Source organism: Pan troglodytes, chromosome X (genome assembly GCF_028858775.2).
Source record: "Pan troglodytes isolate AG18354 chromosome X, NHGRI_mPanTro3-v2.0_pri, whole genome shotgun sequence".
Lineage (NCBI taxonomy): Eukaryota > Metazoa > Chordata > Mammalia > Primates > Hominidae > Pan > Pan troglodytes.
The window spans coordinates 147,708,045-147,780,133 of NC_072421.2; the positions used below are offsets into that span (position 1 = coordinate 147,708,045).

The following is a 72,089-nucleotide window of genomic DNA, read 5'->3' on the forward strand; positions in this document are numbered from 1 at the left end:
AAAAAAAACAGAGAATGCCATGTGAAGACAAAGGCAGAGACTGGAGTGATGCAGCCATAGCCAAGGATGCTGGCAACATCCAGAAGCTGGAAGAGGCAAGGAAACAGTCTCCCCTAGAGCCTTCTAAGAGAGTACGGCCCTGCCAACACCTGGATCTCAGTCTTCTGGCTTCCACAACTGTAAGACAATACATTTCTGTTGTTTTAAGTCATTTAGTTTGTGGTAACTTGTTACAGCAGCCTCAGGAAACATACAGTGGACCACACTGCTCCCAAGACCCTGACCCTATGAGCCATCCAAGGGCCTAAACCCTGCCAGGTGGCACCCAGGGAACTTCTAGTGACTCACTCAAGGTCAAGGCGGCATGATTGGCTCCATTCCTTGTCAGACCTGCTCAGGGCCCATGAGCTTCAGGCTTTGGACTTAACCGCATTAGAAGGTGAGGCTGTCAAGTGAAGCCTATGAATTGATAGCAATTTGATTGATTAAAACAAACCTGCCCAGAGTCAGAGCAGACAGCAATATGGACATCAAGTGTGCAGCACTAGGATACACCTGCCTGAGCTGCTCCTTCCCTTTATGTTTGACTAGGGCTGGGGGCTGCGGTAATTTGTATTTAAGAAAAGGAAATACATCAGGGTTATGAGTACTAATTTCCCTTCACCTCCACTCTGCCTGGCCCAGTGGTTTCTGGAAGATGGCCAATCGAATCAGAAAAGGAAGAATTGCAATCATTGTGTAGACATCCAGGGTCCCCAGAAGCAGAAAGCAACCTGGCCTGAAACTAGCTTCTGCTGGGGATGCTTAACCTGAAATCCTCTGCCAGGTCTGGGCTGGTGGGGTAGGGGTAGTTGATGAGGCTATTGCCTATGGTTCCTTCTGACCTTGGGTTCTTGAAATGGCCCTTCTCCTCTCTAGGCCTTAGCTTCTTCTTCTTTAGATGGGAAGATTATCCTTCTCCAGAGCAGTTGTGGGGATCAGTGTTCCATCATGCACACTGGGTAAGCATTCTGCAAGCCAGGACAGTTTGGACAGGATAGTGCTTTCCACCTGGAGGAAGGAGTGCTGAGGAGGAGGAGGCAGAAGAAAGGTAGGTGCCTTCCTGGGTCTTTTTCTAGGAGCAAGGTGACTCTGTCCTGAGAGAGGACATTCCAGCAGTCCAGGGAGGTTTCATTTGGCTGCAGAGCCCCTGATCCCAGACAACCTCCCAGAAAGCCACTGGTGGCAATGGCTGGTCCCAGCAAGACAGGGGATATCTCAGGTGCTGCACCAGCTCGTTGATGATGGCTGACAGCAGCTCATGCTCATATCTCTTGCCCTGTGCCTATGCTTCTTGAATTCTGCTGTGCTGGGCCATGGTCCCTGCCCAATGCATAGTAGTAGCAGACGCATGATCTCCAGGGACCCTTGCCTAGCCCCACTGGTGTCCTCTTTGCCTGAGATCAGGTGCCTCCTGTGTAGCAGGAAGTATGCAGTAAGTGGGACCAGACCCTGACCATGAGAGCCACACTCATGGCCATGATATCCTCCATAGGCCACTGATGACTTAGATGTCCCCTTCGATGGGAGAAGAAAATCTGGGGTGGAGGGGCAAGCCACCAGCAAAAGGTAGTAAGTCAGAGCTGCCAAAGAGCCAGTAGCCCCTGGGCTGTCTTCATACAGGCTCAGTTCTGAAAACAATAGCCCTGATCCCTCTTGGTCTAGTCACTCCAGTGACTATGATTCAAAAACAACTGGCAGTTGGTGGTGTACTCCGGGCAGTAAAAGCAGTCAAAACCACAGAAGTTGCCCTGGAGCTTCAGAGTGACCTCTTAGCACCTCTTCTCATATGCTTTTAAAATTCTAATTATATTATTCGCAGCTCCTCAATGGCTCTTTACTCCTAAGCATTCAGAGGCTCCTATAGAGGTAGAGATGGCAGAAGGGGCCATGAAGGGTTCTGACAGGAGGTGACTTGGTCGACACTTAGTTTGGAGGGATTTACTGGGAGCCATTCAGGCGGCCTGCAGGCAAGGGCCTGGAGCCGCTGGAGACCCTGGGCGTGGTGTGGTTTACAAATCCAATACAGAGATGAGCAGATTGTGCTTCTGGGTGGTGGCCTGCCTGTGAGGGGAGGGAAGGTGGCCTTGGCCAGAGTCTGGACAGCCTGAGGCCTTCTTGCAGCTGCTCCCCCACCTCCCCATCTCCCAAAGCTGCCGTTGGCCTAATATCCTGTTCTCTGCCCAGAGACTAGCCCCCTGTGAGGAGAGCTATGTGAGGACAGCGTCTCTGTTGGAGTCTGGGCCTGGGGGCCCAAGGTTTGGCCCAACTCTGCCTTCTTCCCTGGAGATACCCATTCTTGCAGCCCCCTCTCCCCTGAGTCCACAGTGGCCACATATTTGGATTCTAGCCCACAATTCAACCTTCCATCAAGAGGAGGGAGCAGTGTCTAGCAGCTGCAAAGCTCCCAAGGGCAGGCCAAGGCTAGGAGGCCTCAGGTTGCTGGGCCTGGGGAACCCAGGTTTGTGAAAATGCCCCCACCCTACCTGTTGTCAGCCTTGTCACTCCCTCTGGGGGTCCCTCAAGCTACAAAGCTCTCTTTGGATGTTTCTGGTCTTCTGTGTGCCTGCTCAGCACTAGATCAGAATGGCTCTCTACAAAGCAGCTTCTCTCCTGTAGCTGCCTCTGCCAGCCTCCCCCTGACCCTGGGAATTTGTGTTCTCTCCAGCTTTTTCTCACAGTTTTTTGCCCTAAGACTGGCTCATCTTTGTGGAGTTGCCTTCCCGGGGGCATGGTTGGAGCTTGGCAGAGCAGCCATGGCTTGAAGCCAGCAGGTCTAGTGGAGTTTCTCCTCTGCCATAAAGAACAGGAAGACTGTTGCAAAGATCCCTTTCTGTACAGCCTCTCACTTAAGCATCATTGAAATCCTAAGTCAGATACTAATGGGATTCTCATTTCATGGAGGAGCAGACCACGCCTGAGAGAGGGTGACTGGACTGCCCAAGATGGTGCAGAGGTAGAAATGGATGGGGAACCCAGAGCCTTCAAACTCCCAACCACATCAAGGTGCTGCTTAGCTCCCCTCTGGGAACACAGCCCTCAACAAAGAGTGGGTCTCCTCCCTGCTCTAAACAAAAACCCAGCAGATGGTGGAGCAGGTTTGCTGGAAGCCTCAGCTTAGGCCTCAATCCATTAGGACCACCCTAAATGGGGAGGTGATGTCTTTGGGTGCATATTGCAGAATGTGTGGCAACTCCAGTAGAAGAAACTCTGAGCTCAGTAGCACAGGTGGCCCTATCCTCAGGCCCTCTACAGTGCTGCAGCCACAAGCGCCCAGCGCTCCACTCCCAGTAGACCCTGCCCCTGGGCCTTCCACCATTCTCCATGGCTGACAGGCTGAAGGCTGAGCTTCTAAGCCACCCTGCCCCACAGCATGTCCCACTACTCCCACTGGGTGGGTACCCAGGATAGGTGTTCAGGAAACAGAAAGTGAGCTTATTCCTCCTTCAAGGAACTTCTTGGAACTTGCCCAGTGAAAACAGTTCAGAATTCTGAAGAATTCTAGAATTCTAGTACCAAAGTCTGGGAAATGGACAGGGCCCTCAAAGCAGCTTGTGCAGATTCTCCAAGACAGGGTGAGCATCAGGGGCACTGGGGCTGCTGAATAAACTGCAGATTTCCTGGGCTCCATGCCAGAGCTACTAAATCAGAATCTCAGGGTCGGAGCAGGGGTGGGAGTGTAGCCAGCTGCATTTTTGAAAGGGATCCACAGGTGGTTCAGATAGACTCTACAGGTTGGGCAAGTGAAGGCCCCAGATCACACATCGAGTCATCACAGACTGGGACCGGAACTGTGGTCCCTGCCTCCCACTGTGGGGCTCTCTCTCCTATGTCATCAGACCTAGCTGGCTGCCAAGGCTGCCAAGGCTGAGGAGCTATGTCCATGAGTCACTTGCTGACAACACTCATCCTGCCTTGAGGGCATGAGTCATAGCAGGCCACAGCTGAGGATGGGCAGCTCCAAAGATGTCAATGGGAGACGGTGGGGATGCCTCATCTATCCTGCTGTCCTAATACTGGGTGCTCGGTGCCCTGGAGCAGGAAGAGTCCCAAGATGGAACCGCCAGTGCCTCTTGGGCAAGAGAGCCCAGTCTTTCAGAAGGAAACCTGCACAACTTCAGTTCAGTCTTCCATCTGGTGCTGTGGATCCAAACATACTGTTTTTCCAGCCCTCAGCCAGGAGCCGGAGTCACTCCAGTGAACGGGCCAGATGCAGCACCTGCCCTCAGGAAACTGCAAGAAGCAAGAAGCCCATCACTGGGATGAGGCGCACCAAGGGGCAGTGCAAGATGATGCTCTGGGCATGCCAGTAGGGGCTCAGCCAAAAGATGGAGGGGAACACAGAGGCCACTCGCAGGCAGAAGGAACTGTGTGTGCACATGAGGAAGGGGAGGCCCAGGTGGCTGGTGCCAGAGTGGAAGTGGAGGGCCAGGGACCATTCAGTGCGGCCGGGAGTGGGGCAGGGCCTTGGAGGCCCAGTAAGGATGCTTTGTTTTTTTTTTTTTTTCAGAAACATGGAAAAAGGGCCGATAGGTATGTGAAAAGATGCACAACATCACTAGTCATTAGGTAAATGCAAATGATAGCCACAATGAGATACCACCTCACACCCACTAGGGTAAAAAAAAAAAAAAAAGAACACATGCACAGAAAATAAGTGTTGGCAAGGATGTACAGAAATTGGAATGCTTGTACATTGCTAGTGGGAATGCAAAATGGTACAGCCACTGGGAAAACAGTTTGGCAGTTCCTCAGAAAAACATAGGATGACTATATGACCCAGGAATTCCACTCCTGGGTACATACATAGCCAAGAGAATTGGAAACAGTTTTCCCCACAATGAATGTCTATCACAGATTCACGATAGCCAAAAGGTAGGGACAACCTAAAATGTCCATTGATGACGAATGGATAAACAAAATGCACTATGTCCACATAATGGAATATCAATTCAGCAATAAAGAAGAATAAAGTACTGATCCATGCTACAACACTGATGAACCTCAGAAACATGATGCTAAGTGAAAGAAGCCAGTCACAAAAGACCACATGTTGTATAACTCCATTTATATGAAATATCCAGAATAGGCAAATCCATAGAGGCAGAAAGCAGGTTAATGGTTGTCAGGAGCTTGGAGAAGGAAAAATGGGAGAGTGACTGCTTAATGGGTATAGGCTTTCTTTTGGGGGTGATAAAAGTGTTCTGCAATTACATGGTGATTGTTGCATAATGTTGTCAATGTAATTAATGCCTAAGTATACTGAATTGTACACTGAAAATGTGAACTGACAAATTTTATCACACACAGAGACACACACATATACCACAATAAAAAGTGAGGGGACCGATGGGAAGACCAGTTGAGAGTTCAAAGCAGTGGACAGAAGGCTGAACAGAAGGGCATGCAGGTTCCTGCCAGTTCTGAGACTTTGGTGCCTCCCTCTCCCTTTTGCGCACTGAGCACTCTAGCCAGCTTCGTTATCTGTACAGCAGGCCTGAGCATGACTTTCCTCCCCTACTCACTGTTGGGCTCCCATAAGACAATATGTGGAAGCCCTGGCACATAATAGATGAGCAGCCAATGCCAGCTCTGTTCCCTGTGAGGGGCGACGTGCTATGGTGTTCCTTAGAGTCACACTGCGTGGCTCTTATCCTGATTTGGTCACTACTTAGCTATATGGCCATGAGTAGATCACTTCCTCCCTCAGAGCTGCCACATCCTTGTACGTAGAATACAGCCGGTCACATTCCTGTCTTCCTTTTAGTCCCTCTTGTAGAAATTGTGCCAGACTGAGGCCTCTCTACCCTAGAGCCAGGAAGCACAGTTTTCTCTCAGAGCACAAAGCTCGGCCCTGGCTCGGTCCCTTGGGGAAGTTGGAAAGGACCTGATGCCTAAGACTTCCCAGAGGTCTCCAGATGGGTCCTCTTCATTCAATATGACAATGCCCTCTGTTGTTGGCCTGGGAAATCACTGAGAAGAAAATCAGAAGCAAGTACAGCCTCCTTTCTTGAAAAGTGTTAATGAAACTGTTAACTTTTACATCTGGTTCTGTGCTGTTGTCCTAAGCCTATTTATTAGTATATCATGTAATGTGGTTCTAGAAGGGCAAATATGAGAACACGGGGACTCCCTGAGTGTCTGTTCCTGAATCCTTTCTCCCCACTTCCTCTTCCTACTGACCAATTGGTCTCTACTCTTTTATGATCTTCATTTCTGACTTTCCGCTGCCTCATCAGCCTGCAGCCTCAACATTTTGGTCTCTAAAATGGGTTTCATGTGAAGGTGAAAGGAGTGAGGCTTAGCCCAGTATGTGGCTTGTAATAAGTGCTTAACAAAGGTTAGCTATAATTACAATTATTTAAAATAATTTTAAAAAGTGCTGATTTTTTCTCATGGACATTGTTTTTTCCCACATAATTGATCATCTAAATTGTAAGACTGTGATTTTTCCACAACACTCAATAGACTTATTTTTAATCCCAAAGACAAAAAGCAGCCAATCCACCCGTTTCTTTGTGCTGCCTCATCTAGTCCATGGGCAAACCTTGCTCCTTCCAAGCCCAAACACTGATCCCTGAGAACCACCATGGGCAAGCAAGCTCCAGGCCCTTTCAGGGTCAACCTCTCCATTAGGTACAGTAGGCTATGAGACTTTTAAGGACACACAAAGATAATTAAATTTATTTTAAAATCAGAAGGAAAGAAATGAACTTTTACATTAAAGACAATATTTTCTTATATAATAATGTATTCATCTTTATACCAACACAATCATAAAATATCATTATCATTATTTATTTGTAATTGAAGAAGGGCCCCATGAAGGCAAAAATGTTCAGGGTTCCTGGAAGTCACAGAGCAGCTGCCCCATGTCAACAAGAGGAGAAAAAAGATAGAGACACTGGCTTCACTTCCATCTTCCAAATAACACCTGAATTTCATGTGGCTCCTGCTGAATGAGAACTGTTTAGGGGAAGGGAATTCCAGCCATCAAAGCTTCAGCTTCACTCAACTGGCATGGAACAAGGCTGCCGCTACCATTTTTAGCACTCTGAATAAATATAGTGTCTAGTAACAAACCTTCACATTTCCCTGAACTTAAAATAAAAGTTAAAAAAAGTAAAAGATTTTCCATTCAACTAAAAGGTGTGTTTGGTAATGCACACATTGTTATTGTTGCTGTTATTATTTTGCTGCTACATGTTGGAAACTTTGTTTCCTTATTAAGAATATAAATAAAATGAGTTACTTTGTGTTTCTTTCAATATAAGAATAAATAAATGTAGTGTCTAAGTGGAGGAGCAGCAGGGGCTGGAAATCTAGAAAACCCCCGCACCCTGAAACTGGCCACGTGTTCTGCTTTACAGGGCTCGTGGGGTGTGTGGCGGCTTTGCACCTCAACACTCCAGCACTTCCTCCTCACAGATTTCCCATTACCCTGTAATCTATAAGTTCAGGACCTCACCAGCCTGCAGAGATAGGGTCCCAGAACATTAACAAGCTAGTCGCCTGCTTCTTGCCCTATCTATTCACCCAGGCTCCCTCCCCACCCCCTGAATATTTCAGGCTCCCTCCCCACCCCCTGAATATTTCAGGGAGTCCCCAAAGGAGCTTGTATAAGTGTTCACAAATGTTTCTGTCATCTCATCACCATCTGGGGTCTACCCCATTCTTTCTCTCCAGAATCCATTCCCATTTGTTAACATGGGCTGCCCAGGAATCCCCTTACAGAAACCATGGCACCATGTGGCTTAGAGTGCCCCTGGTGGGCAGGCCAAAGGCTGTGCCAAGCGTCTGGCCCTGACACCACACAAACTGCCCAGGCCTCCTCAGGACACAGTAGAATTCAGTTCTGGCAAGAAAAGGGAGAGCAGCCCCAGCCCTACCTCTTGGGTACATTTTGTTCTCTAGGCTCTGTGAAGAAATATGTACTGGGCCTAGAGGTCATCAGTCAATCAACAGAGTTGTAACTCAAGCTGCTTTAGGTGAAGTGGCTGCTCCTGGGATTCACAGTCCTAGGCACCCAGTTCCTCCATGCTTCTTCCTGCCACCTGGGGGCCCCACCAGGCCTCAGGCTGGGGAATGCCTTGATGCTCTGTCCCTGCATGTCTGGGAGAACTCTTTTTTTTTTTTTTTTAATTATTATACTGTAAGTTCTAGGGTACATGTGCACAATGTGCAGGTTTGTTACATATGTATACATGTGCCATGTTGGTGTGCTGCACCCATTAATTCGTCATTTACATTAGGTATATCTCCTAATGCTATCCCTCCCCCCTCCCCCCACCCGATGACAGGCCCCGGTGTGTGATGTTCCCCTTCCTGTGTCCAAGTGGAGAACTATTTTGGCTGTCTGCAAATCCCCAAGCCGAGCCCTCAGCACTTGACTTGGAGGTTGAGAGTTAACATACATACCCACGTAGCCCTTTTCCTTATCTCAACCCCCAGAAGGTGCAATGCTCCTGCCCCAGCATCCTTCTCTCAGTTGAGATGAAGGCTCAGCCCACGCTCTCAGGAGGGACACCCCCTCCCAACCCTCTTCATCCATCACCAGATTAGAGAACATAGAAATCTCAGCCAGGTCTTCATGTTCCAATCAGGGATCTGGCTGTTCTTGTAACTTTCTGGAAACTTTCACAATAATGCTAACTATGTTGAGCACTGTCCACAATTTGGCCAAATTTGAGCATTCCATAGATTGTGATACAGAAGATAGGGGTTGTCATAGCAAGATGAGTGTCTTACAGCTCAGTGTGGGGTCCTGCTACCAGGGTCTCACAAGAGATCAGCAGCACGGGAGTAGAACAATTCAAAAAATAGCAACTCTTTTTGGAACAGCGTTTCCTTGGAGCTTGGGAAATGATGATGCCTTACTCTTCACAACAAACACAGGTTACTGAGACAAATACTAATCAAGGCAGCTCATCTCTTGTGCCCTCTGCATCCCATTCTTCATTGACATTGGCTGTCATAGTCATTCCAGTTCAACTTGACCTCAGTTCACGTGGGAGAAGAGATGTACCAGAACAGAACATCTCGTGGTGTGCAGGCTAGCAGCACTAACTGTACACAAAAGACAGGGATCTGAGTTCAAGTCCCTACCTTTTGCCTTTGGCGGTGATATGCGATCATGGGGGATGCTGTGCAAGTAAGTCAGGTTTCCAGGTTGCAATTGGACAGATATACAGTGTGAGAAATTTGGCTGCTGAGAACTTGATTGTAATGAAGTCCTTCCAGGGACTCAAGGAGCCTGTCCCCTTTGGAGGCTGCCCCTTCCTCAGCTGGCTCTTGCTCTATGAAGGATATATGCTAGTAGCAGGGGGTACCTCTCAGGGCTGTGGGCTTCCCAGCGACCCCTCTTCTTGAAGAACACCAACCTCAGGTAGGATCTTGCATGTGCTTAGAAGAGGTAAGGGATTTTAGGGGATCAATGCCTGAATGGGTTCTGACTGCACAGCTAAGGGAGTTCCTGCCATCTGGTTTCTGTTATGCAAATCTGTATAACCAAATTAGGGTCACCTTTCCATGGGGTCTCAGGGTGGTAGTGAGAAGGGTGCTTTCTCAGGATGAGGAGCTGGACTCACTCATTGCCTTCCCCACATTACTGTGGTCAGTTGTCCCCTGCTAAAGCTCTAGTCATTAGCTGTCAGAAACATCTAGAAATTTCCTTGGACTTCCAAAGGTGAATTGACAAAGGACAGCAGCTCATAGCATTGCCCAGCAGAATGGCTTGATGGTCTGGGGCATTCCCTGAGATTGAAATGCAGCTTCTACCAAGGGCCTCCTTCCTGCCTCCCTTGTCTAGACCAGGAATTCATTTCAGAGCTATTTCCCTCGTGTTGACATTGCCCCCACTCCCTTGTCAAAACAAGTAAAAAATCAAAAGGGAGGGGGGAGGGGGGAGGGGGGAGGGATAGTATTGGGAGATATACCTAATGCTAGATGACGAGTTAGTGGGTGCAGCGCACCAGCATGGCACATGTATACATATGTAACTAACCTGCACAATGTGCACATGTACCCTAAAACTTAAAGTATAATAAAAAAAAATACAAAAAAAAAAAAAAGGTAGATAAACATAATTTTAAATTGTAAAATAAGTTAGAAGATAACATCCTGAAAGGAAAATGGATTGACTGGCAAAAAACAAACAGAACCAATAACAAAGACAATGACCAGAAGACAACACTCCCACATGGGGCCCAAAGAGGTGAGTGGCCACAGTTCTGGGCAGCAATTGCCCTGTGGTCAGCTAGGGCTAAGCTGAAATTTCTGCAAGGTCCTCTGCAAGAGGTATTTTCCAAGGTTTGGGGGCTACAGATTCAGGACTGGAGGTAGGGGTCTCACTTCAGGACGGAGATATGGGGACCCTGGTGGTTCACTCGGCTGTTCTTTCTGCCCACAATGGCAATGCCCACTAAGCCATGAGCTTGGCCTTCCTCTTCCCATGGCTAGCCCCTAAGCCTTTTATTGCATTTCAGGTCCCCATCAGAAATTTCAGCAGGGCTCCCGCCTCTTCTCAGATGCTCTCTCAGGCACCTCTGACCCAACAGGCCAATGTCTGGAAGTGGTTAGTAACTGTGGTCATTTTACTAGCAGCCCAAGTGGCTTACATGAATGCTTACATTTTGTATTTCACAGCAGCTTTCAGCCCTTGATTCCATAGTGGCCTGCCCAGAGGGACAAGTTCTTCTACTCAACACGGCGGTCCTTTCTGCCTTCTTTAATGTTTAGTGGAGAAGACTCATAGGGCACAAGTGGGTAGTCCACAGATAAAGTGAGAGTAGGCTGTGGCCATGGCCTGAAGTCATAGCTTACTCTTTCCTGGAAGGCACAGTGGTGGAATGACACCACCAGCATATGGGTAATCTCCCCTAGGGGCACTGCACTGCACAACTCTGGAAGGCAACACCACATTGTCTTCTAGGCATAATTTTGGGTAATTGTTGCTCTGTGGCCAATCAGGGCCAAGCTAGATTCCCAGCAGGGTCCCCAGAGGTATTTTCAAGGTTTGGGGGCCACAGACTCTACCCCAAGCTGCAAATAGCAGCCCTTGAAACACAACACTTGGGGTTGGACAACATCATGACTCTGGAACCACAGTCCTGGTTTTCAATATTGTGTCCCATTTGTTGTCAGTCTGTATAGCAGGCCATGTGCCTTGCCTGCTTTCCCCTCTTTCCAGATGCCTCCTCAAAAGCAGATGGAAGGCAGCACTTCTTGAGACAGTCCTTCTAATTTTATCAACTAGACCTGCTTCATTGTGCCTGCTTTGGGTCGGCCCTGTGTTAGGGTCTGGAGTGCCACTTGGCCCCACTGCCTGTGGGACTCAGTCTGATGGAGGATACTTGTATCTGTCCAAAATGATCCCTAAGGTGCTTTAGGGATCTTTAATGACATTAGGGATCTTTAATGACTTAGGGGTCTTTAAAGACATTAAATGTCTTTAATGAAGCCTTTTTTATTGTTAAATATTAATATTGCACACAAAGAAAAGTACTTAAGACATATATATGCAGCTAAACAAATTGTTGTAAACACTAGTGTAAGCATCACCCAGCTCAAGAAATGCAGCATTGACAGCTTCCCCAGAAGCCCCCGCATGCCCTACAAGTCACAGTCGAGCCCCTCCTTCATCCCTGACTTCTCTGAGAATCACTTCCTTCCAATCCTTTGTATTTTACCATATCAAGGTGCATCCCAGATCACCATGGATTACTTTTGCTTGCTTTCAAGTTTATAGAAATGGAATAATGCATGTTCCTTTTAAATTCAAATTTTAGTCTTTTAATTTTGAAATACTTATAGATTCACAGGAAGTTGCAAAAATAGTACAAGAAGGTCCCATGCACCATTTACCTGGTTTCCCCAATGGTACCATTTTGTTCAACTGTAACATAACATTAAAACCAGAAAATCGACATTGAGATGTCCACTGACCTTACTCAGATTTCACCACTCATTTGTGTGTGTGTATGTGTGTGTGCATGATACATACACATTCCTTTGGTCAGTCCTCTTTCACTCAATATTTTGCTTTTAAGATTCATCCATATTTGTTTTCACTGCCAAATAGTATACTTTTCATATGAATGCACCACAATTCATGTGGCCATTCTACTACAACAGACAGTTAGGTAGCTCCAGGGAGATTGGATACTGTGAGCATCATTGCCCATGTCTCCTAATACGCACAAGTACTCATTTCCTGAGGATATCTATTTCTCTTCTGTCTATATCTATATACAGATATATAAAAGTGGAATTGTTGGGTCACTGGGGACAACTATCTTCAACTCTGTTAGATAATAGAAATGTTTCCTAAGTGCCCATCCCCTTATATACTCCCACCAGCAGGCAGCTTGTGAGTTCCAGGGGCTCCATATCCTCATGAACACTTACTGTCATTACTCTTGTTAATTTTAGCCATTCTTATGGGTGAGTAGTGCAGCTCATTGTGGTTTTCATTTGCAGTTCCCTGGTTACTAGGAAATGTAGCACCATTTCACAGTTATTAGCTATTTGGATTTCCTGGCTTGTGAATTACTGGTTAAGCCTTTTGACAGTTTTTCTGTTGAGTTCTCTCTCTTTTTCAAAATAATTTGTAGCATTTTAAAAATATATTCTAGATATAAGCCCTTTGTCAGTTTTACATGTTGCAGATAACTTCTCTCAGTCTGTGGCTTGCTTTTTCACTCTTTTCATGCTACCTTTCAAAAACTAGGAATTCTTCATTTTTATATAGTACAGCTTGCCCATCTTTTCCTTATGCTTAGTGTTTTTCATGTCATGTTTAAGAAATCTTTCCCTACCTTTAGGTCATGAAGATATTCTCCTATATGATCTTCTGAAAGCTTTATAGTTTTACCTTTAACATATAAGTCCTTAATCCATCTGGACTTGATTTTTGTGTTGATGCGAAATAAGAGTCCTATTTCATTTTCTATCCTGTGGATACCTCAGTATCCCTGCACAATTGATTGAGAAGACTATCCCTTCTCCACTCCTGTGCAGTGTCTCCTCTGTCATAAATTAAACTTTATGTATGCATGGCTGTATCTCTGGGCTCACTCTTCTACTCCATCATTCTATTTGTCTGGCCTTATACCAATACCATGGCAGGCAGAAGTCTCTCAACAGCTATTGACCCAGGCTGTGCTCATTAGGGATTAGAAGGATAAAAGTTAGCTATAGTCAGATTAGAAGGATCTTAAAAATCAATTGGAAAAGCCTGGACCTGACCTGTGGAGCAAAGGGGTGCCCCAGCATGTCACAGAGAAGAGAGATTATGAATGAGCACCTTAGGAAGATAAATTTGGGAGTCAAGTTAAGTCTCAGTATGGGGCTAAGAAAAGAATGTAGAGGTCATTGTAGTGGTCCAAGGCTGAGATCACAGGGAGCGTGGATGAAGGAGGTGGCAGTGGAACCAAAACGGAAGGGATGCATCCAAGAGACATTTAGAAGAGAAAGCTGAAATGATGGCACTTTGTTACGAGTCCATGTAAGAGGGAGGGGATTAGAAAGGGCAAAATGGCCTGGAAACTGAGGGGTGATTCTGGTTTGATGAAAGAGACCCATAAAGTAGTTGGTGGAGTATGTTTTCCACCATTCAATCCTAAAAGTTCAATTTGTGTTCTCAAGAGTCAATCAGAGAAGTCCTGATTGTATAAAGATCATCTTGACAAGGCTGTTGAGCAGGGATACACCGCCCATGGCTTGGACTTTTGAGATTTGAAGTGAGACTTTGGGCCATATTCAGGCCCCCTTAGGCATTGTTGATTGGATCTGCTTTGCATTCTGAACACAATTTGATCATAAGGACATCCTGAAGCATATGATTTAATCACTAAGCAACTGTGTTTACAAGGCAAAGTTCATTCATATTAAAACAGCAGCAGCCAGAAAAATAGCCACCAAAACTAATGGAAAAAACAAAACTTAAAAACAAAAACAAAAAACAGCTAGCTCTGGGTTAATTCATGGAACTCTATGAACTTAAACATCCAAAAGGTACTTTGAATATTCGTAAATACATGTAAACACTCGTTTTATTCTGTTGACCTAATATATTTAAATGCATGTAGCATTCTTCCTCGCACTCTCCTACCCCTGCTGATATACACCAAAGCATTCAGGTCTAATATTATTACTGAAAAGCCAAAAGCATATTTCCAGATACTGAATGTGTATAAAAAGCAGATGAAGCAAGTCCCTTGAGAAAATAAAGTCCCATAGATTATGTTGTGAAAAGACAAAAATAGTGTTTGCAACTCAATTACATCACCAATTGGGTTTTTAAAAAGAGGCCATACACATTTTAGGTCATGAAATCATTCCCTTAATCCTTTAAACAACAAATCAAATTAAAATTTAAGATAAGATTCACTTGGTTAAAAATGATATGGAAAGCATTGGCAAATAATTAAGAGGGATTTGGTAACATAATAACTAGCTAATTTAAGCACACATTTAATAAAGAATGGGTTATGGGAGGAGTTAGTGTTTGTGTTTTTTTCCCATAGGAAGAAAAAAAGCCTGTCATTCTTTGTAAGTACTACTGATGTTTGCAGAAGAAATCTAAGGTGCTATGAGAGCATGTGAGCGCATCCTGGGCGGCAGGTGTGGAGTAAGCCAATCTAGAACCTGGAGATGTCCCCTGAAAGACTGCCAGAGTCCACAGTCAAAGGAGGCGAAAATGCAGCATTTCCAGGAAGTTGTCATCTTGAAGTTTCTGGAGCCACCTCTCATTTGTTCTGTAGTGTGAGAGCCAATGCTGACTTTTCTTCTGGGTCTCAGCAATCCTATGCTCAAGCGGTTCAACTTACACAGGTAGAAAAACCAGAACTCACAAGTGTTCTGAACCTAGATACTTACCCCTCTCATTCATTCATTCACTCGTTCATACACTTACTCATCCATACATTCGCTCATTCATTCTCACACACACACTCCTACACATTCACTCATTCATTCATTCTCCACTCACACACTCACTCATTCATTCATTCATTCTCCATTCACTTACACAAACATACTCACACCCTCAGCCATTCACTCACTCACACATTCATTCATCCCTTGACTCATACACACAGTCATTCACTCATCCATTCACACACATGCTCACTCGCTCATTCACTCACTCACTCATTTCACAAACATTCCTTGAGTGAATGCCTCATGCTGTGGGGGCTGTAGAAAAGACCAGCCCTTGGCTCCATACTCTCAGGCAGTTTATTCCCTTGTGAGAGACACGAATACAAACGAAGTAGCCATACCATGAGGCAGAGGAAAATAAGGATAATTTGGGGTAAGAAAATGCAGGGCAAGCAGAAGGAGAAGTTAAATCCACCTCTAAAATTCTACATAATGCACTTCTCTTGTTTACCTCTCTTCCCATCTAGAATGTCAGCTCCTTGAAGGCAGGGGTTTTTATCTGCCTTGTTCGCTGCTATATTCCCTATGCCAAAAACAGTGCTTGGCACATGGCGGGTACTCATTAAAAGATCTGTTGAATAAATAAGTGAATTAGGGGAGGAAGCAGGAGAGCTCCCTTTGGAAACGCTTCACACAGGAAAGAATCCGGGAGTTGGACCTTGCCAAAAGAGAAGGGTCTTGGTGGACAGCTGGAGTTAAATGGCGTTTTGGTCTGAGGGAACAGCTGAAGTGATGGCCCGGGGAGGGGAAATTGCATGGTGTGTTCAGGGAACAGAGTTGTCCAGCATAGAGGAATGTTGGACACAAAGTGACAGTGGTGTCAGATAAAGTTAGGACAAGATCACTGAGAGCTTTCAAAGCCAGGTGGCAGTGCTGTGTGTTTTCCTGCAGGTGTTGGGCTCTGGAGAAAGAAATTTGACATCCACTTACTGAGAAGGCTGACTGCATGCAGAGCCTCACATACTGGGAGACAGCAGAAGAGCTCTGATTCCATTTACCAAGTACTTATTGAGCATCCACTATGTCCACAGAAAAAACTATTAGCAGAAGGTGTAGCAGGAAGGGCTCTGGCAGGGACGGAGGCAGGGGATGGGCCCCAAGCTGGGCCTCCTAGCCTGGCTGTCAGTCCCATGATGGAGACAGGCCAGCTGATCTTAAGGGCCCCTGCAGCCCTGACATTCTGGGACTCTAATTATAGAAGACAAAGCTTCATTCCAGATAGCTGGGGAAATCCTTGGGTTCAATTTCACCTCCTGGGGCTTGTGGTTCAGCTGGCACTGAGGCAGTTGAAAAGGAATGGAATGGAAATCCAGAGCCTGCCTCAGCCCGATTGTCTCTCAGCTGACTGTTTGCTTCTAGATGTCAGCAGCTCTTTTAGGAATGCGGAACAGCAGCCTTTTCACAGGCAAGGGTCCAGGTTTGGTTCCTGATCTTTTCCTTTGCATTGCGAAGAGGGAAGGTCATGTGGGCCAAGAGGAAATCAAAGACCAGATTCCTTCCAGACTTCCTTTCCAAAAAAGCTCAAAGGAAAGGTAGAGCTGTAGTCGTATGGACAGGACCACTCTTCTCATAAACAAGTCTCAGCTTTCACGGAAGCCAGTCAAACGGGCAGCTGATAGGGAAGCCCCCATTCCAACAGGCCCCAGCTGGTTGGCCTGTCCTGGGTCTGACCAAGTGGGGCCCATGGGAGGCCAGTGGCGTTGGGTGTCATTTCTGACACACAAGCCATACCTACACAAAGAAACCAGCTTAGAGAAAAGGGCTATGAACAGTCAAACAATTGGTTACTGGAAAATCACCAAGACAACTCATGAAAAACAAAATAAATACATGCCTCTAACAAGCTAGTAATCAGTTGCTTTTATGGATTGACTGAATCCCACTGTTTCCTTGCAAAGTGTGAGTGTATTAGGGCCCAAAGCAGGAGGCCAATCCCAGGGAGGCCCAGCAAAGTCATTCAGTGTGTTTGAGATTGATGAAGTCAAACACTTCCCATCAGTGGAGGGATGTGAGGATGGGAGGGAGGAGGCCAAGACCCAGGAAGGGTAGAGCCTTGGCACCTGATGCTGGCAGTGCCTTTGCTGAGATGGGAAGCCGAGGTGAAGTCTGGGGTAAAAGGTGAAAGATCCAGCTGGAGAGCCTGTGGGATTGACAGGCCCATGGGTCATCCTGGAAGAGGGTCAGGGAAGGAGATGGGAAGACAGATCTGGGCTCCAGATGTATATTGGGGATCACCCTTCAGGCATCTCCTCACTGGTCTCCATGTGGGCCTCAGTGGGAGGTAGGAGGGCAAAGACTGAAGTCCAGGTATGACCACAGTTGGTTTGAATATGGTGCACATATCCAGCAGGCTGTTGTATATATAAGTTGTATATATGTTATATACATATATATAGTTGTTTATATAAGTCTAGAGCTGAGGGACACGTGGCGCTTGGAGCCCCAGGGAGTGGCTGTCCCCTCCCCCAACCCCACTCCCTCCTCTGGCACCAGGATCACCAGGGCCACATGGTAGTTTCTGGTTTCACCAAACTCTTCTCAATCCCTGGAGCTCTATGCTGGGGGCTTCTGGGCTTCCCTGGGGGGCTTTTCTGAGGACCTCTAGCCACTTGCCCTTAGTGGGGACTGGGGGGACCCTGACAGGTCAGACTCTGCTGATGTGTCCTCATTCTCTGGCTCCATTCTAGTCTTGTGGAGGTGTCACTCTCCAAGGCCCACCCTCAGCCCCAGCAGACCTCTGCCTCCCCAGTGGCTCCCGCTCCTCTTGGCCCTCTATGGCAGTGATGACAATGATGGCCCTCCATGGCATCTGAAGCAATGGCGAGCTCGGCGGCGGGGAGGGGACAGCCTGGACTGCATGCTGTGTCTCTGCAGTGCATCCCCACTGTGCTGGGGACACAGAACCACCCACATCTGTGCTGTGGCAGGGCAGGGTTCTGCCCCCAGAGCCCAGTGTCGTATCAGTCCCGTGTATGTCTTAGCCAGGCCAGGGACGTGCCTATGGGTCTGTGACTGATCTCTCACCTGTTCTCTTTAGAGAGTGGCCCCTCAAGAGGAGCAGCTGAGAAAGGCACCAGCCTGCAAATGGCAGAGCCCTCCAGCTTGTGGGCAGGAGCCACTCCTTCGAAGGGCTATGGGAGACAGATAGACATTCAGGCAGGAGTCCCAAAGGAACTCAGAGCCCAGGCCCCATCCCTGCATCTCCCTGACAGCCTGGGAAGGAGGGAGGGAGGGAGAAACAGAGGGAAGGAGGGAGGGAGAGAAGGAGGGAGAGAGGGATGGAAAGAAAGGGGAAGAGAGGGAGGGGGGATGGAGGGAGGGGGAGGGAGGGGGGATGGAGGGAGGGGGAGGGAGGGGGAAGGAGGGAAGGAGGTCCATGGTTCCCCTGAGCATCCACTGGGAAAGCCCCATCAGCCACCACTGGGGCCGAGGCCGCTGTTTCTGAGATGTGTCTTGTGCTCCCAGGGACAGTGTGCACCTATGGGGCAGATGCCACCTTCACCAGGTGAATTTGGAGAAGGACTCAGAGTCACCCAAACCAGGTGGGACATTTTCCCACTCTGACCCCAGCATTATACTGGTTCCTTCTGAGGATCTTGGACGGGGCTGCTGGGTCCTCCAGAGCCCAGGGCACCTGGGGAGGCCCTGCTGAGAGCCCCAGCTGAGGACTCAGGGACCGCCCCCGCCCCGGGGCCTTGACTTGCAAGGGACCTCGGGCACAGCCCTGCCTCCTGTGGGCCTGGATCTCCCCACCTGTCAGCACTTTGTGCTGGGGGCCTGCCTGACCTGAGAGGCCCTGCCTGTCTTTCCCACAGGCTCCCAGAGACTGACCGGCTTAAGGCTCGAGGCGTGCCAGGGCCCCCGGAGTCACCCTGCATCAGCTCTTGCCGCCTGCTGCCTGGGCACGGGAGACCACACTGGTGGAGGGGATGAGACAGGGCAGGCCCAGCCTTGGGACACCCCTGTCCCCACAGCTCCAGTGACTGGGTGCTTCCCCCAGCCCTGCAGAGCAGCCTGCCCCACTGCAGACAGTGCTGGTCCAGGGAGGTCCTCACAGGACAACCAGAGTTGTGATGGGGGTGATGATCAGAAGCTGTGAGTGTGGAGGAGGCAGGTTCTCTCTGTCTAGCCATTGTACAGATGAGGAAACGGTGGCCCAACGCCACACAGTGCCCAGCAGGGGTGGCCCCAGGAGCCAGTATTCCAGTTCAGGCTTGACTGACCTCAGAGCCCCCAAACTGACTCATGCTGCCTCCTGGCTATGCTCTAAGATCCCCAAAGGGGAGGCCCTCACTAGTCCCCCATCCTGTCCAATGCCCAGCACTGTGTCAGGCAGAAACGTGACAAACAGTTGGCATCTCTTAAAGGGTGGTCCAGCCGAAGGAGCTGCCCACCCAGCTAGAGAGGGAGCAGCACCCTGTCCAGGCCTGTCCTGACAAATGGGGCCTGTATGAGGGAGGCCTGTTTCTGCAAAGAGGCTGTCCTTTGCCAGCCCTGCACACCCTCCCACTCAAACCTGTTGCTCTCGGCAGCAGTGGCTGACTTGAGACTCAGTGTTCTCTGTTCTTTCAGAGCAAATAAAGCTGACACGTTGGCCTCCAGCTCTGTGAGGGAGGGAAGAGGTACCTTGGGCTCCCAGCTCCTGCCCACACACAGTAGACCTGGGGGCTGGGTTTCCTCCCCAGAGGAACACTGGTCCCCACTGAACCACACGTGAAACCTTGGCATTGTTGACTATATTAAGGCAGAGGGATAGGGCAGTTTGGGTCGGGTGGGAGAGGAGCTGGGGAGATAGGGAGGAGTGTTCGTGGGGGTGGGGTGAGGAGAGGCGGAGAGGGGTGCCTTCCATGTCTTCTAAGGGATGTCTTCAATGTCTGCTGCGTGGACACGGGAGACCACACTCGTGGAGAGGATGAGACGGGGCAGGCCCAGCCTTTTGGGACATCCCTGTTTCCCCACCTCCAGTCCCAGCTCCAGTGACAGAGTGCTCCCCAGCAAGGGGGACGATAAAGGGTACTAACCCAGCTTGTCCTTCCCCAGGACAACAGCAGTCTATGCACACCTCAGAGAGCCCAGGAGACCACAGCCCCTTGCAGACAACCCACTATGGGCTCCTGAGGGTTTGTCCCTGGGCAGACATCATCCTTTGCTTAGGTGATGGTAGCTTGTTTTTTGCCTCTTGTTCATTTTATTTTTAGACCCACTTGGCCAGCCTGTCTCCCAGCCTTTGCAGAATGTGAGCGTGCCCAGAGAAAGTGGTGGGCACATTAGTGAGGCGGGCAGGAAGACGGGTACACTGAGGGGCTGTGAGGACAGCTGATAAAATGTTTGCTTAGCTTCATCTATTTATTAGCATGGTTAGAAACTGCTATTTATATTTTAACCCTTCAGAGACAGTCGTGAATCTCTGGATAAAAAGAGTTGGTTGATTTCCAGCCTGGAAAGTGAGAAATAATCAATAGTCACAGATCTGGTCAGGACTGCCAAGGGCGGGAGCCTGCTGGGGTGTGGCCCCCATCCGTTGGTCTGAGATGCCCAAGAGTGGCTGCCAGGAATGGTGGGCATCACCATGCTCACGCCACACCACCCCCTCAGCTTACATGGTCTCACTCAGCTACTCACGTGGCCATTGGTGCTGTTTATGTGAGGATCAATATAAGCAAAGTGCAGAAAATGCTCATGGAAACTGTGGCTGGCAAATCGTGATAGGGTTTCACACCTGGGAAAATGGAGACTCCTCCCCCGACCCTCCACAACTGTGGGAAGTGCTGGGAGCCATGCGGGGAGTGGCCAAGCTGCAATAAGAACCAGGGCCAAGGTTCCTTCCCCTATGTAGAAGATAAAGTTGAAGGGAAAGGAGGGGGTGGGGGGAGGGTGGGAGAGGTGCAGAAGCCCCCTCTCCTGTTTTCCCACCACCAGGAAGTATCCATGGGGAATGATGCACCCTGCCTCTTCTCAGGGTGGTGTCCCACTTCTGAGCAGGTACAGACCACCCTGTCACAGCTTTTTCTTTGCAGCTGCTCATGCCAAGGTCGGGTTGGTTAGAGGCCCCTGTGGAGTTATGGGGGGTGGTGATCAGACGAGCCTCTCTTTGAGGGAGAGCCACTCCAGCTCAAATCCACTCTGATCCTGCCACTGCCTCCCCAGAGGGCTGGCAGGTGTGACTGAAGTCACCAAGGGGTCAGGCTGTGGTGCCCATGCTCAGGGAGGGACTTGGGGCCTGGCATGTGTATGAACCTGGCATGTGTTTTTGGGAGCGAACTGAGAAATTTCCTAATATTAAGATGTTTCCACTACAAGCTGTTTGCATCTCAGATGCCCTTGTATTTAGTCTGCTGTAATGGTGATGTTTTGGAACACTTATCAACAAGCATTTTGACAATTTGCTGTGGTTTTAGGAGCACTGGCTCCTGTCTTTGCAGCTTATTAATTGGAGACAGTTTAAGGATATGTGTAGACATAACTGAGTTCTTCCTGGAGCAAAACCGAAGTGCAAGCATCTCAGAATTTAACTGGAAATAAAGCAACCCAAATCTGTCTCCTGTCTCATGAGATCACTTAACCTTGCAAAAGGGACCAAGCAATGTGCATTTCAGTTCCTGATGGGGTTTTCCTGTGGGGTCTGAAGACTCTAGTGGTCTCCTTTCCTATGAATTTATGGCATCAAGCCCCCATCTACTAAGTCTAATCCTCAGTGTAGGTGAGAGGGAAATGAAAGGGCACCAGCCTGGCAGAGGTGAAGGCCAACGCACCCCTGGCCTGCTCTGCACAGCCCCAGCCCAGCCTTCCCTGGCACCTGATTAGAGCTCAGGTTTAGTGCAATTAACAGCTCAAGCCCATAGCTCATGTCTAAATTTACATTCATCATAATCCAAAAGCAAACATGTGCCTTTGATAGCTCTGATTTATTCATAGGATCAGTTTGCTGTTCACGTCTTAATTGTTTTTTTAATAGCTTCGCGGTAGAAAATCAAAGCCTGATGAGTTTTGTCTTATAGAAACTTATTTTCTTGCTTTTTTTTGTTTTTCAGTTTTTAAAACTTAAAATATCTAATTAATCCGTGTAATCTGGATACATTCTGTTTAAACCTTTCATGCTCATATAAAATAATGATGCAAATGTAGCTAATTGGTATAGCAGGTTTTTTCCTTTTTTTTTTTTTTGTTTTTTGTTTTTTTGTCTTGCCAGATACATCAGCAAATATAAGTTCAGGACAAGAAGGTTGTGAAGCAAGAAAATGAATGAAATCCCAACAATCGGGGGGATGTTAAAGGAGCTTTACTACCCTTTGGCAAATGTTAACAAAGATTCCTGGAAAGAAGTTCAGTTAGCACAGCGCTGAGGGGCACTCTTCTTCCTTTGGCCTCCGTTTCACAGAGTACTTGCCTGAGAGGGGCCCCTTCAGGCCCCGTGGCCAGGCAGTGCCCTGATAGCGCCCGCCTTCTCCAAGCCTCACTTGTGCATTGGCAAAGCTTTCTGCAGCCTTAATCCCATCACCTCCTGCCAGCCGTGTTGTGAGCCTGCCTTTCCTCTTAGCATCTCCCTCTTGGCAGACTGGCGAGCGAGTGAGCAAGGGCAATGCTTGTCTGCAGCCACTCAGCTAGTCCATGCAGAAGCCAGGAAGCGATCTTAGAGCTGTCTGACTACAGATCCTTGGCCTCTCCCTCTGTGGTCTGAGGAAAATTCCCCTGACCTCAGCCTTGAGTCACCTCTGAGGTCGAGAGGTCTGCGGAGGCAGAGGAAGGCTGGGACACACCAGTGCACACCAGCTCAGCCATCTCCTGGCTCAGGAGCATCTCTAGAGCTTGCCGACACATCTCAGTTGGCAACCCTGGCCGCCCTCCCCTGCCTCCAGAGCCCCTATCCCTGTCATTCCCCAGCCTTGCCTGCCTAGGCTCAGAACTGAAATCCCAAGAAACAAAGAGGCTATTCAGGTGCAAATATCCCTAATGAATAAAGAAAGGAGATTCACTTGCCAGATTATTTAAGGCAAGTTGTCAAAGCCATTTCTCTTTAGCAAGCACGTTACTTCTGGGGGCGGGGAGTTCGGGGGTGGGGGTGAGGGCCTGTAAAGGGCACCAGCCCCTCTCCAAAGCCTGTCTTCAGATTCCCTCCTGGAACCAGTACCTGCAAGGAAGAATGGATGAGCAATTTGCAAAACATTACCACTGGCGGAGTGAGGAAAGCTCCTAGGAACAGGTTCATTTGACTAGACTCCTCTGGGCAGACAGATTATAAACTTGCCTTGTCACCAGGAGACTAAAGATGAGGATACGAGACTCCTTGGACGTTTCCCAGCAGGCTGGGTCCCTCCCAGGACTCTGCTGATGTGTCTGCAGGAGGGCTACTGGCAACTCCCTGTGGCCACCACTACCACCACCACCTGCCCAGGGAGCTGCCTTAGGGGTAGTGCCGCTCAGGGTCCCAAGTAATTAGAAGCTGCATTGGACTCAAAGACCTTGTCCTGGTGCTTCTCCACTTTGGCTTAGAAACAGGCTGTGATGGAAAGGAAGACTCACAAGGCTGGGCCTCATTTCCTTTTTGGCCATTCTCACCTCCATTCCAACATCAAGACATTGTGCAGACCCCACATAACAGCAGCTAGCAATATTTTTATCATCTGTTGACTGAGGAACACACAAGGATAAACAGCTGATTTGAGTTTAGCATCGGTCTTCGATGCAACTTTCATTGATCATACTAGCTCCCAGAGACATAGAGCTATGAAAGTTACATCCATCTACAGACAGTGCTTGGTATACACACGGATCCAGGCACTCCTGGCAGTAAGAAAATCACCATCACTGGGCTAAACTCATGGTGTCGGCAGGACCAGGCTCCTTAAAGCTCAGGGGAGAAAACTTCCTTCTCCCTCCGGCTTCTGGTGGCTCTGGGTGCTGCTTGGCTTGTCACTGCATCATTCGCTCCAGTCTCTGCCTCCATCTTCACATGACCCTCTCCCCTGTGTGCCTCTTCTGTCTGTGTCTTCTCTTCTAAGGACACTTGTCATTGCATTTAGGGCCCACTGAGATCATTCGGGATCATCTCATCTTAAGATTCTTACCTTAATTGCATCCGTAAAGACACTTTTTTCAAATAAGTTCACACACCCTTGCTCATAAGCCTTTAAAGGCTCTCCGCTGCCTCTGAGATGCTGCCTGAGCTGCTCCATCTGGCACTCAACACTCCCCAGTCAGACCCCAGCCCTCCTCTGCAGCCCTCCTCTCTCTGCACCGCATCCTCCTCACACACATCTCTATCCTAACCTGGCTGCTTTGCTCCTCCAGCATACCCTGACTTCTCCTGCCCCTACGCCTCTATTCTCTTCTTCCTTGCATAGAATACTCTTCCACACCTACCAGCCTCCTTTTCACTCTTCCAGGCTCAGCTCAAACCCAACTACCTCCGAGAAGCCTTCCCAGTCTGGCCGTGCTGAGAATGACTCCCTCCCTCTGCACGGTTCTTTCCAGAGGATTCATATCCAGATCACGGCCAACCCTGCGGCAAACTCACCTAATTAGGACTTCCTTTCTCCCTTGAGGGGATGGGGTTTTACTTTCCCTGGGATCTCTGACACCTTGTACACGATAGGGTATACAATGGATTTTTGTTGAATGGAAGTGGAGGCGATTTGTGCATCTCTTGTTGCCCCCATTGCTTAGTGGAGAAGAAAATTAACTATGTCCAGGAGGGGAGAAAAGGTACAAAAACGAGCTGAGAGAGAAGGGATTCAGAGTCACCCAGTATGACAGATGGCATTCAGAGATCCTGACTCCTGCCCTGGCCTCTCCCACTTCCCTCTACTACAGTTTAGAATCCCTAGGGCACCCCTTTGCCTCCTGCAGCACTTTGAAGGCCTGAAGTTGCCCTTGGCATAGACACTTGGGGTTCAGACTGTTGACATGTAACATGAGTGCAGATCTTGTTCAGATTGCCACAGCCTTTGCACATGTCCCTGAAGTCCCCTTCCCACTTCTTCCTTGCTTTTTGCCAAGGGTAGACCTCTTCCTTTTGGCTCCTCTGGCTGTTGGGAAAGTAAGGCTGGTCCTTTCTGTCTGGACCTCATGCCCACAGCTAGAGGCCGCACCCAACCCCAACTAAGCAGCACCTCTGGAGTCTGTCCCCAGAACCTCCCTGACTTGCCCCCACCACCCCAGGATGCATGGCCCCCAGGCAGCCATTCACTCTGCTCACTCAGGGACTTGCTCTCTTTGTCCACAGTTTCTTTTTGACTTCCTAGGCTCTTCACACCTGCCTCCATTGGAGTACCAGCTCAAGGGCTCCATCCTGCAGCCACTATGGTGGGGGGCAGGGGTGGGCAGAGCATGAACTGTGACATCAGCCCTGGGTTCACATCCCAGCCCTCTGCTTTTTGCTAGCTTGTGACCTGCTTTGAGCCTCATTTCCCGATGGACACATTCATTCACTTATTCAGAAAAAGGAGAAGGAAGGAAGAGAGAGAGAGAGAGAGAAAGAAAAAGAAAGAAGGGAAAGAAGAAAGAAAGAGAGAGAGAAGGAAAGAAGAAAGAAAGAAAAAGAAAGAAAGAAAGAAAAAGAAAAGAGAAAAGAAAAGAAAAAAGATCTTTATGGAGCACCTACCAGGTACCACACCTACGGTGTGCTAGACATCAGCAGCAGCAGCAGTGTAACAGTGCAAAGGACAAAATCCCTGCCCTCAAGGGGCTCCCCTTCTGGTGAGGTGCTAGCCATGTGAATAAGCAGACTAGAATGGGACAGAGGGTACAGGGTTGTGCCATGCCCTGTGCTCTGATGTGACTACTGGGCTCCTCAACAACTCCCACTGTCAAGCATTATATTCCAAGAGCACAGTGAAGGGTTAGGGACCAGAGAATTCTTACTTGCAATAAAAAGTCATTTTCCCTGCAAGGATTTCAATAAGAGAGATTTTTGGGAAAAAATAATAGCTATGGGTGTATTTGGCCATTGCAAAAGATAATCAGCTGCTCCAAATGCATAGAACAACCTTAAGTACCACAGGACCTGCCTTCAACAGCAAATACAGCCACAGTCAAGTTTGTGTGCCCTCGAGTTTAATATGGTGTGATTGATAAACTGCACATAATTTAATAGTTTTTCAGGAAGAAAGAGAGAATCAGTAACATGGCATTGAAGGTACCCATTGACAGTGACGTGCATCACAGCATTAACAGGTGAGGAAAGCATGCGGCTCTGAAAACCCTCTCCTTGCAGCCCAGCTCACGACCCACAAAGGCCTGCGGTGAGGCCAGTCACTCTGCTAGCACAGCCAGTTTGTCTGTCAGTCACAGGCAACAGTCTTCCTCCTGCCCCCTCCCTGCCCCCATAGCCCCAGTTCCCAACTCTGATCATGTTATAACCAAGAGCAAAATGTGATGCTTCTCTGTCCTGGCAGGAGAAATGCTTGTGTGTGCAAATGGGAGACAAAGGAAAGGGACCACCACATCCATGGGGTGCACCGCGTGAGAGAAATGCTCAGGAAGGGAATTGACCAGATTGGCTGTGGAGAGAAAAGAGAAGGAACATGGGAGGCAGAGGTATACCCAGGCTTCTGGCAGGTTACGGAGACCTGTACCCAGGAAAGAAACAACAGTCGGTAGGGGAGCTCCAGGTCTGGATCCGCCTTGAGCAGGGATCATTGTGTGTGCCCGAAGCTCCCGTTTTCCATGGCCAGCTCTATTATGAGGGCTCAGGGGAGCTGGGTTAGGCTAGCCATGTCCCATTCCTGAAAGGCCAGCTCTGGGTCAGAAATGTGCCCTCTCTCTCCTAAAGCCCCAGAGACTGAGTGCTCCTTGTGCATCTCCCTAAATCCTGTTGTTTGTCCAGGCTCTAGCTGGTTCCCCCTTAGCAGCCCGCTCAGCAAGGCAGGCCTGGAGTCCCACCACTGGGGCTTCTCTCTCAGTTGGTTCCACCTCTCCTAGCTGAGCAACCAGGCTTTCACTGCTGAGTGTCTGAGCCAGCTCCATCGTACAACAGGAGTGAGGGAAGTACCTGCTTCACAAGGTTGTCATAGCCATCAAATGGGATCACACTCTAAAGGCAGGTAGGGCAGTGCCTGTATGGCACTTGGTGGATGGTCAATAAGACTTTATCCTTCTTCCTTCATCTTCCTCTTCCTCCTTCCTGTTTCCCCTCCTCTCCTTGGTATTGTTGCTATTTTGTATTGGTTTCTGTGCCTACTGTAACAAATTACCATAAACTTCGTGGCTTAAAACAATGACAACTTATTCACTGATGCAGAAATGTATTTATTCATTTATTCTCCAACAGTTCTGGAGGCCAGAAATCAGAAATCAAGGTGTCAGCAGGTCCAAGCTCCCTGCGAAGGCTCTAGGGGATAATCCTTCCTTGCTTCTTCCAGCTTCTGGTGGATCCAGGTGTTCCTTTGGCTTGTGGCCGTATCACTCCAACCTCTGGCTCCATCTTCACCCTTACCTACTTCCCTGTGTATCTTGAATCTCCTGCCACTCTCTTATAATGACACGTCATTGGATTTAGTGCCTATTTGGATAATCTGGGATGGTATCTCAAGATCCTTAATTACATCTGCAAAGACCTTTTGCCAAATAAGGTCATATTCACAGGTGCCAGGTAGACATATCTTTGTGGGGCCACCATTCAATATACTACAGTATGAATATTAGGTTTTCTTATCAACCCCAGATTCTCAGGCCCAGCCACCTGCATTTTCCCTGAGCTGAGCCTCTTCAGAACACTCATGGAGCTACGTGCCTATGGCCACAGTGGGAAGCAAGATCACAGCTTGTATCAGGTCTCCAGAACTTATGGCACAGGGCCTTGGCAATCAGGTGACCCAAGCCTTTTACTGGCCTAGCAGGGGAAACTAAGCACTGCCCCCTGTTCCCACGCAGGAGACAGTAAGTCTCATGCTCTTTCCTGCTTGCTTTCAGCAGGTATCTAGAGGGCATCTCCCATAGGTCCAGCCCAGCCTGACTGCTGGGACACAGTGTTATTAATTAATTAATAACCAAAACCTCCTAGGCATCTCCCTGGCAGCCCCAAGGCCATCTTCCTGCCCCTGCCCTCAGGGCTCCACAGGCTTTGCTAAGGGCATGCAAACAGGCTCTCCCATTGCCAAGTGGACTGGGGCCACAGTGGGCCCTAAAGCACAGAGGGTGGGAAGAGCTTATCCTAGCCTTGGAGCTAAAGTCCTGGATTCAAATCCTGAGGACCATGTCTGTCACCTTAGACCATGCCCTCAAGGTAAAATAGCAGCCGTGAGCCCTGATGAGGTTGTGAAGCCCATGCAGGGAGGGGAGTGCAAGCATTTTACAACCTGCAAAGGGCCATGCAGGAGACAGTCTTAAGAGATGCCAGGCCACTCTTCCCACCTGCATAGCCTAGGGGCTGGGATTGACCTTTCTCCTGCATCAGACAGGACAAACAAATGCCCCCCATGCTGGGAAAAGCCAGGACTCTGAGAGAAAGGCAGACCTTGAGGGCGGGGATGGGAGGATGCCCGTGCAAAGCTTAGCCCCCCTCCTCACACTTTTCTAAGAACGCAGTGATGGAACAGAACAAGAGAAAGACCATGTCTTTCACCAAAGGGGGGAGGGGACAACCCAGTGACCAATTTCAGTGATTAGCTGCAAGAAGAGGGTCCTTTATTCCAGGCGTGTGTATGCCTTTTAATTTCCTCTTGTGGGCTCCTGAGGGGGCCCAGTAACCGTGCAATTGGTATTCCTCTCCAGCCTTGGAGGATGCGGGCACTCTCTCGGAGATGGCTCCAGGTGGCACAGAGTGCCACCTGCACTCCCAGCTTCCCGATTAACTACTCTGCAGCAGACCTCCACAGGGCGATGAAGGGGAGGTGATAAGCTGGCCCAGCTCTGCCCTGGAGCCCAGGTGGGTCTTCTCCCGCCCGGAGGCAGCAGCGGCAGCATTAGGGAGGTGCGAGTTGACCCTACCTCCTACCTGCTTTGTGCTAAACCAAAACAAAAACCAGTGTCAAAAGGGCTTGGCCCCCTTCAGCAATTGAAGGCATAGAAGTTACACACCGGGCCAATTAGGGAGTGGAAATTTGCATTACAAGAAGACCCTTTGCTTCACAAAAGTAGTTCTCATGAGATTGCAATAGATGGCACCCAGGGGGGTTAAAGATTCAATTTTCAAAACCGAGTTTTGCCCACAACTCTTTCGCAGCACGTTCTGTTGTGGAAAACCAGTCTCCAGACTGACTTTTGACCAGCCTTCCAGCCCCAAGATTTGTTGTTTACCAAAGGATACATGCCATCCTTATACTATCTCATACTCAACCCCCTTCTTTGCTATGCCCGGGGCAATTGCTCCAAAACAGATATGGCTCCTCCCAGGCTGGCACCTGGTTCCCGGAGGTAGTCACAGTGGACAAGTATCTAGGCCTGGGGTGGAGAGTACGAGCTAGACCTGAGTCCCAGTCCTGCTGAGCCATCTCAAGTTGCAGGGCCTGTCCCCTCTTTCAGGCCTGAGTGTCCACATTTATAGAACAAGGGAAGGTTGATAGAAGAATCTCCCAAAGTGTTTTTCCTTCTAGGAGTTCATTCCTAGGCATTGCTGGGTGGCCCTGGGGATACTCTTGACCTATGAAGTAAGATAGGGACATTGCCTTAGATAACGCCAATAATAATACACAGGGGAAAATCCAAATGCCTGCGTGAAAGTACTTTAGCCCTTGTACCATTTACAGATGCTGAAGGTGCAGCGGTGGGGATGGCCTGTGTCCCTACAGAAAGCACATCTTACAAGTCACACACCTCACCATCTAAGTGCTCAGCTTTCTGAAACCTGCTCATTCAGAACATATGAACCTCATGCTGTGGTATTCCAGGTCTCAGCTTGGCAAGCTCAATGATGTTTTCATTCCAATCAGTGCTGAATACAAACAGACCCTTATCCCTAAATTGTGAAATTTAGAGAAAAGTAGAGTCTCAAGGTGCAAAATTTGAGCCTCACAAAATTTAACTAAACCGAAGTTTGGGATATAGTAAGAGCTCAAGGAAATGGCTTCTAATTGCTCATTGGGAATAGATTTTTGAGATTAAAACAAATTTTTCAAACCTGTCCAGACTCAGAGGCTTGGGAGTGAACAGTTGTCACTTAACTTTATGGCAGTGGTGGCTGGAAGCTCGCCCACCCTGATTCTTTGTTCTCCCTCCCATAATTGCTCAAACTGAGAGGTCTGTAGGCACCTTAAGGATTCAAAGTGATTTGTGAAAGTTGTAAAGTCCAAGCCTCAACTAGAGAGTTGTTCTTGGAGGTAGGAAGTTTGAGGGACTTAAAATGAACTGGGGGGAAAAAGGCAACAGAGGAAGAGTGAGAACAGAGAGAGAGAAAGGCTCAGAGGAAGGAAGATAGGGGAGGCGGGGAGAGAAGGAGAGAGAGAACGTGAACATTTCCTGGTGATTTTAATTTTCACATCACAAAACACCGCACGTCTGTCAACCATTATATTTCCTGTGCAGCCTTCTGTGACCACATGGAGTACCTCAGGGAGGGAAGAAAATAGAATTCATTCCTTTCTACCCCCAGCCTGATGCTGCCCACAGCTGTTTGGGCACAAAGGAAGGAGGGTAGAGCTCTGGAAAATTGCCAAGAGCGCCTCCTCTCTCCAAGGGGAATGACCAATTTTCACCGCCACTGGAAGGGTGTGAGCTGTCCCAAACTGCCCTCTGGGATTATGCTTACTCGGTTCCACAGGAACATTTAGAGAGACAGAGGTTGTCTTGGGTTATCAGGGCCACAGCCTTCCTGGGTCTGCTTTTGGCACCTAGGATTCCATGAAGAGGGACTGACAGAACCTGAGAGCTGAAAAGCACCTCAAGAAGTCATCGGTCCAGTCTTGCCTCTAAGGACTCTCCATCTCAATCAGCAGGACCCTCACCCAGTCAGCAATGGATCAAACGTCCCGGCTTCTGGGGCCAAAGACAGGCCTCTGCCTCCATGCTCCTAGTCCCTTCCTTGAAGCGGTCGGATAATCACATGACGAGCCTCAAGCAAGGGACTTCAAGCTGGTGGCTTCCAGCAGCTAGCTTCCTGCTTCTGAACCATCATTGCCTCCTACTGAAGTCCTCCCATCCTCCACTCCCACATCTATCCAGGCCCTGGGAAACTTTGCCAAGAAGCAGATGATGGCGTCTGCCTTTGCCTGGGTGATGAGATGACTGGCTTCTGTCCCAGTTCTGCCACTCACCAGATGGATCAGTTTCTCATTGCTGCTATAACAAATTACCACCAACATAGTGGCTTAAAACAATGCAAATTTACTATTATACTTTTGGAGGTCAGAGGTCCAAAACAAATCAGTTTCACTGGCCTAAAATCAAGGTGTCAACAGGGCTGGATGCTTTTGGAGGCTCTGAGGGGAGAATCCATTACTTTGCCTTTTTCAGGTTGGCCACCTGTATTCCTTGGCTCATCACCCCCTCCTCCATCTTCAAAGCACATCATTTCAATCTCTTTCTTAAGGTATCTTGCAGAGGAGGTCCCAGAGGCACCAAAGGGGTGACAAGCACAGATTGCTTTAACTGCTACTCAGAGAATGATTCTGTGCCAAGCCCTGTGCTGAAGGCTTTACACTCACAATCCTTGATATACACATGGAGCTCTTGTCATCACATCCCTTTCTCTTCTGTCTGTGCCAAATCTCCTTCTGCCTTCCTCTTATAAGGACACTTGTGATTGCATTCACAGCCTTCCCAGATAATCTAGGACAACCTTCTCACTTCAAGATCCTTAACTTAATTACATACACAAAGTCCCTTTTGCCATATAAAGTCATATTCACAGGTTCCAGGGGTTAGGATGTGGACATCTTTGTGGGCCATTATTTAGCCTACCATACCAGTAATAGGTCTTTGGCAAGTAAAGTCACCTCACCTCTCTGAACCTTACTTTCCTCATTTGTTCAGAGGGGAGAAGACTCCTGCCCTGCTGACTTCCTGGGCGCCCTAGGAGGTTCCAGTAAGACAGTGAATGTGATGACATTGTATGCTGTTGAGTGAACACCAGAATAAGTGCTGAGGCTGGTTCTTGTTGCCCTTCTTATGAAGCTGTGGTCCCCTCAGTTCAGTCACCCAGTGCTATCTTCCTCTCGGGAGCCTTTCCTCTGTGGCCTTTTCCAGGCATGTCTTGATGAATGTACTCCAAGTTAAATGTGTCACTAAGCCAACTGGCTCCTCCTACCCTCTCCCAATGATTGAGCGCATAGAGTGGCTATGCTGACTTTGGATCCCAGGCACTGGCAAGTGAACACCTTAGTTGGTTAAAATATCCCTTCCCACTCTGCTGTGTTATGGTTTCAGTGAGACCCATGTGTATATGAAGAAGATTGTGAGTGTAGAGCCCTCAGCACAGGGCTTGGCACAGAGTTGTTGTTCTCTGAGTGGCAGTTAAAAATGTCTGTGCTTGTTGCCCCTTTTGGTGCCTCTGGGACCATCCTTTACCCCCTCCTCTGCAAGATACCTTAAGACCACAGCTAGCAGTCACAGCAGCAAGTGCAAGCACCTTTTGACATTTATGCCATCCTGGCCCTCTGCCAGTTGCTATCCATATCACTTTGGTTGGCCAAGCCCCATTGTCAGCCTCAGCTGGCCAGCATTCTTGGAGGCAGGTCACAGTTTGTTCAACAGCTGATAAGAGGTGTGTAAGGGGCATCAAAGGCTCTGAATGTAGAGGTGGAAAAAGCCCCTGGGTGCATGGCCCTGGATGACTCTTGGGGTTTAGAAGAGACCACGGAGATGACCAATGACCAACAAGCTTTCAAAGGGAAATGCTTGCCTCTACCAAACTCAGGGGAAGTCATATCTTCTGTCACCCCAGGGGGGCTTCAGTTAAGCTTGTGAGAAGCTGAGAGCAGAAAGACCTTTTCTGAACCTGATGTTCCCACCCCTCATCATGCCACTGTGGAGACAGGATCTACAGGGAACAGGGAGAACTTGGCCATTATTTCCCAAGACAGCCAGGCTGGCAGCTTCCACTACAGGTGCTGCTCTTCTCATTCCTGATCTTCTGAGCACACCATCATTCCCCAGGGCCTTCCACAGCCATCTTCTCTGCTGGGGTGTCCCATAACCTTTTTATGAGTCCCAGATGACCTTGATTCCAAAACCTGACAAGGATATTGCAAGAAATGAACATTATAGACCAATTCCTCTCATGAACATAGTTCCACAAACTCTTAAGAAGATATTAGCAAACCAAATCCAATACATATATACATATAATATTTATTGTTACATTTGTATATATACATATAACATATACATACATGAATATAAATACATATCTCCCTTCCCTTTCCATTAATATGTATGTGCATATATATATATGTATGTCCAGTCATATATATTCATATATGTTCATTGTCCCATTCATGTGTGTATGTGCAGACAGAGAGGACTTCATCTTCATAGTTCTTCTGGTATTTTCAGGGTTCACCTCCCAAATAAATTATTTGTACTCCAATTCCTGACCTAGTGTCAGCTTCTGGGGAAATACAATCTAATTCAACAACTAATTAAGGTTTATTGTAGGCATGTGAGATGTGAGGGTGGTTAACTATTTAGAAAATCAACCAATGGGATTAATCTTATTAACAAAGAAAAAGGAGGAAGTCATACAATCATTTGAATTGGTGCAGAAAAGCATTTGAGAACATTCAACAGCCATCCTTAATAAAACACCAAAAAACAAACAAAAATCTCTTAGAAAACTAAGAAGGGAACTTTCTTTCTTTCTTTCTTTCTTTTTAGTACAAACTTAGGGCTCTTTATTCAGGCAGTAAAGTAAGGAACAGCAAAGTGGGAGGGCTACACCATCACCATGGCAACGGAAAGCCTCAAAAACATAAAGTCCCTCGACTTATGTCGGGTAGACTCTTCCTAGCTCAGGAGAAACACATTTTAACTGGCTGAGGACAAGGCCAGGCAACCTGGCCTCACTGTGGAAGGGCAGCTGGACGCATGGCCTCTGGTCAATCCTGGAAGTGCTTGGTGAGGGCTTCCAGCAGCTCCTGCTTCTTCAGGCCACTCTTCAGCCCGTAAGCCCGGCAGGCCTCTTTCAGCATGGGCACAGTGAACTTGCCCAGCGTGCCCTTGCTAATGTGGGTCTTCAGCTCCTCTTCTGAATACTCCACCTTGGGCCTTTTGCTTCCAGAACCTTCATTATCATGTTTTCTCTTGGTAACTTTCCCTTCAGGATTGTAATCTGGTGGGTAAACAAACTCCTTAAACTCATCCACCAAGGAGCCCAGTCTTCTATTTATTGCTTCAACCTTGGGCAATGTCAGGTCCACTGCTTGTTCTGGCTCCATCAAATCCAAGGCCAAGGCCTCCAGGTTCCTGAAGTGCTGCTGCAGCACGGGGTTCTCAAAGCTGTCACTTCTGTACGTGAAGCGAAGCTTCTCAATGATAGCCTTCATCTTGTCCACCTGCTCTGGAGTTGCCGTGACTTTTTCAGTAAAGGGCATCTTCCTTTTATCATCAGCAAAGGGTAAAAAGACCAGCTGGAAGCCCGGAGGAGTCACCTGAATTTTCTGGTCATCCAACACTTCTTCCTGTGTCACCAAAGCCACAAAATAAGGGGGGATGTTCCTGCGGGGTGTGTATCTGCACAATGCTGCAACCTCCTTCTCCAGACACTTGATGAGCAGAGCACTGAACAGGGTTGAGCTCCCAATCACCAGCGACTCCTCTGGGTACACAAACAGGGAGGGCCTCAGGTAATGGCGTTTCTTCAGCAGTACCAATGGCTTGAAACCCATGAGCATCAAACCTGGATCATCAAACCATTTTAGCTCTTCTGTTTCCTCTTTCTCCAGTATAATCTGACGACTCCCATAGATCTGAGACCACTTGGTATCGCTAGGCAGAAGCAAATCGTCTGTACTTGTATTAAAGGTCCGGGTCTTGGTTTTCACTGGTTCATTTATTTCCCGATAGAGCTTTATTGGAGGAGGCTTGAGAGCCTTCTGGACCAGATTATAAATGCCCACAGAGATCACTATATCTTTGTTGAGCTTCAGCTTTAACCTGCTGAGTGCTCGCTTCCTGGTCTCTTTGGCGTGAACCTTCTGCAACAGGTCTTCTAGCTTGCTGGATTCCTCAAAGTGAACCCTGAGGTCCTCATCCTCTGCTATGCTGATGATATCTCTGTAGAACAAGGATATGTCAAAGCCTCCAGGTTTCTTCAGATGCATCAAGTCAAGGAAGATGCCTGTATCTCGGAGATCACCGGCTTTGGTCCTGGCCTGGCTGGCTTTGGCACTCTCATTGCCATGGGGGTTGTCTTCATTGGTGAAGAGCGTGATCTTCTTATGATTCATCTTGAATTGGACATCACTAAAGAGATTGGCACGGACCCACAGCACTTCACTGAGTGAGTAGTCAGATCCATGGCCCATCAGGTCTTGGAAACGTTTTTGTCCCTGCTGCCCCTTAAACTGGTCAAGCTCTAGAATTCGTTTTGCACCTGGATTATCCAGCTCCTATAAGACGTAAATATTTTTAAAATTCACTGAATTTTTGTCTTTCTCGGTACCATAGAACACCACAGCCAAGAGATCTCGATCACTGCTTATGATCTTACTGATGTACACACTTTGAATACACTGGATGCTCATGTCAAAAGGTGTCAATTCATCTTCACTAGGAGATTCAAACGTAGCCTTGGAGGCATCAACCAAAAAAATCAAACTATCTCTTTCTGAATATTTATAGTCTCCTCTTGCTTCAAGGTTCTCTTCTTGTTCTTCTTCAGCTTCTTCACTGCCCTCGGTTTTGTAATATGACTCCCACCCTGACAAGTTGGCTACTGCTTACTTTGGCTAAGAAGGGAACTTTCTGATCTGATAAGGAGAAGTCACACACAAAAAAACCCTACAGCAGCCATCGTAATTAACAGTGAAGTATTAAAATCCTTCGTCATAGATTGAGAATGAGAAAGCGTTTCCTACTATTACCACTTCTGTTTCATGTTATATCAGAGGTCCAATGTAGTTCAATAATCTAAGAAAATGGCAGAAAAGCATAAGGATCAGAATAGAATACATAAATCTATTATTCACAAACTGCATGATTGGGTCCATAAGAAATCCAATAAAATCCATAGACAAACTATTAGAATTAATAAGTGAATTTAGCAAGGTAGTGGGATACAAAGTAAACATGTTTAAAAATCATTTGCATTTTATATATTAGCAACAAAAAGACAAAATAAATTTATAAAAGATTTCATTTATAATAACATCAGAAAACACCAAATACCTAGAAATAAATCTAAGGTGTGCAAGATCTCTACACTGAAAACAAGAAAACACTGAAAGAAATTAAAGAAAATCTAAATAAAAGGAGGGATGTGCTATTAGTCATGTATTAGAAGACTAAATACTGTAAAGATCTCAATTTTCTCCAAGTTAATACATAGATTTGACACAATCCCAATAAAAATTCAAGCAGGCTTAAAAAAACTTTTAATACTAACAGATATTAAGAATGCTGTAATAAATAAGACAGTATGATATTGGTGCAAGGACATTCAATTTGAAAATGTAACAGAACAGAGTTCAGAAATGGACCCACATATATATGGTCACTTGCTTTATGAAAAAATATTACATTTTCATAAATTATTGTGGGTCAATTGAATATCACATAGAAAAAAATATATCGTGACTCCTAGTTCATATCATACACCCAAACCAATTCTAGGTGATGTGTAAAAGGTAAAAAATAAATATTTTATAGAAAACATAGGAGAATATCTTCATGACCTTGAAGTAGGCAAAGACCTTAAATGGGATGCGAAACACACTAATAATATTTTTAAAAATGCATTAGACTACATTAAAATCAACAACTTTTATTTATCAAAAAACATTGAGTGGAAGAAGGTCATCCTTAAGGGGAAGAAGACATTTATAGTATATATTCAGATTCCTTGCCAAATTTTCTATTGGGATTTCTGTCTTTTTCACATTGATTTGTAAAAATTCTTTATATACAATATATATTATGTATTCCAGATAGTTATTTGAGATGTATGTCTCTGGTAGTGCCTCCAGAGACATATATCTTAAAGAACTATTCAAACATGTAAAGAATTCCTACAAATAAAAAAAAGACTGACATCCCAATAGAAAGCTTGGCAAAGGGCCAAACGAACATTTCTCAAAAGAAGTTATCTAAATGGCCAAAAGATGCTTAACCTCAGGAGTCATCAGAGAAATGCACTTTAAAACCACAATGCAATACCACTACTGTAGTGAATTCTGTAGTGTGCTTCCCAAATTCCTCCTCCACAAATCAGGACTGAAGTACTCATCTCGCTGACTCCTGTAAGTGTCGATTACTGACAGCTCACAGCCTAGTTCCTCCTCCTGCTGGGGAGGTCTGCATCCAATGACTGGTTGATATGAGGTATAAAGGCTCAGTCCCCTGCCCAAATCTGAGGCAATTCTGAAGGGTCATCCCAGCTTCAGAGTTCTCCATGGCACTGGCCAAGGTCTTTGTTATGACTGCATCATGGTCCAACCTCTATGCCTGCCTAATCCTGCTTTCTCCACTTGCTCAAAGATACTGTTCCTAAGAGCACTCCCCAGTAAACTTTCTGCACACTAATATTTATCTTATAGTCCACTTTCCTAGGAACGCAACCCAGGGTGACTACGTATCTTCCAGAAAGACTAAAAGAAAAAAGATAGACAATACCATGTGTTGGTGAGGATGTGGACCAACCAGAATGCTCATATATGAATGTAGACTAAGTAGAATGCTCATGTACTGTGGGTGAGTGTGTAAATTGTACAACCACTTTGGAAATCACTGTGGCAATATAGCTGTATCTACTATAGCTGAACATACATACATGACCGAACAATTCCACTACTAAGCACTATAACACACAGAAAGACATATATATTCACCAATAGATATGTACACAAATGTTTGTAACAGCATTGCTCGATGCAATGCCGTCCAAACTAGAAGCAACTCAAATGCCCATCAAGATTTGAATGGAGCCAGGCACAGTGGCTCACACACCCATCAAGATTCAAACACAGCCAGGTGCAGTGGTTCACACCTTAATCCCAGCATCTTGAGAGGCCGAGGCAGGAGGATTGCTTGAGCCCGGGAGTTTGAGACCAGTCTGGGCAACATGGCGAGACCCTGTCTCTACAAATAATAATAAAAATATTATCCAGGCATAGTGGCATGTGCCCGACATGTCCCAGCTACTCAGGAAGCTGAGATGGGAGGATTGCTTGAGCCTGGGAAGTCACAGCTGCAGTGAGCCGTGATCATACCACTGCACTGCAGCCTGGGTAACAGAGCAACACCCTGTCTAAAAAAAAAAAAAAAAAAGTGGAATGGATAAACAAATTGTGGCATATTCACATACAAATCTCACAAACATAATATTGAGTAAAAGAAGCTGGACATAAAAAGGGAAGTTCTGGCTGGGTGCGGTGGCTCACGCCTGTAATCCCAGCACTTTGGGAGGCCGAGGCGGGCGGATCACGAGGTCAGGAGATCGACACCATCCTGGCTAACACAGTGAAACCCCGTCTCTACTGAAAATACAAAAAAATTAGCCAGGCATGGTGGCGGGCGCCTGTAGTCCCAGCTACTCGGGAGGCTGAGGCAGGAGAATGGTGTGAACCCGAGAGGCAGAGCTTGCAAGTGAGCCGAGATCACTCCACTGCATTCCAGCCTGGGCCACAAAGCGAGACTCCGTCTCAAAAAAAAAAGGGAGGGGGGGAATTCTGTCTGATTCTGATTCCATCTACGTAAAATATAAAAATAAACAAAACCAGTAGAAATCAGGATAGTGGTTACTATCGTGGGGCAATAGTGACTATGAGGAGCACTCTGGGGGTTTCTGGAGAGTGCTAGTTTTCTGTTTGGTGATCTGGGTTCTGGTTACAGTGTGCTCACATTGTGGAATTCATCAACTTGTATGTGCATGATCTGGGCACTTCCTTGCATATAACACTTCAATAAAACAATTTCCCAAATTGCAAAGAACACATGTACACACACACACACACACACACACACACACACACACATCTAGAAACTAGCAAAGTCAGAGTCCCTGAGGTTGCCTTTTAATTGTTAACATCCAATATGGTGTCTCTTCTCCTTCCTTCCCTCCTCCAGCCCTCATTCATTTATGTAGCTAGTTGAGTTGTGGTTAGGCCAAAGTTTTAAATGTATCATTTTTCAGGACAAGCCAACTCCAGCATCTGAGAATGCCTAGGCTCCTTGCTCTATGCACCTTGACTCCTGGGGCCCGAATTGCACTTCGGCAGTGCAGTAGCCTGGCTGGATGAGGGTTGTGGAGGACACTTGAACAAAATCAGAAGTTTCATACTCATCTGCCTTGGCCTATTGATGGGCAGTGTGGGGGCAGGCATGGCTTTGTCATTACTGAGTGGGTGGCAGCTTGGGAGGGGAGACAGTTTTCCTTGATGAGTCAGTTGAGATACAAACAGGGCACTTGGTGTTGATGAAAATAAAAAGCCTTCTTCCCTGCCTGTTATAAAGGTTCAGCGGGTATGCTCCTTGATAAATGGTCACAGTAATGAAATTCACACTCTTTAATCACAAGGGCTATAACTTAATTAAAAACACATCGAGGATTGATTTGGGTTGGAGAGTTCTCCTGGTTCCTTGGCTTTATTAAATTCGGTGTTTCTTTGCTCAGCCTCATCTGACATGCTTATGTACAGAAGTCGATGGCTGAGGAGCTGTCACTGTCCTAAAGGGATGAACCTAGCTTTGGGGCCCTGAGCAGACCAGGTTGAAGGGAGATAGGGGCCAGTGTACCCAAAAAGGGGGCCCAGACCTGCAGCCCTTCTGTGCTTTTGCCTGCAGCATCACCAGGCTGACTATAAGGAGTCCTCACTGTTCTGAGTTCAAGTTGGGGCTCTCCTTGAGCCAACTGACTCAGGTCTGTCAGGGGAGATCTGATGTTGGGGCAGCCTGGCTGGGAGAGAAGTCCTGATGAGACCACCAGCACCACTGGGCACATAGCAGAAGCTCAGGAATTACTGGGTAATTGAAAAAAGCAGTAACAATAGCTTCCATTCATCTCATTGAGTGCCCACAGCTGACTTGTGAGATAGAAACTGTTGTTGTCCCCATTTTACATATGTGGAAAGCAAGGAAGAAGAATGTGGCGTTAAATGAATTACCCAGAGGGCTGTGGGATGTGAGGGCCTTGGCAGACACCATGCATGCATCACTCCTCCTCCACCCACACACACATAGATGTACTTCCATCATGTCTGCACCTGTGCAGATATACCCAGACACAGGCACACGGAGAGACATCCATCTGCACCAATAACATATGCAAATGTATTCCTATGCATACACAGCAGATATGCACACACATCCACATACTCGACTTTACTCCAAACACACGTGCATGCACATACACACACACACTCTGAAATATCTACACCTTCACACACCCAAATATACATACATACACATTTGTAGCCATGTAGATACACCCGGATGCAGGCACACATCCACAGACCCATACCTATACACACTCCCCCAATGCCCTCCCTACAGCCACACTTGTGCAGTTACACCCACTCACAAACATACAATCAAATACCCATATACATCCACACCCCCCATTTACATACACAAACATCCTGACCTGTGCAGATGCACTCAGCTATGAACACACATCTACACACATGTACATATCTGCATCTGACACACTCATAGATGTACACCCATGAAGATATACCTGATATAGACACACATCCATATGCCCATACACATCCAAATCACATCATACATACACAGACACATAGATGTATCTCATCTGCACATCTACATCCACGCAGATACATCCAGATGTAAACACACATCTGCACATCCATGCACATATACATATACCTACACACACATGCACATACATTCACATCTATGCAGACAACACCCAGACACAGACACAAATCCACACAACCATGTATACCTGCATCCGCCAAACACACACACACTCTCATAAACATATACATACATACACCTAAACATATATGCACCTTTGCAGATGAACCTAGTTATAGATACAAATTCACACATCCGTTGATGTCCACACTTTCTGCATACAAATACACATATATCTATATACATAGCTATGTATATACCTACACACACATGAACATGCACGTATATTTTATACACACAAACACACCCCCAGGCACGTATACCCATGTATACACATATATCCATATTCACACATGAACACACACATAAACACACCAACATGCACATAAATATACACACCCACACGTATATACATGCACACATAATATATGCACACATACATGTGGATACACTCACAGATACACATATACATACATACACATGTGTACTTGCAACATACCCATATACATACACACAAATACATGGCATGTAGGAGTGTATGTGTACATATCCCAATGTTATATACACATAGTCACACCTACACACCCAGACGCACATGCATACTGGACACCTATGTACACTCATGGACATGTACACACTCACACTCATTCATCCCAGAGGCCATCTGTCAAAGTCAAGCTCAATGAGCCCTTTCCAGAAATCAGTGCCTGAGGGACAGTCCTAAGGAGCCAGGTCTAGTTAGCATAATACGAATCTCCCCACCCACCTCAACCCTGGAAACCTTGCTGCCAGCACAGCCAGCCAGTTGGGGAACTCTCCTTCCTCTCTTGAGAAAGCAGTGAGGTCACTGGCTCCCTCAGCTACACAGCCTACCTGCTGCACCAGTGCTGCCTCCTGCAGGAGAACCCATGCCTCTGTTGTGGGGCCCTGCAAGGTTTCCTGGATCAATGGCAGCAAATATTGTAAATCAGAAGGCAATGCAGGAGAGAACAATGGGGTTGCAGTCATACAGGGCCTGGTGGCCTTGCTAGGGAGCTGGGCCTTTGTGCTCAGGGCCACCAAAATGTTTGAAGAAGGGGAGCGACGTGGTCAGATTTGTGTTTGCAAAGGATTCCTCTGGCTGCCACGTGGACAATGGTGGGAGACATGCAGTTTGGAGGCAGAGGGTCCAGGGAGGAGATTGGCACAGCTATCCAGGGAGGAGCAGAGAGGGCTTAGGCCAGCGTGGGGGAGGGAGGTGGAGCAACCAACAGTGAGCTGGCTGAGAGTCTGGCCAGGACTAAGGCCACAGGTTGGATGGGGGCATGAGGGAGAGAGAAGGAGGGGCAAAACATGACATCCAGATTTCTGGGGTAGGGGACTGGCAGGGCTATAGAGATGGACAGGGACCAGACCAGGCAGGCTCCATGGGCCACAGGAGGGAACTAGGGCTTTATCTGGGGGCCATAAGAAGCTATTGAAAGGCTGGAAGCATAGGAAAAAAAATGTATTGTGCTTATGAGTATCAGGTTACTGGGAGGGGCCAGATGGATGATCTGGAAAGGTGAACAGGACCCTCAGGAACAATTTGCACCAGGTAGAGGGAGGCATGTGGCTATCAAACCAGAGCAGGCAGAGTTAGCCCCTGCCCAGCACCTCCAGGCAGTTCACCAGGACTGCACAGGTGAGGTTGTCCCTGTCAAACTCTGCCTGGAGGCCAGAAGTCCAAAACCAAAATGTCAGTGGGGGGAGTTCCTTCTGAGAGCTGTGAGAGAATCAGTTCCAGGCCTCTCTCCTACCCTCTCGCAGCTTCAAGTGTTTCTTTGCGTGGAGATGGCATTCTCCCTGTGTCTCCACATCATCTTCCCTCTATGTTTGCCTGTCTCTCTGTCTAAATGTCCCCTTTTTATGAAGACATCAGTCATATTAGATTAGGGCCCACCCTAATGGCCCATTTTAACTTGTTCATCTGCAAAGACTATTTTCAAATGAGGTCACATTCACAGGTTCTGGGGGTTAGAATTTTAAGATCTTTTGGGGGAACACAATTCCAATCATAATGTTCATCTAGGCTTAACTATGAGCAGGAGTTCACAGGACCCCTCCTGGGTCAGGGCAGCAGCTATGGAAGGAAAGCAAACTACTCAGTGCAGGCTGGGCCTGGGCAAGACAGGATCCCAGGTCCTAGAACAATACTCTGCCTGGGGCAGACATTCATTCTAAGACCTGGGATACCAGTGAAGGGCAGGCCTCAGATAAGGAGAGAGAGCTGCCCCAGGAGAGTATGGAAGGGGCACAGAGGCTGCCCAAGGGTGCAGAGGCAGAAAGACTTAGTGTTAGTCACCCTGCCTGGACAAGAAGAGGTGCAGGCAGTGCCTAATTAGTGTACAGAGAGCCTTGGTCAAGCGCTGGGGAGCAGTGGCTCACTGTGCCCCAGGGTGGGGGACACAGCAGGAGCAAGGGCTGAAGCAGTGGCAGTAGCAGCACTGAGAGTGAGGCATGCAGAAGTATTTCTGACTTCCCAGCTCTGAAGCCTGAGAGATCCCTATTTCAGGGATCCAGGTACCTGGTCCCAGGTAATCTCAGTTATCTGACGCTCCCTCTCTGGGCCTTTTTCAGAAGGGATGTAGGGCACTTGTGCTAGGGATGGGCATTTGTAGGTCTGTGAGCTAAGGGATCCAACGGGTGGAAGCTCAAGTGGTACGGAAACAGAGGAGTGGGGCCCAACACGGATGGCATGTGGGAGCATGCATGCTTGTACATGACTGTGTGTGCCCATGTACATGTGTGTGAGCGGGTGTGCCTCTGGGTGCACTTGTCTGTGTGTGCATCATTGTTTACAGGGATTTCTTGTGCCTGTGCACATGGTGGGAGGGAGGCACAGGTGGTCAAACAAGGTTTGCCAGGGAAACTGCTACCTGAGCTGTAGCTAAGCTTGATTTAAACCTATCATAAAAGTATTAGGTGGCCTACTGTGTCACCCCTCAGCCACCATAATCCATCTCCACCTGTCCCAGGCCTCAGCACCCCATCTTCTACAGACACATCTCTTCTGTTGCAGCTAGCAAGGGGCCTGCTGGGTCCCCTGACCGCCTGTGCACGTGCAGTTGCTAAGCTTTCACAGGCCACATTTCAGTCAGGCACAGGCTAGAAGCTTACTTGTTATTTGTTTTATCACTCATAATCCAGAAACAATCTAGCTGCTAAACAGCACATGCTCATTTGGTAACTGAGGTTACCTGGGACCAACTGAGGCCTGGGGTCTAGGCTGGCTAGAAACTGCCAGCAATGGTGGGAACAGCTCTGATAGTGTGGGGCTTGCTTTCTCAGTAAAGAGGAAAACATCTGGGCGCATGCCTGTCAGCCCAGGCCTGGATGCAGACAGACAGAGTCAGAAAGAGACAGAGACAGATACACAGGGAGAGAGGGCAAGAAGGAAAGTGAATTGGCTTTAGTGAGTTTTTTGGATTTGGATCATGTGCTTTGCCTCTAGGTAAAAGTCCCTTACATGTTAGTGGTTAGGTGATAAATACTACAGGGGCTGAGAGACCACCCTTGGATTGAAGTCCCTTCTCAGCCAGGGGCCTCTCTCTAGTTGTGGGACCTGGCTGCACCTGTCTTCCCCCCATAAATGGGGATGTAAGAGCTGGGCTGTCCAGCTCCCTTGGCTGTTGGGAGGGCCAGATGCAATGCAGCCTGGAGAAGTGCTTTGGGAACTGCTGATCTCTGCCCAGATACAAGAGCTTTTTATTGATTTTAAAGGAAATTGAGATTTTGGAAAAATAAGCATGAAGCCCAAAGAAGCAAATATTCACAACAGTAGCAATTAACATCTATACCTGCAGTCTACACCCTGGCTCACCTGTGCCCAGGAGCGTGGCCCCTTATGCATCTTGTATCTTCCAAGTAAATGAATCCTCAGGTACCATTTGCCTCAAACTTACTGTGTAGCCTGGAACCTCCTAAAGCAAGCTGGCTCCATTTTGAATTTCTGCCTTCAAAGTCCTTAAAACCTCAGCAGTATTTCCCTTCTTCCAATGACAATTTAAAAGTCCCAGCTGGGTGCGGTGGCTCACGCCTGTAATACCAGCACTTTGGGAGGCCCAGGTGGGTGGATCACCTGAGGTCGGGAGTTCGAGACCAGCCTGACCAACATGGAGAAACCCCGTCTCTACTAAAAATACAAAATTAGCTGGGCCTGGTGGCGCATGCCTGTAATCCCAGCTACTCGGGAGGCTGAGGCAGGAGAATCGCTTGAACCCGGGAGGTGGAGGTTGCGGTGAGCCAAGATCACACCATTGCACTCAGCCTGGGCAACAAGAGTGAAACTCGGTCTCAGGAAAAAAAAAAAAAAAAAAAAAAGGTCCTTTACATTGCTCAGAAGTCTGGAGGGAGGCAGCCATTCTGAGTGCTTATCCTATTGCCTATGCTGAATTTAGCACAATTATATACAAGATCGCTAACAAGCATGTGGCCCTCCTGCACCATTGCAAAGATCACATTGCTATCTCTATTTGAAAACATCTTATCACCCTTCAAACTGTTTATGTCTGATTGAAATGCTCCATGTGATTCTGCCTCTCTCTGTGTGTATATGCATGTATTTATGTGTGTGTTTATTACACACACAGACAGGTGGGAGAGGAAGAGATAGAGTTAGAGGTAGTTGTTCTGGTCGAAAGAATCATAATCCATCAGCAGGTAGAGCTCTCTTAGGCTGAAGCACTTTGGGAGTGTCTTTCAGGGGTCCATGCTTTTCTTCCACACCTTCCATCCATCCCCTATACTGGCATCAGAAGTGGTGAGGATGAAGCCTCATGCTCATAGGGAACCAGGCTAGGCTCCTGGTGGTGAGATTGGTGGATAAAAAGCCAAAGGTCAGGGTAGGGGAGTGATCTTCCCCCACCCCCAAACTGGCAGTCACAGATTCTGCCTTTTCTCTGCCCTTCCTCCAGGGAGTAGCACCCACACCCTTCCCTTTCCAATAGCCACTGGGAGACAGGCAGGAGGGAGGCTGATTGGCCCTTTTCCTTTATATCTCTGTGGCATATGTTCTACCTGGGACCCTTTCTCCCCCAGAGTCAGCATATATGAGTTGGATGTAAACATTTATATACAGGATTAGGCTTATTTTTAGAAATGTATTCTTAGAAAGGGATCAACTGTAAAGGACTATCACAGCCCTGCAGGGTTGAGGTCAATGGGTGAAGAGGCTCCCTAGCCCTTTCCTCTCCTTAATCGGGTTCCTTGAAGCAGAAGAAGACAGGAATGAAATGCAGAGAATAATAAGGGATGATAAGGCCAAAGGGTAAACAAAAAGAAGGAAGGCTTCACTTTCCATGGTCAGTAGCTAGGGATAAGGAGGTCCTGGGCAAGTCTGTCATCTGTGGGTTTCAGTTTGTCCATTTGTAACATGGGAGAGCTGGACTAGCTGGTCTCTAAGGATGGTTCTAGCTCTTAAATGCCTTGAATTGAAATATTGAACAATTGGCAAGTGCCAAGGCCTCTGCTAGGCTATGCTGTTGGGGAAAAAAGGGACAAGGAGACAAAGCCTGTTCTCCTGTTGCTGGCAATCCAGTTAGGAGGCAAAAACAGACAATGGCCAGGAAAGCCATTGGTGCTAAACCGTGGGACTGCACCAGTGTAGTCAGACCATTAAGATGTATTAGTCAGTTCTCACACTATGGATAAAGACTTACCTGAGACTGGGTAACTTATGAAGAAAAAGAGGTTTAATGGATTCACAATTCCACATGGCTGGAGAGGCCTCACAATCATGGCAGAAGGCGAAGAAGGAGCAAAGGCATGTCTTACGTGGTGGCAGGCAAGAGAGTGTGTGCAGGGGAACTCCCCTTTATAAAACCATCAGCTCTCATGAGAGTTATTCACTATCACAAGGACAGGATTGGAGAAACCGCCCCCATGATTCAATTGTCTTCACCTGGTCCCTCCCACGACATGTGGGGATTATGGGAACAACAATTTAAGATGAGATTTGAGTGGGGACACAAAACCTAACCATATCGAAGGGTGTGCTTCGTAAGGTTAAACCTCATCAATTGCCCAGAAGAAGCTTAACTGGCTTGAGTAACAAGAGCAGTGGGAAGTTTCCCTGGGAGCTTTAGAATGAAAACAGAGGAGATATGGTGAATGGCCTAGACAACACTCATGTCAAAATTTAAATAGACCCATCTTTCCAAAAGAGCTGATCTCCTCATGCCCCAGGTCAACAACTTGAGTTGAAAGTAACCTTATGATCTAAGGTGAATGAAAATACAGGAGATGGCCTGATAGGCAGAAGGCAGGCAGCTAGACAGCCTAGAGAGTTCCCATTGGTCTCCCTTGGTAAAAGCCCTCTGTCTACCCCCTCAGTTTTTCCCCCAACCCCACCATCACACGTGCACAATAGCCCTACCAATTTCTTGATGCCTAGAACTTTTAAACAATAGAAAGATTTTCAGTCCATGGGGATATATTGTCTTAAAATAGTATTTCTCAAAGTGTGGTCACAGGGCTAGAATCATCATCATCTGGAGACTTGTTAGGAATGCCTACTCTCAGGCCCCACCCAAGATGTAATGAACCAGAAACTCTGGGGGCAGGTCCCAGCAATCTGTTTTTCACAAGCCTCTAAGAGATTCTAATGTATGAGAACCACTGACAAAGTATCTCTCCCTCAGAAGAGCCAAGATGATAACCAAAATATGGACTATAGTGTAAGAGGCTCTCAGACCTCTCCTGTGAGCATGGTGTTATGGAGGAGAAGTGTAGATACAGACATAAAGTACTGGGAAGGGATGGGGGCACTTCATAACAGCTTCTCAGGCCTGGATTTGGGAACCTACTTAGGTGACATTGAAACCACAAGGTCTTTGAGAACATGAGCATGATCATAGGTCTCCATGAGCACACACTGTTATTCAGTTCCTAGGACATCCATTATCCTTTATTCTCCTCATATCCTTTATTCTCCACTGGGAGATGGGAATCATTTGACCCAATTTGCAGGAAACAGGCCCTGTCCTATGCTACCATGAGGGCTAAGTTTTGAGGGACTCTGTAGATGGAGAAGAAACCAACTGGCATAATCTACCTCCTGCCCACAATTGAGTCTTCATTGACATAACCATGACTGCAAGCATACACTCCATATCTGCTGTCTCCCTCTCCTAGAGTGTTCCCTAGGGCTTTGCAACCAGTCCCTGGTCCAAGGATGGTAAATACAAGGCACAGGTACTGCCATTCTCCCATCCCTTACCTATGTCAGATATCACTAATCAATCACAGTCTCCCCCTGAGCTTTGCCAGGACCTCAGAATCCTTTCAAGCTCAGTAGTCCCAGAAGTGGCCCAAGGAATGACTTATTGAATGAATGAATGACTCAAAACTGTACCTCTGAGCTTCCCTATTCCAATCTTTGGGAAATGCCTGATTCTTGACAGTATGTCTGTGAGGCAAATACTTCAGATTTCCGGTAGTGTAATCTCTAATATTCAGGATTTAAGTTGGATTTAAGTTGGCATATATGCACCAATTAAATAGAGAGCTGCCAAATACTGCCACAGGGTCTGCATGCAGGCATCTCACTGCCAATTCCTTCAGGAGATAATAACGTATGCATATTTTATGGACTCAAATAAGAGATTCACTTATTTCTGTAATGAGATTCCATTACAGCTGGTTTGCAGAAGCCCCCATAAAGTCAGGGAAATGCACCATAGAAAATAAACTCCAGAAATTTCCAGGCTTGGCATATCTATGTATGTACATTTGGGGTTGGGTATGGCAAGAGGGTCATACATGTGGACTAAAAGGAAGGTTGATAAATGAGGGAGGGAGAATGTATTTAACCCCATTAACTTCATTCAGGTTTTTCTTAATGTCATATATATTGTCTTCATTCTGTAACTGCTGGTGGAAGATAGGGCCATAAACCGTTCTGAGTACCAGGGAAAAGTCAGGCTTCAGTAAAAAAAATTGCCTGCAGAATATAGGGATGGCTTTAAAGAAACAGAAAAGTGTGATTCATAAACAGGAAAAAACAAGCAGTAGAAATTGTTTTTAAAGGAACTTAGATGTTAGACATAGACATAATCTTCAAAGTAGCTATTAGAAATATGTCCAAATAACTAAAGGAAGCCATATTTAAAATGTTAAAAGAAAGTGTGAAAATTACCTGACAAATTAAGGATCTCAGTAAGGGCAAACAAATTAACAAGAAAAACTAAATGTAAATTCTTACTTTGAAGTACAATAACTGAAATAAATTCATTAGAGGATCTCAATAGCAGATTTCAGACAGCAGAAGAAAGAATTTGAAAATAGATCAATATTATCCAATTTTAAGAACAGAAAAACAAAGATTGAAGAAAAATAGAGTCTCAGAGATTTCTGTGTCATATTGGAGTTCCAGAAGGAGAGGAGAGAGAAAAGAGCAGAAAAATTATTGAAGAAATAATGACCAAAAATTTCCAAAATTTGATGAAAACCATTAATGTGAGCACAAAAGAAGCTCAATAAACCCTAAGTAGAATTATATTCTCTAATAACAAATTATCCAAAAAAGAAATTAAGAAAACAATCCAATTTACAAATTAATATCAAAAAATAAAATACTTAGGAATAAACTTCAGCAAGGAGATGAGAGATTTCTAGACTAAAAACCACAAAATATAGATGAAAGATATTAAAGCAGACACAAACAAATAAAAAGACATCCTATGTTCATGAATTAGAATAATTAATATTGTTAAAATGTCCATACTATGCAAAGTGATCTACAGGTTCAATGCTTTATCAAAATCCCTGGAGGATTTCTTACAGAGATAGAGAAAATAATTCTAAAATTCATATGGAAGCATGAAAAGCCCCAAATAGCCAAAAAAATCTTGAAAAAAAGGAACAAAGCTAAAGGCATCACACTTCTTGATTTCAAAGTATACTACAAAGCTACTGTAATTAAAACAGTATGGTGCCATTGGAAAGCCAGACATATTGACCAATGGAACAAAAAAGAGAGCCTAGAAATAAATACACACATATATGGTAAACTAATCTTTGACAAGGTTGCCAAGAATACAGAATGGGGAAAGGATAGTCTCTTCAACAAATGGTGATGGGAAAACTGGATATCCACATATATAAGAAGAAAATTGGACCCTATCTTACACTATATACAAAAATCAACTCAAAATGGATTAAATACTTAAGCATAAGACCTGAACTGTAAAACTCCTGGAAGAAATATAGGGGAAAAGCTTCATGACATCAGTCTTGGCAATGGCTTCATGGATATGACACCAAAGCCTAGGGAACAAAAGCAAAAAAGAAAAATGGAACTACACCAAACTGAAAGGCTTCTGGTCAGCAAAGGAAACAATGGAATGAAAAGACAACCTATCTAACAGGAGAAAATATTTGCATATATCATAAACCATATATCAGATAAGGAGTACATTTCCAAAATATATATGGAATGCCTACAATTCTATAGCAAAAAAATCTAACAACCTGATTAAAAGATGGGCTAAAGACTTAAATAGACCATAAAATGTACAAATGGCCAACAGGTATATAAAAAGATGTTCAGCATTACTAATCATCAGGGAAATGAAAATCAAAATGTGTTAGACATTACTTCACACCTGTTTAGGATGGTTATTATTAAAAAAAAGACAGCAAATGTTGCCAAGGATGTAGAAAAATTGGAACCTTTGTAGAATGTTGTTAGGCTTGCACAATGGTGCAGCCACTATGGAAAAAAGTATGGAGGTTCATCAAAAACTAGAACTACCATATGATGCAGCAAACCCACTTCTGTGTATTTATGCAAGGGAATTAAAATCAGGACCTTGAAAACATATTACCAATCCCATGTTCATTGCAACACTATTCACAATAGCCAAGATGAGAAAACCACTTAAATGTCTATTAACGAATAAATGGCTTTAAAATGTTATATACACACACACACACACACACACAAAATGGAATGTTATTCAGCTTTACAGAAAGAAGGAAATCCTGCAACATGTGACATCATGGATAAACCGTGAGGATATTATGCTCAGTAAAATAAGCAAACAAGGACAAACTGCATGATTTCACTTATATGAAGTATCTAAAATAGTCAAACTCATAGAAGCAAAGAATAGAATGGTGGTTTTCAAGGGCTGGAGAAAGGGGGAAATGGGTAATTGCTAATCAACATGTATAAAATTTCAATCATGCAAGATTACTAAGTTCTAGATATTTGTTGTATGTACAACACTATGACAATAGAGAAAAATATTAGATTGTACTTTTAAAAACCTGTTAAGGGGGTAGGTCTTGTGTTAAAGTGCTCTTAACAAAATGTTTAAAAAAGAAATACATGCATATACATGTATAATTACATTAATAACAAACAAAATAGACTTTAAGACAGAAAATATTACCAGAGACAAAGTGAAACATTTCATAATGATAAAAAGGTCAATACATCAGAAAGATATGACAATTATAAGCAAATATGCACCCAACAACAAAGCTCAAAATTACATGAAATAAATTTTGAGAGAATCAAGAAAAGAAATAGATAATTTTACAATAGTAGCTGTAGATTTTCAACACCACAAACTCAATAATTGATGAACAACTAGACAGAAAATCAGCAAGAATATAGAAGACATGCAGAACGTTATCAACCAAGTTGACCTGGTATTTATATATACAAACACTCTACCTAAGGACTACAGGATACATAGTCTTTTCAAGCCCACAAGAAAATTCTCCATACCATAAGTTGGGCCACAAAAGAAAACTCAGTACATTAGGATAAAAGACTACACATTGGGTACAGTGTTCACTGCTCAGGTGATGGGTGCACCAAAATCTCAGGAATCACCACTAGAGAACCTATCCATGTAACCAAAAACTGCCTGTTCCCCAAAAACTATTGAAATAAAATAAAATAAAAAAGAAATATTGAAATCATACAATGTATATTTTCTGACCACAGCAGAATTCAACTTTGAGATATACAACACCCTGGGAAAACCCACAAATATTTTGAAATTAAACAGAAAACTCTTAAATAACTCACGGATCAAAGAATTAATCACAGGGGACACTTTTAAAAAATCGTGTTAAATGAAAATGAAAATATAACCTAGAATTAATGGAATACTCCAAAAGCAGTGCTTAGAGGGAAATTTATTACCATAGATGCCTATATCAAAAAAAGCAGAAATTTCCCAAATTAACAACCTAAGCTTCCATTTCAAGGAAAGAGGGTAAACTATTAGTAAATTCAAAGCAAACAAAAGGAAATAATGAAGATTAGAACAGAAATCAATGAAATGGAGAAATAAAAACACGAGAGAAAAATAAATGAAAACAAATATTGATTCTTTTAAGAGATCAACAAAGCAGATAAGCTTAAATTAGAATAAGAAAATAGGAGAGAATACCCATACCATACAATTCGTACAGAAATACAAAAACCCAGGATAGACAAAACAATTTTGAAAAGAAAGAGCAAAGTTGAAGGGCTTACAGTATCTGATTTCAAAGATTAACTACAAGTGGAACATAGACCTAAATAACTATAACTGTGAAACTTTTAAAAGAAAACAGGAGAGAAACTATATGACCTTGGGTTAGGCAGAGTTCCTACATGCAACACCAAAAATAAAAGCTTTAAAAAGAAAAGTAAATAAATTGAACTTCATCAAATTTGAAAGTTCTACTCTTCAAAAGACACTGTTAGGAGAAGCAAAAACAAGCCATAAACTGGAAGAATGTATTTGCATATCATATTTCTAAACAGAGATTTGAACCTAAAATATAAAAAGAACTCTTACAAGTCCCTTTTCTCATCTTTCTTTTCTTCTTTTAGATTGATTTTTAAGAATTATTCCATTCTTCCTCTTTCCACTACCCTGGTTAGTTGGTAGTACGTTGGTGCAAAAGTAATCATGGTTTTTATCATAAAAAATAATGGCAAAACCCATGATTACTTTTGCACCAACCTAATACTTATATGCATTTATTTTCACTAGTGGTTAACTTAGAGAAGGGTTTCTCAAATATTTTCATCTCTGGACCCCATTTACATCCTTATGGGCATTATATCTATTGACACTTAATATATCCAAGAGTAAAGCTGAAACAATTTAAAATATTGCAAAAATTTTCTCCCATTCTGTAGGTTGCCTGTTCACTCTGATGGTAGTTTCTTTTGCTGTGCAGAAGCTCTTTAGTTTAATTAGATCCCATTTGTCAATTTTGGCTTTTGTTGCCATTGCTTTTGGTGTTTTAGACATGAAGTCCTTGCAATCTACTCATCTGACAAAGGGTTAATATCCAGAATCTACAAATAACTCAAACAAATTTACAAGAAAAAAACAAACAACCCCATCAAAAAGTGGGGGAAGGATATGAACAGACACTTCTCAAAAGAAGACATTTACGCAGGCAACAGACACATGAAAAACTGCTCATCATCACTGGCCATCAGAGAAATGCAAATCAAAACCACAATGAGATACCGTCTCACACCAGTTAGAATGGCAATCATTAAAAAGTCAGGAAACAACAGGTGCTGGAGAGGATGTGGAGAAATAGGAACACTTTTACACTGTTGGTGGGACTGTAAACTAGTTCAACCATTTTGGAAGTCAGTGTGGCGATTCCTCAGGGATCTAGAACTAGAAATACCATTTGACCCAGCCATCCCATTACTGGGTATATACCCAAAGGACTATGAATCATGCTGCTATAAAGACACATGCACACGTATGTTTATTGTGGCACTATTCACAATAGCAAAGACTTGGAACCAACCCAAATGTCCAACAATGATAGACTGGATTAAGAAAATGTGGCACATATTATACACCATGGAATACTATGCAGCCATAAAAAATGATGAGTTCATGTCCTTTGTAGGGACATGGATGAAATTGGAAATCATCATTCTCAGTAAACTATCGCAAGAACAAAAAACCAAACACCGCATATTCTCACTCATAGGTGGGAATTGAACAATGAGAACACATGGACACAGGAAGGGGAACATCACACTCTGGGGACTGTTGTGGGGTGGGGGGAGGGGGGAGGGATAGCATTAGGAGATATACCTAATGCTAGATGACGAGTTAGTGGGTGCAGTGCACCAGCATGGCACATGTATACATATGTAACTAACCTGCACATTGTGCACATGTACCCTAAAACTTAAAGTATAATAATAAAAAAAAAGAAAAAGAAAATGTGGCACGTATACACCATGGAATACTATGCAGCCATAAAAAGGGATGAGTTCATGTCCTTTGTAGGGACATGGATGAAGCCGGAAACCATCATTCTCAGCAAACTATCGCAAGGACAAAAAACCAACACCGCATGTTCTCACTCATAGGTGGGAATTGAACAATGAGAACACTTGGACCCAGGAAGGGGAACATCACACACCGGGCCTGTTGTGGGGTGGGGCGAGGGGGGAGGGATAGCATTAGGAGATATACCTAATGTAAATGACGAGTTAATGGGTGCAGCACACCAACATGGCACATGTGTACATATGTAACAAACCTGCATGTTGTGCACATGTACCCTAGAACTCAAAGAATAATAAATATATATATATATTTAAAAAAACAAAAAAAAATTATCAATTCATTTACAAATAATAAATCTGTTTGTGATGGTTACTTTTATGTGTCAACTTGACTGGGACACAAGGTGCCCAGATATTTGGTCAAACATTCTGAGTGTTTCTGTGGGGGTGTTTCTCGATGAGATTAACATTTAAATCAGTAGACTGAGCAAAGTAGGTTACCTTTCCCAATGTTAGTGGGCCTCATCTAATCAGATGAAAGCCTGAATAGAACAAAAAGGCTCAGTAAGAGGGAACTCCTGCTGCCCAAAAACCTTCTAACTAGGACATGAGCGTTTTCCTGCCTTTAGACTGAAACTGAAGCATTGGTTCTTCCTGGATCTTGAGCCTACCAGACTTCAAACTGGAACTACACCATTGATTCTGCTGGTTCTCAGGCCTTTGAACTCTGGCTTGAACTGCACCATTGGCTTTCTTGGGTTTCCAGCTTGCTGACTCACCCTGCAGATCTTGGGACTTGTCAGCCTCCATAACTGCATAAACCAATTCCTTATAAAAAAAAAATCTCTCTCTCTCTCTCTCTCTCTCTTTCTGTGTGTGTGTGTGTGTGTGTGTGTGTCTGAGGCCCAGAGGGAACGCAATGTATATACATATATACACACATACACATCCTATTGGTTTTGTTTATCTAGAGAACCCTGGCTAATACACAATTATGTGTCAAGATAGGTAACATTTTTTATGAAAAATAATTATATTCTTCTAAACAAAAAATGTAGTGAGGAGATTCACATTGTTTTACATTTTTGCAAAATTCTTCAACGTTTGGCTTCATAGAAAACAGCTGGATTTTTGTATCTGCTCCTTCATTCAATCTATTGTGATATTACATGTCATGTAGCCTCTGGAAAGCTCCACGGTATACTTGTGAGAGGAGAGTTCAAAAGGCAACTAACATCTCAGTGTAATTATGAAAATAGTTTTTATCTTTCAGACCCATTGAAAGTTCTCGAGGAAGGACCTCAGGGATCCTTAGACAGCATTTGAGAACTACTGCCCTAGAGATTACAGTCATCCTTGATTTCTCAAGGTCTAATGTTAATTTCTTTCCCAGGCAATGAGAAGACCTAAAATGCCTCAATTCTACGTCCCCTCTTCCCACTTACATGCTTTTGTGCTAGTGCATTTTAATTTTATCCATACTTTAAGACCCCCCACAATATATCATTGTTATTATTTTATACAGTCTGTGTTCATATTCATTTGTTCATAAATTTACACCTTTATCCTGCTTTTCTAGTTGTTTTTATTGAGAGGAATGACCCAAATTACCTAGTCCACCATTATCAGAAATAGAAATCAATAAAGTTTTTGGTTTATTCATCCTTCAACCTGAAATGCTGTTTCCTACATTTACTATTTGTCAAAGTTATATCCTTCCAAGTCTTTTTATTCATTCTATATTAAAGAGAGATCTTTTTAGTGCCAGGCATTGTTCCAGAGCAGAACTGTTCAATGGAATTTTCTGAGATCATGGACATGACTTATATCTGCACTGTTCAACATGGTAGTCAACAAACAGCTCTTGGGCACTTGAAATGTGGCTAGAGCAACTGAGGAACTAAATGTTTAACTTTATTTAATTTTAATTAATTTAAGCTTAAATGGCCACATGTGACTAGTAGCCACTGTGTTGGGCAGCACAGTTTTAGACAACAGGTTGTGAGAATGGGCAAAATTGGCAAAAATTCTTGTTCTCATGGAAAAGACTCTAATATTGCTCCCCAGGCCCTTGCCTGTACAGTATAGAGACTCAGTAAGTGTGGGTAAACTATTAGTAAATTGAATGTGTTAAATAGGTGCAGACTGCCAGAGGAAGTTTGATGGGGAGTGTTTGAATTATACACCCAGGAATATTGGGTAGAGCAGAGGAAAGAATGTGAGCCTTTGAAATTAAAGAGTCTGGGTTAGAATCCAGCCTCTGGCCACTTGCTAGCATTGTGACGACTTTGGGCCGGTTGCTGAACTTCTGTGAACTTTAGTTATTGCATTTGGGAAATGGGTTAATGATAACTGCCTTGCAAAATAAGTGTGAGAACTAAATACCAGGGTGCATGAAATGTAGGGCTGGATACTCCAAAGGGACTCAATGCCTATTCCTCTTCCCCTCCCCCAAGCCCATGCTGTTACTTATGGCCTCTGTTGTTAGCTGGTGGGCCTTCTGTTGTACTTAAATCTCTATCTGCTCCTCCACACTCCCCACTAGCCTGCCACCAGAGTATGGACAAGGCACACATGCTTTCCCTCTTCCAGCCCACGTCTTGGTGCCCAGGTCTGACACTGCCAACAGCAGACATTCAGAGGCTAAAAACAAACTTTCCTCAGCCATCTGCCTCCTAGAAAGGAGGACCGGGTGCTTTATCTTTTATGCATACTTGTGTTATGCACTTATTGGGTGTGAGGTTTGGAGCTCCCACAGAAGGGAGGGCACAGCCGCTGACATGAAGGAATTTCAAACCAGCAGGGAGGTCGCCACATCACAGTATGGTGTGTGGCAGCCACAGCCCAGGATTCCCTAACCTGGAAGTGCCTCAGAAGAAAGAGTCTGGGTTTGTTTCACTTCCTGCTGGATCCCCAGTGCAACACTTGGCAAAGGCAGGCAGGAGCTGGGGCTGTCCAACCTCGTTCCTATGTGGGAATGCACCTCAAAGATCAAGAAGCAGGGCTCTGGCAAGATCAAGGTTGTAGGAGGCCATTCCCAGCCTCCTCCTGCTCTTCAGCCCACTCCATGAGCAGTGCCTCTGGCAGCTATTGCCTCCGGCAGCTATTGCCTCCACCACGCCCTTCTTCCACATTCAGCTGAAGGGCTTCCCCCTGGGAGCAAGACATACATACCCAGCCGTGGGCGTGGGGGCACATATAACAGTCCGGACACCAATAAGCCAGATCCAGAGGGCTTTATGATCCTTTCATATGTGTTCCTTCAGTCTCATAGCCATTCTGCCAGGCAGAGGATATTAAACCTCCACATGAGGAAACTGAGGTTAAGCAAGGCTAAGCCCCTCACTCCAGATCACAGGGCTAGAAAGTGGTGGTGGAGGACTGGAATTTGAACACATGTTTGGCTGAGTCCTGAATAGTGCCTCAGTCATGGACTCCCATGGGACCACTTCCTTCCAATTTGCCGGGGTAGCTAAAGCCCCTGGGAGGACCCAGCAAGTGCCAACCAAATAGGCAAACATCTTGGTGATGCCTAAGGGAGGGAAGGTGCAGCAAGCTAGGTGGAAAGGTCTGAGAGCACCTAGCATCCATTTCTTCTTAGGTCAACACTGGTCACCAGAATTAGCCTTCCAGTTGCTTCGTCACATGGAGGCTAAATAACTTTGTGGCTCTCGTCTCCAGCTGAAGAATGAGGATGGGGCAGATCTAGCTGCGGTGTCCTGAGTGACTGCCTTGTCCAGGACAGGGCCCTCTCCCTGGCAAGGATATCCTGGGAGAGCAGAACTTCCTGTGTGATGAACCCTTTTCCCTCTCCAGGGACATCCAGGCCCCAAAGCCTGAGAGTGCACAGGGCATGCACGAGGAGCACCTCGGGCTTTGGATTGAGGGCAAAGAGTCCATGGGAGGCTCCTCTCTCTCCCTGTCTCTGGTCCCAGCTTCCTTGTGCTTCCTCACTGTTCAGTGCAAACCTTAATTGAAATCAAGTTCTCTTCTTTTTATCAAGTGATGGAGCAACCTGGCTTTTCAGCCACTCATTTGATTTGTACTGTAAATGTTTGTTTTAATGAGACCTGATGTGAAGTTGGAATTGATAAGGATGTAAGCTGACATTTGATTTATAAGGGCAGGGAGCAGGACACACTTGAAAAATAACTAATTGAGGCTACCAGGGACTGCTGGCTTGGTGTCTTGGCCTAGCTGCTGCGAGGCAGAGGTCAGACTAGCTCACGTGTAGTCCAAAGCCACTGAACAAGGGGCTATTTCTTGACAAGTGCCTGACACATTGCACTTCCATGAGGCTTCCCCCCTTCCAGCTGTGGAACAAGGAGTCTATTTGCACAGGAATTCAGCAAGCTGTGGGCCATTTCCACTGTCTCGTGTCTCCTCACAGAAGGTCTGTAGCATGGGCAAATGGGGATTTCTCTCAACAGGACAAAGCATTTCTTTGCCATCCTTGACTGTAATCAATCAAAGGGAAACAGGAAACTATTGTAAAGTGACAAATATCAATTTATGGATGTGGTATTGGTTTTGGAGATCAGACTCTCCCACTTCCTGACTTGGGGTTGTTCTGCACGTGGGTTGGTTTGCACTTCAGTGGCACCTGTTGATAGCTCAAAGTGTGTCTTGCCCATCTCTGATTTTGCAAACATCACCTCTGATGTGTGGACACTGAGCTGGCCGGGCCAGAAACCCGATATGATGCCAAATCCTTTTCACTTTTTGAGAGTCAGTGAAATCACTTTCCCAAAATGTAACTGTTACCTCTCTTGTCCCCATGTCGCTTCACATAACAACTTAGTATCTTTCATTGACCTAGACAAATGGCCTCAGGCATCTTAGGAGCTCTCTCTTGCCCTGGGCTGGGTGGGGAAGTGAATTCAGGTGGTGGCTTATGAACTTTCCTGACTTTTAACCCCAAGTCGGACCCCAACCCTCCCCTTGGGTTGTCTATGAGTGGCCAGGAGAGGTAACAAGGCTCAGGTGTGCTCTTTGCTGTGTGATTCTCAGGAAGGTAGAGGCAGAGAATCAGGGTGAAACCAAAACCAGCCCCACCTGGGGCAGGAAGCAGGGGCCCACCACGTATGCGTGGGCACCAGGGCCAACCAGGAGAACCAAATATGCGCCTTTAACACAGAGGGGAAAACCAAGAGGGCAACTCAGTGTCATTCAGTGCCAGAGGGAATTGGAAGGAGGAGAAGGTGACATAAACAGAGTGCCCCAGCTGATTTAGGTGTTAAATGTGGCAAACAGAGACATGGTCACTGAGATTTTCTTTTGCTTTTTTCTTCTACTTAAAATGCCAAAGAGATTATAAAAATGTGAAAAACAGGCAAACATAGTCAAGAACTAGTGTGCTTTATTTTGTCTAAGAAATGTATGTTCTCTTTTAGGTATTCGTCCCCAGGGTCCACCAAGGTTTGTTACATTACATTGGTGGAGATTGTGGAACTGATTTGCACGGGACCTTCATGGCTGGGAGCCAGAGTGATGCCACCTCTGGAGCCACCCATATTTCTGGGTGTCCCAATGGCATGTTCTTTTGGGAGGACAGGTTTAGGGGATGAGAGGCCATATGTATGTGAGTAGTGCTAGAATTTTCCAGAGGAAATAAGAATACCTCTCAAATTATTAGAATATTTGACTCCACAATCATTTTTCTCCATTTTCAATATCAACTTTGACAAGGAAGATTTGCTTATACTCTCACATAACTCAGCCTCAGTAAATTAGAACTGTCAAATTGACTGTCGCAGCACTATGCAGTTTGCTGTATTTTTGACACCTGTTCTGTGACAGGGAGGGGACTGTTGTGTGTAAATAGCTGGAAACACCAGTTATTAAGCAATAGATCAGTGCTGTCTTCTAGGTGGCATTTGGCTTTGTGGGTGGTGGGTTTCTTGAGGGTGCACAGGCTGGATCCTGGATTCTCCCTACTCGCCCTTACTGCCAGCCCCACCACCATCATCTCAGAGAACCCTCATGATCTCTTGTCTCTCCGCCTGCTCCAGCCTCCTCACTGGTTTCTTTCTGTCCAGACAGGCACTCTGAGAGCAAGGTTCCTTGAGCCCACATCTGACTGTAATTTCCCTGCCTAGAACCCTTCCATTGCTTCCCACTGTTGATGGGATAAAGGCCCAACCTCCCTGATCCAGTTCCCACCCACCCACCAGTCAGGACACACCCCCTACTTCCTCTATGCTAACTGCTGCAGGCACTGCCCTTGGCCACAGTCACTTACAGGGCTCATCCAACTGAGCACCCCTATCACATGCACCCCAAGGGGTCACAAGAACCATGACCCTTCTCCATCTTGTTCTCCAGGGAGGGGACTCAATCTGATTCCAACAGGCCAGGAGCAAAGCTGGATGTCCTTGTCAGCTCAGAATTGTCCCTATATTTGTCATTACAATTGTGATCAGAGCCAAGTTAATTCCTTTCTCTGTGTCCCTGTTTCCTCATCTGTGGAATCAGAATACAGTAATAGTGTTTACTTATAGAGGTTGTTGCCCTCTCCTCTTCCTGGACTGTTTGGGTGGATAATTGCTAAGGCTCAGGGATTTTTTTTCCATTTACTTTATACTACATTTTTGTTAATTCAGCTTCTGCCTGTGCATGCAGTCAGAACTTCTTGTGTCACTGCAAATCTTTTTGATTCATCACACGCTGAACTGGATACTTTGTCATTTCACTACAGTCCCTTAGCAAGAGAACTGGGTTTTTCCCACAACCCAGCAACTACTGGGGCCCTGGAAGGCCCATGGAAGGCCCTTTCTTCAAGATGTATATGGTGGTCTGCTCCTTGGGGGATGTGGCTGGGGCATCTAAGACTGAGGACAGTGCAGGCACATGTGTGACCAAGGCTTGCTCCCCTCCCCTTCCTGGCCCTCTGGTGCCCTTGACAGAGACTCATTTGGAAGACACTGGACTGAGCTCATGAGACAGACACAGCCTTCTTGGTATAACCCTCCAAAGCCAGGCTCAAGGTAAACTGCTGTTGGGTCTGTGGGATTTGGCTCACTCTCTCCAATCTCTAATCTTACCTTCTCTGCTGCCCACAGAGCATTCCTCCCCCTGCCGCTTGCTCTGCCCTCCTCTGGGGTGCCTGCTGCCTTGTATTATTTCCCTTGGTCCAGTGGTGCTGAGCCAGCTCGGGTGGAAACTGCTGGCTTCCTGGGGGACACAGCATTGGAAATGGGGAGCCAGGGAACTCCAGCGGAAACTGCATTGGTGGAATATGTGTATGCAATAATACACACGCAAAAACATGCACAGAGGTGCACACACATGCTCATACACACAAACGCATGCATGCAATCAGACACACGCCCACACGTGCACATACCCTCACGCCCATTCACTTTTACACTTGCACACATGCACATACACACATATGTACACAGGCACATGTGCTCACACCCCCAGCCAGCCTCATCTTTGCATTTCTGTGCTTTTGTGAGCTGGCAGCTGCTGCTCCCCTTATCCTCCAATTGAACATCCCCTGCCGTAGCACCCCAGCCCAGCTCCTCCAGTCTACGGGAGCTAATGGTTTCTTCTACCTCTTTGCAGGCCCAATCCCAAAGGGTCTGGCCTTGGGTGTGATTTATCTCTGCTTTCTTTGAGCATTGATATTGTTCTACCTCTGCCATCAAGCTGAGCCCCACTGGGCAGAATCAGGGAACTGCCTGAATGGTCTGATATCATCTCATAGCCTCACCAGTAACCTGGCCTTGTTTCACCATTTGGTGCCACCTTTGAGCCTGAGTCGGGGGTGGCACTGCTCCCTAGGCAGTTGGCTGGAAATGGCAGGCTGCTCCTACACTCACTCCTGCCTACTGAAGGAAGCCAAAAAGAGAAACAGTTCAGCAATTCCTAAGCCATTGTGTCATTCTTGCAAATGTAGTCACCATGCCCATTTGAGCCCCCGACTCTTGGTCTTTTCCTTTTTGTAGTCTGGAAAAATATTTTGGTTTCCAAGCAAAACATTTTTCCTACTGCTGTCTTTGTGAAGCACATACAGGGTTGGTTTTTTTGTTTGTTTGTTTTGTTTTGTTTTGATTAGTTTGTGGTTTGTTCTAGCTTTTTTTTTCTTTTTCTTTCTTTCTTTTTTTTTTTTTTTGCAACTTCATGGCAACATCCAACACCCTTAACTTTTCTGGGGCTTTGGGAGAGATGTCACTGGTGACCTGGGAGTCATGAGAAGGACTGAGTCTGAATTCAGACTCTGCCATGTGCCATATGATCTCAGGCAAGCCAGTGAATGGACAGTACCCACCTTCAAGGCTCCTGGAGGATCGAGCCACAGAATTTGGATGAAATCATGTTGCAAAACAGCAGTCACGACTCAGTTTTGGGTTGTCATTATCACTTATAATAATGCTTACTTGAGGTGAAGTGACTGTGTTTGGGGTCTGGCCTTTTGGGTCCCATCAAGATTAGCCTTCTGCTATCCTCATGCAGAGAGGGTACATTTTTGGTTAGGGAGGCAAGTCATCCTGGTCTGTTGTCTCATTTGTGTGGCTGCTCAGAAACCCTGACCTGGCTCAGGTAAACACTCTTGACGTCCCAAATTTGAGATTGTTTTTGCAGGGAGCAGTGAGAAGCTGAGTCCCACTTTCATGGGTGCCTATCTGGTTCCAGTCCACATAGTTCTATGCTGGCCCAGGTTCCTTCCAGGGCTTTCTGTGGGGATCTGGGAGGACACTAAGACCACAAAGCTTCAGGCCGGCTTTGCCCAGTGTGTCTCTAATTCTAAGAGCCAAGCCTTTGCCATGAGCTTTTATATTCCATGGGATCCTGTGCTAGTTGTCCCTAATCCCCTCTGAACCCATAAGGAGCACTAATCTCAGGCCCAGCACCCACAAAGGGGCCCTGCTCCCATTCCTTGCCTGGCTTGGCCTGAAGTCCAATTTGTCATATGACTCGATGGCTATACATTTCTCATTTATTCTTATTTCTTTCAAAAAAAAAAAACCAATGAGTGATTTCAGATGCCTTTTAAAAGAGAATGTAAAAGGAGAATTGGATTGCACTTTATTATAAATTTGAGAGGCACTTTGACATTTATTCCAGAAAATTCCTTTTGATGTTTAATACCCACCGTATGGCTGTCATAACAAGGAGGTTGCATTAATTTGCTAGGGCTGCTGTAGCAAAGTATCACAAAATGGGTGGCTTAAGCAACAGACATGTATTGTCTTTTATAGTTCTGGAAGCTGGAAGTCTGAGATTGAGGTGTCAGCAGGGTGAGTTTCTTAAGAGGGCTATGAAGGAAGGATGTGTTCCAGGCCTCTCTCCTTGGCTTTTAGATGGCCGTCTTCTCCATGTTTGTCTTCATATCATCTTCTCTCTGTGTTTGCCTGCGTCCGAATTTCCTCTTTCTATAAGGACACCAGTCATATCGGATTAGGGCCCACCTTAATGCCCTCAGTTTAATTTGATTACCTCTGTAGAGACCATATTTTCAAATAAGGTCACATTCTGAGATGCTGGGAGTTAGGACTTCACCATATCTTTTTGTTGGGGGAAGAGAGGCCACAATTCAACCCATAACAGTGGCTCTTAGAGCCTGGGCATCCTTAGCCTGAGTAAAGCTTCCCTCAGGTACAGAAGGCCCATTGCCTCCTCAGGGTCCCTGTGGTATTTGTTTAGCAGCCACTCCAGAAAAGGGAAAGACAACATTACTGCCCTCAAAGCCCAAGAGGAGGCCTGGGAGGTGGCTCTGAGGAAAGCACAGAAGTTCAACAACAGGCTGATGCCTGAGATGGTGGGGCTCCCTGTCTGTTCTTGGGGACCAGGAAGTGGCTCTGAGCAAGAACAATGGGCAGGAATTCAGTCCGTGGACAGTGCAGGAAAAGGCCAAAAACCAGCAGGAAGATGGGGGATACTGGATCAAACATGAAAATTCAAGAAAATCCAAATTGGGGGCACTGCTGTTTTTACCACACTGAGTTTCCCAAAGAACACAGAGCAAGTTTAAATGTAGTCCCCTTAGATGTGAAATGCAAAGCATTTGATGAAAAGCTCAGAACAGCCTGGTGACATTCCTGTGGTCTTGAGTCAAGGTGGATGGATTTGGTTTGAGTGAGAAGTAGTAAGATGCTCAATACAGTGTCTACCTGCTGGGAAGCAGCTGGTGAAGTTTCTCATTGGTGATGCTGCTCCCTCTGTAAGGCACACCTGATACCCAGCCTATTTTCTGTAGGAGAAGAAGTCATTCTCCATATCCTCCTGATGATACAGGGAAACTAGGAAATAAGCTCTCTGGGACTGACCCAGGCACAGCTAACCCTACTTTCTTTGAAAAATAATCACTTCTTTCTGTGACATGAGTTTACAGTGTTGCTAGAACATTATGCCCATGTAATAGGACCCAAACCGTGGAAGAAGCACATTGAAATGTGCTTCATATTTACTGCAACCAATTTGAAAATAAATTGAAAACGTCTCTGCTAAACTTGTTATATGGTAGTTGAGATAATGGCTTTTCTTTCTCTTAACCAATAACAACGCTGAGATCTTCTCCCTTGCAAGAACTTGGTCTAAATTCAGAAGATAGGCAGCCGCAATAATAGCTGAGTTCTCACATTGATGTTTCTTTTGTTTCTGTTGCTTTTTCCTCTGGGAGCAACTCATTCAGAAGCTCTCCTGGTTCTCTTGGGGTTGAGGCTGAATTCACTTCTGACCTATTCTGGCCATTTAACGTGGCATATGATGAGCACAGCCTACATGGCACTGCCAAACCAAACCAGCAAATACAGTCTTTCAGTGGGAAAGGGATGGCTCAAGATGGAGGATCTATAGGGCATCTTTGGCAAAGCACCAGCTTTAAATTGCCTTTGTATCTGGCAGAGACTGGAGTGGCCCTAACATCCTTCAAACCACAAACATACTTGTGCACACTCCAGGGACAGACCCAGGCCACAACAGGTCTGTGGTAACAAAAGGCTCAACTCTGGCAGATGTGGACACTGGCTGCTTAATCTTATTAGCCAGGGAGATCTAGCTAAAGGCAAGTTTGGGCAGAGAAGCAACAGTCAGTGAGGTAGACAGGTATTTTTAAGGTAGTCCAGGTGCTTTAGAGATTGCAGCATGAAGCTGTAAGAAATATGCTACTCTCCCAACATCTAGTACTATTCGCTAGCTGACATTGACATTGACCAGAGGCTGGGTTTTAGGCACAGTCCGTTGGTACCTTCTTGTCATCATCAGCATATGATGATGGTGGTTTCTCAACTCAGGGTCTTGTTTGGCAACTCGTTTTCAACATAGGCACTTCTCTTTTTCAGGTAGGCACTATCACAGCCTGGCCAATCTTGTGACAGACAAACAAGTCCCCTGCTAGGAGACACATGAACTTGTGAGTCAGTTCACTAACACTTAGCCTATGGGGAATGAACTCTGGCAGACACCCACCCAGCTGGAGTCAACATTCTGTTTAAGTGGACTAAGCTCATTTGATGGGGCTTTGCTGTGATGGAACACGTATGTTTTGAATGTGGTTTGATTTAAATTGAAATCTAATTTGTAATGTCTCAGGGGGTAAGCCTTTCAAGACTAAGGAGAGAAACTAGGTGGTTCATTCTGTGTGAGGGATGGGATTCCTGCTCTGAGTGTTTCAGATTTTGGTGAGTTGTTTGTTTGTTGAAGGTGGCCTGCCTCTGGATGGTTGTTTTGTTTTGTTTTCACCTATTTTCCAAAGCAGACTGGGGAGAGTCTGCTTTTGACTAAAAATATTTCTAAGAGCAAATTGCTTTTGCCAGCAGTTTATGTCCTGCTTCCACCTGGTTGCCGTGACAGCAGCTGGTATTCTTGAAGGGACATTCAGGTATTGGGTATCAAGAGATGGAAGGGAGCACTAGCAAGAAAAAATATCAAGTACTTTGTCTCAATTGTCACATTATTTTACTTCAGAAAATACAAATAAATTAATCTAACAGGCCATTGGGTTCAGATAGAAGAAACTGTACCTGCAGTAAGGACACAAGAGCTCCAGGACTGAAAGGGCTCCCTGTTGGTGAGGCTACTTGCTCCTGCTGGAGAAGCAAGGGCCTCTGCAGTCCCTGGGTCTTCCCTCCATGCCCTAGGAACAGCAATGGGCAAATCCTTCAACTTTAAGATCTGAGAAATGGCTGATTCCATGAGAGGATTTGCCTGTGCCAAAAGGGAGCTGCAAGTGGATAGCACCGGGCATTGGGGTGCCCTAGACTGGGCTTCAGAATCATCTGGAGCATCCACAAGAAAAGCAATAAAGAAGGGTTGGAATTCATTGTTAAAATCTTCCCCTACCCTGTGTGTTTGGCTTAAACCATCTGCATGTCCACTGGGGAGTGACTTCCAGCCAGGAGGCAGCATCTCCAAGATCCATTATCTCTGCTTTGCTTCAGGACAAGAATGTCCTCACCGACCAGGCTAAACATCTGTACTGCCCAGTTCTGTACGCCACAAGTCCTGTAATGTCTGCCTCCCACAGCTGAGGGCTGGAGAACAAATTAACCACCAAACCCCCCCACACCTATTGCAATAAGGGCCTTGGATACTTATGGTTAATATAAAATATGTTTAGTTATCCATTTACATTTTGTTTGCTTGAAGTCTTGCACTAACTCATATGATGGTGGGAGTTGAGTCAAGGGGACTTCAGTGACTGTCTTTCATGATGTTTGCCATACCAACATAGAAAGGGGCCTGTCTGGTACATCTGTGCTCTTTATTGCCTTGGAAATTGTCTGGCTCACACTGTGCCTTCGGACAAGTCCCAGATTCACCTTGGTTGTTTCCCTGAAGGTACACTAAGGTTAGATAAGAGAAGGGTTTCTCAAAGCCGGGGATGCATGCTGAAGATGGATTTTAGGTTGCATAGAAGCAATAGTCTCTAGTTAAGCAATAGTCAACCAGACCTATAGTAAGAATGTCAGTCTCAGGTCAACTGCTTTTCAGTCCTCAGGAGACAGCAAACCCTCTGCCTCAGGTGGGTGCTACTTGTCTGGAACACTCTTCTAAACTTTGCTCATCTCCTTTTTTACCACAGAGAAGGCAGGGTTCAGGCCCTGGACACCCACAGACACTGGGTTCTCACTGGGATTTAATATCATGGTTTAGTGTTCGTCGTGTTCATTTTTGTGGCAAGTAATATTGGTGCTTCTTTTACACAATAATGAAAAGTTTCCTTTTAAAATAAGTTGAAGCAAAAGTAGTGGGTTGACCTAAAGAATATTTTAAATTAAAAATTAGTACAGATGTGAGCATGTGGAGCCTGAAATTTGGGAATCTCTGGGCCAGGTTATTCCAGCAGTTCTCCCAGCTCTAATGTTCTGGAACTTTATGAACCAAGGGGCAGCTAGTGGGAGAAAATATTTGCAAATTACATATTCGATATGGGACTTGTATCCAGAATAAAGAACTCTTACAACTCAGCAATAAAAAGACACGTGACTCAATTAAAAATAGGCAAAATATCTGAATAGTCATCTCTCCAAAGAAGATATATACATGGCCAGTGAGCACATGAAAAGGTGGTCAATATCACTAATTACTCGGGAAATGCAAATGCAAATCAAAACCACAATGAGATAACACTTCACACCCACTAAGATGGCTATAATTTTAAAAAAGGAAAACAACAAGTGTTGTGAAAATGTGAAGAATTTGAAACCCTCATATACTGCTGGTGGAAATGTAAAATGATGCAGTCCCGTTGTGAAAATATGAAGAATTTGAAACCCTCATATACTGCTGGTGGAAATGTAAAATGATGCAGTCCCATTGGAAAACAGTCTGAAAGTTCCTCAAGAAGTTAAACATGGACTTTATCATATGACCCAGAAATTCCATTCCTAGGTATATAGCCAAAAGAATTGGGAATACATCCATGCATAAATGTGTATGCAAATGTTCACAGCAGTGTTATGTATAACAGCAAAAAAACTTCCAATAGATGAGTAGATAAAATAATATGTCTATATGATAGAATATCATTCAGCCATAAAAAGAATTAACTACTGATGCATGCTACAAAATGGATGATCCTAAAATATATTTAATAAAAGAAGCCAGTCACAACGATTACCTATTGTATGATTCCATTTATATGAAATGTACACAATAGGCAAATCCATAGAGATGGAAAGCAGATTAGTGGCTAGAGGAGAGGAAATGGGAAATGTCTGCTAAAAGGTATAAGGGTTTCTCTTGGGGGTGATGGAAATGTTCTAGAATATAGTGGTTGTACAACTTTATTAATATACTAAAACTTGTACACTTCCAAAGGTAAATGTCGTAATATGTGAACTATATCTAAATTTTTAAAAATACCAATAGCAAAGTGAAAAAAATGAGTAAGGGGTCCTGAGTGCCTATCAAATAAATGCATGTTTGGTATTAACTTTGGAGAGATCCAGGAATCTGCACCCTTTGGCCTCTCTGCTTTTCTGACTTCTAAACCTTGCTTTCTAAGGCCTCCTTGATCTTGATCTCTATGATAAACTGGGAGTGGGGACAGGCACAACATACAGGACTAGGCCTCAATTCTACATTCTTAAAGACGCACAATACTGAAGGAAACATGTCTGTAAAGAACTCTGGAGAGGCTGCCTAATTTCATGGTTAAGAATATGTGTTCTGAAGTCTGGAGTTGGAATTCTGGTTTTCCACTTCATGGCTGTCACCTTGAAGGTGACTTAGGCAAGTCACCTAACGTCTCTGAGCTGCCACATTCTCTTGTATAGAATCAGCCTAATCCCAGCACCCATCTCCCCAGTATCATTGTGAGGATTAAACACATATAAAGCCCTTCATACGCCCAGTGCCTGGCATGATTAGCACTTTAGAAATGGTCTCCTCCAGCTGACTGGGCTGGGAGGATGGTACCACAGTGGGCAGAAAACCAGAGTGCTTGATTCAGGAGGTTCTAGTCCTTTCTCTGTTGCTTACTAGTTGTGACCTTGGGCAATCACCTCCCCTCACTGATCCTCAGTTTCTTCATCTGTAAAATGGAACACTCAGCCTGCTTTTCACCAATGCCAGCCTGCCTCTGGAGTTTTGTTAATGAGGAAAAAGGGCTTGCCTGGCTTTGGTAAAGGGGGTTTCTGTTTCAAGAGAGCTGGACTCCATATGCCTAAAAGTGGTATCTCCTGGTCCAGAATCTGATCTTTTCTAGCTACAGACTGTCCAGTGAAGTCTGACATGGCTGAAATGCTCAAGTAAGGGCTCCCTTACCCAAGGAAGCTCTCTTATCTGTGATCTTGGGCATGATCTTGGCTTGCTTATCTGTTTGGAGAGGAGCCTGGGCTAGATGGTGTCTAGGGTCCTTCCAGCTCAGGCTTCAGTAATTCCTCTATGGTGAGCCCCCATTCCTTACTGCCTCTGCTCTTCTGGATGGGAAGAGCAGACCAAAGGAACAGCAAAGCTTCTCCATTGCAGCCTTGTTGCTTATTTTTGTTTCTAATCTGTGACGAGGAGCACACTTATGCACCTCTCATCTGGGCATCACCACTTTTCCCAGCCCCTAAAGTATTGAAACTGCTACACTATTGTAGAAGAGTGTCTGGGGCCCTGTTCAAAGTGCTTTCAGAAAAAAAAGTGGTCCCTAGATGAAGTGAGTGTTGTGGGAGGTTGACCTAAATCTGATTTGATTTGTGAGTCCCTCCTTCTTGCCTGCAGGCAGGTCCAAATGGAGCTCTTTCTTTAAAATGGTTTATTGTGGTAAAACATACATAACGTTTTACTATTAGGATGGTGCAAAAGTCATTGTGATCTTTGCAGTTACTTTCAAATGGCAAAAACCGCAATTACTTTTGCACCAACCTAATATTTTTAGCCATTTTTTTGGCATACAGGTCAGTGGCATAAGTGCCTTCACGTTGTTGTGCAACCATCACCACCATCCATCACCAGAAATCTTCATCTTTCCAAACCGAAATTCTGTCCCCATTAAACACTAACTCCCCATCCCCTGTTCCCCAGCCCATGGCACCCATCATTCTACTTTCCTTCTCTATGAATTTGACAGCCCTTTGGACCTCCTGTGAGTGAAATCACACAGGATTTATCCCTTTGTGACTGGCTCATTTCACTTAGCACAATGTCCGCAAGCATCATCCATGGTGTAGCATATGTCAGGAATGTCCTTCCTTTTTAAGACTGAATAGTATTCCATGTATGGATACACCACATTTTGTTTATCCAGTTATCTGTTGATGGACATTTGGCACTCCTCTGGAGCCTTCCCAAGTGAGGCTCTTTTATATAAGGAGTCTGGTGGTGGGAGGAGAGAGAGCAGATATAGGTAAGAGAAGAGAGGGAAGTAGGGCACCAGTCCACCCAAGCGCTCATCTCCCTTTCCCTGCCTGTCACCCCCCGTTGTGAAGCTTTGCCTTCGCTGGGGAGGAAGGAAGCAGAGAGGCTCTTGGGAAAGAAGGATGGCAGGCTAAGAAGTCAGAAGCCCTTCACACCTTTCTCTCCAACCAGGCAGCAGCAACTCCCTGTGAGTCTTACTGAAAGATAGCTGCTGTGCTCCTCCCCATCCTAGAAGCGATTCCACAAAAACCCACCCTTCAAACCTTGATCTGAGAAGCTTTGAGGAGAGTGATTTGCCTGCTAATCACAGAGCAACTTGGTGGGGACAGGAAGGCTTCCACATGCATGTCTTTGCAAAGGTCTTTAGTGCTTAGCAAGCTGATACTGAGGCAGGAATGATGAGAACAACCGTTCCCAATGTCAGTGCATGTTAAGTACAATTGCAGCCATTACAAAATATGCAGTGGACTTTGAAAGTGACACCCATTGGCCAAGTCGGAAATAGCCAATTATATATCAGCTTTTGTTGAAACACAACCTCCTTGAAAACTATTTGCCCAGGATCTTGAATGCATATATATGTTTGTGGAGTTGTAAAATTCCCCTCACTTTTAATCTCCCTGTCCCCGTTCAGCACAATGCCCTGGCTGCCATATTTGCATCCCCAGTTGAGGGGTCTTCTGAAGCATTTGCGGACAATCCCCAAGTGAAACAAATATTCCGTCACCAGGCTGTCATGTGTCCCTGTGATCACTTTTCCTGCACTGAAAACAGATGGAGAAATGGTGACTCAGAGGACCCAGGGTTACAACCCATGTTTTCATAAAGCACAATTATTCCACCTCGAATATTTCAGTTCATGAACTGTGAGTGGCATGAGCATTCACTGGATGGGTTCAAATCCAGGCTTGAACTGCTCATTTTCTGATAAAACCATTGGTGTTGAGAGCTCTTTTATCTCTCAGAGCCCCCACATGGAGTTCCTCAGGTTAATCATACTTGAAAAAAAGGGTCCAAGACACAGATTTGGCAAATCTAGGCTGGGCATTGCTTCTGTGGAAAAAAGAAAGAAAGAAAGAAAAATGTTTCTTCAGAGGAAGTGATCAACATGCCCATCAACTACTCCCATGGCTAGTGGCCTAGATGCTTCTGTCTCCTACAGGGAAGGACTAGAAGTGGGGAGATGCACTAAGGGCCAGAGAGCAGAAATCCAGGTCGCAGAGTGTGCTCTGTGAGGAAGTGGACCATTTAATTCAGTACCATTTCCTGAGACCCTCAGGAAATGGGCTCAGCACCGTGTTGGCGACTGTGGGAGACAAGGCCACCATGATGTACTGAATGGAGATTGGAAAATAGGCACTCCAGTGCCATAATAGGCCCCAGACAGCCCAAAGATGGTGAAAGGACACCTGAAGATTTGATTCAGGAGTGCCCTTTGAGGCAATCCACTTTAATTCTTTCTAGCCCAATGCCAGCACAGGACAGGGCTGACTGGCATGACTGTGGCCTGCTGTTGGGAGTCTCCTCTGGAGACAAGGGAGCCAGCCCCACCCCGTGCCTTACCTCTCCCCAACACCAAGCCTCCTGCCCAGGACCGTTTTTATGAACA

At 45.7% G+C, this 72,089-nt stretch overlaps 1 protein-coding gene and 1 non-coding gene across 2 annotated transcripts; one reads left to right on the top strand and one right to left on the bottom strand.

Moving 5' to 3' along the window:
* The first annotated feature begins 30,889 nt into the window (after window positions 1-30,889).
* MIR2114 (microRNA mir-2114) lies at window positions 30,890-30,999 on the top strand. The gene has a single exon (NR_106657.1). It is a non-coding gene; the product is annotated as a microRNA mir-2114 (primary transcript).
* Window positions 31,000-33,713: 2,714 nt separating this feature from the next.
* Window positions 33,714-35,744, bottom strand: LOC458868 (X-ray repair cross-complementing protein 6-like). The gene is given in 1 exon segment (XM_054676349.2): window positions 33,714-35,744. A coding segment is annotated over 1 exon segment (1,647 nt). The 5' UTR covers window positions 35,595-35,744; the 3' UTR covers window positions 33,714-33,947.
* Between the last annotated feature and the right edge of the window lie 36,345 nt (window positions 35,745-72,089).